The sequence below is a fragment of the Mytilus edulis genome, chromosome 7, assembly GCF_963676685.1.
Source record: "Mytilus edulis chromosome 7, xbMytEdul2.2, whole genome shotgun sequence".
In the NCBI taxonomy this organism is placed as follows: Eukaryota; Metazoa; Mollusca; class Bivalvia; order Mytilida; family Mytilidae; genus Mytilus; species Mytilus edulis.
Genome location: NC_092350.1, coordinates 76,389,907 through 76,461,995, shown reverse-complemented (window position 1 = coordinate 76,461,995; position 72,089 = coordinate 76,389,907). Strand labels below are relative to the sequence as shown.

The 72,089-nt window shown below is 32.7% G+C and overlaps 3 protein-coding genes and 1 long non-coding RNA gene across 6 annotated transcripts in view; 1 reads left to right on the top strand and 3 right to left on the bottom strand.

The window, feature by feature from the left end:
* Positions 1–4,860: 4,860 nt before the first annotated feature.
* Positions 4,861–15,793, bottom strand: LOC139482248 (serine protease HTRA2, mitochondrial-like). Of its 2 annotated transcripts, none has more exons than XM_071265979.1 (8): positions 15,675–15,793; positions 11,637–12,044; positions 10,816–11,014; positions 9,098–9,292; positions 8,147–8,179; positions 7,084–7,198; positions 5,551–5,743; positions 4,861–5,084 (listed from the first exon to the last, which is right to left on the bottom strand). In XM_071265979.1, exons 2-8 carry the CDS (start codon positions 11,987–11,989, stop codon positions 4,919–4,921), a joined length of 1,254 nt encoding a protein of 417 aa, XP_071122080.1. In that variant the 5' UTR covers positions 11,990–12,044; positions 15,675–15,793; the 3' UTR covers positions 4,861–4,918. The 2 variants fall into 2 exon arrangements, with proteins under 2 accessions (XP_071122080.1, XP_071122082.1); XM_071265981.1 differs by having other exon boundaries at positions 15,680–15,773.
* Positions 15,794–20,755: 4,962 nt separating this feature from the next.
* On the bottom strand, positions 20,756–46,977 carry LOC139482247 (zinc finger protein ZXDC-like). Of its 2 annotated transcripts, none has more exons than XM_071265977.1 (13): positions 45,913–46,977; positions 42,418–42,518; positions 38,934–39,062; positions 38,380–38,469; positions 37,820–38,001; positions 37,141–37,336; positions 36,528–36,702; positions 35,755–36,033; positions 34,853–34,969; positions 29,780–29,941; positions 29,138–29,272; positions 27,311–27,435; positions 20,756–26,372 (listed from the first exon to the last, which is right to left on the bottom strand). In XM_071265977.1, exons 1-13 carry the CDS (start codon positions 46,901–46,903, stop codon positions 26,229–26,231), a joined length of 2,826 nt encoding a protein of 941 aa, XP_071122078.1. In that variant the 5' UTR covers positions 46,904–46,977; the 3' UTR covers positions 20,756–26,228. The 2 variants fall into 2 exon arrangements, with proteins under 2 accessions (XP_071122078.1, XP_071122079.1); XM_071265978.1 differs by having other exon boundaries at positions 34,853–34,966.
* A 4,348-nt stretch (positions 46,978–51,325) lies between these two features.
* Positions 51,326–52,764, top strand: LOC139482221 (uncharacterized). The gene is made up of 3 exons (XR_011654798.1): positions 51,326–51,645; positions 52,082–52,163; positions 52,656–52,764. It is a non-coding gene; the product is annotated as an uncharacterized lncRNA (long non-coding RNA).
* Positions 52,765–64,826: 12,062 nt separating this feature from the next.
* The window catches only part of LOC139482220 (uncharacterized), a 14,059-nt gene continuing 6,796 nt past the window's right edge, over positions 64,827–72,089 (bottom strand). The window contains exons 3-5 of the mRNA XM_071265951.1: positions 67,284–67,373; positions 65,562–65,765; positions 64,827–65,058 (exon numbers count right to left, since the gene is read on the bottom strand). Coding sequence (XP_071122052.1) covers positions 64,878–65,058; positions 65,562–65,765; positions 67,284–67,373 — 475 coding nt within the window. The 3' untranslated portion in view covers positions 64,827–64,877. The remainder of the gene's footprint in view (positions 65,059–65,561; positions 65,766–67,283; positions 67,374–72,089) is intronic.

Genomic DNA, 72,089 nt, shown 5'->3' with positions numbered 1-72,089 from the left:
AACATCTATGCCATTTGACCTCTGGTGGATAGTTGTCTCACTGTTATCTCGTCCGCATCTCCCTATCTTAATTCTAAATTTCCTTGATTGTTTTATATCTGAGCAGAACGAACGAGCCCCACAAAAACCAAGGGTGGTTTCAGTTTTCTGTTGAGGGGTTAGCAGATCCTGCTCCACATGTGATGACATGTGGCACGGTGTTCAACAAGATACCAAATGTAGAGATTAAGGAGGCTCGAGGGTATAAAAATTTCGGAAAAAAAAATAAACATTTGTTTTTCATTTCAAATTTTATTTGTAACCATTTATAGTTGTTATTTATCATATGGTACAAAAATCATTCAAAACAAACAATTCATGTTGGCCCCAGATGACTTTTAAAATGTATATATCATTGAAAAAGTTCCAAATTATCTCCCTTTGGTGGAAAAATGCCATTTTTTTTGGCTTTAAAATTGAAATATCTTTTTTAACTCATCGGTGACCTATATGTTTTAATATAATTTCCATATAAGCTGTACTTTAACTAAATTATTGTAAAATTTGAGCGATTTCTGTAATAAATTTCTTTTTTTTATTTCGATATTAAATTTATTTCTCCTATTACTTCAACAGAAAAAACTCACTTTTACAAAAATGTATGCTTCTTTCGAAGGCAAATTGTGAGCGCAAATGAACGGTGACCCCACTTTTTAATTTTATTTTTCTATTAACTATAAGATAAAGTTCATTTATAGAAAAATATAGAGAAATCCTATATAAATGATTTAGACCCGCGAACCCCCTTAACAATTATATATAGGTCGCCGTACGGACCATTTACAACTATCAATAGTGATATTTTTTTTTAGAGATAAAAAAACTCCCGATAAGCTATAATTTATAACAACATTACTTGTAATGTTTCTAACGTTGACAGTGTATATAATGTCAGTGTATAATTTGCAAACTGAATTATAGACCACCTTAATCTAGAATTGTCCATATGTTTAAATAGTGCTGGTACTTTTGTCTATTATTTGTCCCAAAGGTATAGATTCAAAGTTATGCATCGTCAAAAGAACAGGTGCCTTTTTTAAATTTGAATTTAATGTGTCAAAGAAATGTACTACGAAAAAACAGTGTTTTCGCGACTTATAATAATAAGTGAACCTGCTCGAAATTGTATATCATCATGTGACCCCAGTGAGGAGTTTTTGCACTTAAAAATTATGTTTTGCCTTTTTGTGCATTTCTTGCACAAACTATTATCTATAAATTAAGGATTGATAAACTATATTTTGGTATTTATAATGATTCACTCATAGGGTCGTTGCATCGAAAATGATCACATTTATTCTATGTTCTTCTCATTATATTTAATGATGGTATTATACCAAACCACTAACGGAAGGAATAGTGCATATGTTATTTATAATGAAGACTTCAAATAATCTTTGATCAGTTTAATTGAGGTCTGGAGCTGTCATGTCATTAACTATTCCAGAGCCATATAATACAATATACGCCTCTGCCTATTCTGACATCGGACTCTGATTTCTTATGAACTGAGTTTTACTGTATGTATTGCTGTGTGTTATACGTCTCTGCCTATTCTGAGATCGGACTCTGATTTCTTTTGAACTGAGTTTTACTGTATGTATTGCTGTGTGTTATACGTCTCTGCCTATTCTGACATCGGACTCTGATTTCTTTTGAACTGAGTTTTACTGTATGTATTGCTGTGTGTTATACGTCTCTGCCTATTCTGAGATCGGACTCTGATTTCTTTTGAACTGAGTTTTACTGTATGTATTGCACATGTGTTATACGTCTCTGCCTATTCTGAGATCGGACTCTGATTTCTTTTGAACTGAGTTTTACTGTATGTATTGCTGTGTGTTATACGTCTCTGCCTATTCTGAGATCGGACTCTGATTTCTTTTGAACTGAGTTTTACTGTATGTATTATTGTGTGTTATACGTCTCTGCCTATTCTGACATCGGATTCTGATTTCTTTTGAACTGACTTTTACTGTATGTATTGCTGTGTGTTATACGTCTCTGCCTATACTGACATCGGACTCTGATTTCTTTTGAACTGAGTTTTACTGTATGTATTGCTGTGTGTTATACGTCTCTGCCTAATCTGACATCGGACTCTGATTTCTTTTGAACTGAGTTTTACTGTATGTATTGCTGTGTGTTATACGTCTCTGCCTATTCTGAGATCGGACTCTGATTTCTTTTGAACTGAGTTTTACTGTATGTATTGCTGTGTGTTATACGTCTCTGCCTATTCTGAGATCGGACTCTGATTTCTTTTGAACTGAGTTTTACTGTATGTATTGCTGTGTGTTATACGTCTCTGCCTATTCTGAGATCGGACTCTGATTTCTTTTGAACTGAGTTTTACTGTATGTATTACTGTGTGTTATACGTCTCTGCCTATTCTGAGATCGGACTCTGATTTCTTTTGAACTGAGTTTTACTGTATGTATTGCTGTGTGTTATACGTCTCTGCCTATTCTGACATCGGACTCTGATTTCTTTTGAACTGAGTTTTACTGTTTGTATTGCTGTGTGTTATATGTCTCTGCCTATTCTGACATCGGACTCTGAATTCTTTTGAAAAGAGTTTTACTGTTTGTATTGCTGTGTGTTTGTTTATTATATATATACTAGTGTTACAGGGGAGTGTTGAGATCTCACAAAACATGGTTAACCTGGCCAGTTACCGAGCCTTATTTTTGCACCTGTTCCAAGTCAGGAGTCTCTGGCCCTTTTCAGTCTTGTATTTTTTTTGTCTCTTTGACACATTCCCCATTTAAATTCCCTCATCCGATTGTAAAACCATAACCCAAAAACATCAAACGAGTGGAAAACAACTGCCATATTCCTGATTTTGTACAGGCATTTCTATTGTTTATCAATGCGAAAGATTTTATAACTGTCAGAAGTTATATCATTTAAAGGGGCACTAGCTACGAGATATATAACAAATTGCTTGGCTGAACGCAGCTAGATACGGCCGCAGAGGTCAAACCCTGAACAGTTGGAGCAAAATGGACACAATATTCGCACTTGATACAGGTCTGAATTTGGATTGTAATTAATTATTATACAAATAATAGTTTCTGACACAGAAAAATTGTAGTCAAAGAACTAAGAATTGTTTATATGATTTGAACGTATTACGGTATATTCAATTTTGTGCTATTGTGCAATACACCATGCTGTTGCAAATCCCCCCCCCCCCCCATTTTCTTGGCTTTTGTGCAATACACTATGATGTAGAGAATTGACCCCAACCCCAATTTTTGTTCACCCCACCCTTTTCTTTTTTTGGCAAAATAAATATTTGAAGAAATTTTATTTTTTATTTTTGAAATCTTAAGAAAAAATCGCCCCCAACCATATGTTTATCCCAAAAAAACAACCCCCTCAAAATATGGTCAAAATCTCAATTCAACTTCCAATGGAGTTTGCAACCATAAGTACCCATAATAATAATTTAAACAAGTGTAAGGGAGGTAATCCAATTTTAGTATTTTACTTAAATGTAATTTTCCATTAACCAGGACAACCTTGTTTTTTCACCTTTTTTGCCCATAATACCTAAACGGTTTGACCCATCACTCCCCAAATCCAATCCTTACAATCCCTTTCTGGTATGGAACTGTGTCGTATAATTTGAGAGAGATCCATACACCGTTCCTTCAAGATAACGGGCAAATTATCAGTAAAAAACACCTTACTAAATATTGTTGTTGTAAAAGTTGATTTAGTCTTTGATGCATAATTTTTTTTATTAGTTGTTAGTGTCTTTTAACTAGCTGTCAGTATTACTGCGAGTACACTCAGATCTGTACTTGAGTGTCTTTTTGTTGTTCTGATATACAAGTACCTGGCCACATCCACTCTGTTTTTTGTTTTATGTATGTCTACTGCCTTTTTTAACTGATTTTTATAGTTCCTTCTTATGCTGTACTGTTACACCACTGACCAATGTTAGGGGGATCCTACTAGCATGTTTAACCCTGCCACATTTTTGTATGTGCCTCTCCCAAGTCAGGAGCCAGTAATTCAGTGGTTGTCGTTTGTTGATGTGTTACATATTTGTTTTTTGTTCATTTTTTGTAAATAAATAAAGCTGTTAGTTTTCTTGTTTGATTTTTTTTTTAAATTTGTCAATACAAAGCCTTTAAATAGCTGACTATGCTGTTTTGGGTTTGCTCATTGTTAAAGGCTGTACTGTGACCTATAGTTATTGATTTCTGTGTCATTTAGTCTCTTCTGGAGAGTTGTCTTACAGACAATCATACCACATCTTCTTTTTTATAATAACACAATCCCTCATAAGTTGAGCAAAATGCTGAATTAGAGGAATAGGAAGGCTTTTCATTATCTGTATGCTATAAGAAACAGTGTTTGATCAGCTCTTAAATGTTTATAATGTTTATATATTTTAATATATTTTGAATATCTGATAACATTAATAAATTATTTTCGTTGCCACAGACATGGATATGCACAAAAAAAATGTTACTTCACTGCACTGTGCTTTTTACATTCTCAAAGGTAGAAATGAGGCTTGGAAGATATGGCTATCAATTTAATGAAGCTAGTTTTTTTTTGTGCATTTCTTAATAAAGGAACAATACTTGTATTGCTGCTCTTCAGGTGAACACATTTGGTTCAGACTTGAAGGCATCTAATGGTATCAATATTTTTTTGAACTTTTTAAAAGATTAAAATTGAAAGTTACATGTAGGTTAATTTAAAACATAGGAATTAATCAGAAAATTAAGTATGAACATCAATTTTCTTTTTCAGCAAAACATAGGTCTGCTTTAGGTATATAAATAAAAAAGTCTGGTGTGAATGTCAATGAGACAAGTTTTACTATAAAGAAAATAAATAAAATACATATATATTATCAATCTATTGTATCAGGTGTAATTGTAAGCTGAAATTTCTGATTATGTCTGTAAACTTGTACCATGAGAGATTCACTTGTCTCTAAGATCTTATAAACTTCAGCCGAAGATTTTATATCCTTATCGTTGATTCTCACAATAACATCGCCAGGTTGAATTCCAGCTCTACAAAAAAAAAAAAAAAAACATTTAGAAAGATATTAAAATACAATTTTGGCTCTTTGAACTAAAACTGAAAAATTAAAAAAAAAATGCATTTATCACTTTTATTTTCTGAAGTATAACTGAATTTATTATTTCAAAAAAGGTGAACATTTGTAAAGAAAGGACATTAAATTGGCCAAAAAAAACCATGTTTTAATGTCTTTCTTTAAATCATCAAATCTTCAATTTCAAATCTTTTAACTTTTATGAAAAGTTGAAAGTTATTGATACATTAATTTTAGTTTTACTCTATTGTTGATCTAAGTGTGTTTTGAATAAACAATGTTTGTCATAATGTTCATTCACTTAGCAGAATTTGCTAATCTCATTCTAATCAGATCCTAGTCTGCTGTCTTGAATATACCAAGTCTCTTTGTCGTTTGTAAGTTTGAATACAGTGTACATATTAACAGTAATATTTTCTCACCTGTGAGCAGGGGACCCATGTATAACTGTGGGTACTAATACCCCTGAGGTTATGTGTTGTGGAAAGTTGGGAACTCTAGCTTGTAAATCTGACAAAAACTCAGGAGAGAGTGTAAACATTGTTATTCCTATGTAACGATTCTGTCTTGTTGTAACAGCTTTACTTCCCATACCAAACCAGCCTTTGTTGGCAGCTGTATAAAAAAAAAGTTTTATATTTATAAATTATATACTGCATGAACAATGCGTACTTCAGTTGGACTGTAAATATAAAAAAGAAGATGTGGTATGATTGCCAAAGAGACAACTCTCCATAATAGACCAAATGAAACAGAAATTAACAACTATATGTCAATTTACAGCCTTCAACAATGAGCATAGCCCATTCCGCATAGTCAGCTATAAAAGGCCCCAAAATTACAAATGTTAAACAATTCAAACAAGAAAAGTGACAGCCTTATTTATGTACAAAATAGTGAAAGATAAAAACAAATTTGTGAACACAGCAACAAACGACAACTTCTAAATTACAGGTTCTTGACTTGGGACAGACATATACAGAATGTGGGGGATTTAACTAGTTTTGATGGCATCAAACCCTCTCACAAATGGTCCTTTCAATGATGTAAGTATTAGCCCTGATTTCTTCAATGGCTTTAAAATTAAATTCTGTAAATTTAGTCGAGAGATGGTGAACTCAGATGCTACAGGATGATCATCAGGTCCTGCTCTTCATGGAAAAAAGCAATTCCAATAATTTGATACATTAAACTGAAATCATTTCGTGGTTACTTGATTTCGTTAGTTTTACCAGAATCAGCAAACAAGCATATAGAATGCTTGTATTTTGTTGAACAATTGAATTCTTGGTTCTCCTTTACCCACTTAAGGAGGCTCGAGGGTATACAAATTTCAGAAAAAAATTAAACATTTGTTTTGCATTACAAATTTTATTTATTACCTTTTGTAGTTGTTACTTTATCATATGGTACAAAAAATATTCAAAAAAATTAACTCGTGTTGGTCCCAGATGACTTTTAAAATGTAAACATCATTTAAAAAGTTCCAAATTATCTCCCTTTGGTGGAAAAATGCCATTTTTTGGTTTTAAAATTGAAATATCTCTTTTAACTCATCGGTGACCTATATTTTTTAATATAATTTCGATATATGCTGTACTTAAAACTAAATTATTGTAAAATTTTAGCGATTTCTGTAATAAATTTCTTTTTTTATTTCGATATTACCTTTATTTCTCCTATTAGTTCAACAGAAAAAAAACACTTTTGCAAAGATGTATGCTTCTTTCGAAGGCAGATTGTGAGCGCAAATAAACGGTGACCCCATTTTTTTATTTTATTTTTCTATTAACCATAAGATAAAGTTCATTTATAGAAAAATATAGAGACATCCTATATAAATGATTTAGACCCGCGAACCCCCTTAATCCATGCAAAATGATATTCCACAAATAATAATAGATCCACAGTACACCTATAGCACACAAAATATAATAATATTAAGCAATACATGCCTCTCTTTTCCAGTTCTTCTGCTTTCCTCAGAAACTCAGCAGCTCTATCTGATGGTATAGCAAATGAAATCCCTGCCATTACATTTAGTGTATTTATACCAATGGCTTCACCTTTCTATAAATAAAAATATAAAATTTCGAATAAAGCATGCCCACATTTGTCAAAACTTTACAATTTAGAAAAAGGTTACCCAATAGACATGATAGAATTTATATATACTTGTGACAAGGGCAGCATTAAACAATTTTCTGGATTTACCTTGTTCAGAAATACTCTTAACCCTAATATTTAAATGGCAATAAGAAAATGAATACTTGAGAGCTATACAATCAGAAGGTTTAAGAAGAAATAGAGAAAGTTGAAATCATTGAATGTCATCTTTGCATGGCAAAATGTCAACTTTTCATGGCAAAGTTGGAACTTAATTTTCTTAATATTTTCTAAATTTATCAACAGAGAATTGAAGGAAAGCATGTAATAAATAATTTTAAGATTAAACCACTGACTACTTAGCTGACAACTGATCAGTTGCAATGGTCTGCACCAGAATTCACATACCAGTACAATATTGTATTCACTAATCTCACATTGATTATAAAATTGTGTACAAAAAGGCAAACAATAATTTATGCACCTGTTTACCAAATCAGACAAACTATATAAATAAATGGAGAAAGTGTCCATGGGATATATTTGATGCCCCCACTTGCATACAACATTATAAAGGGAAATAACTCAAGATCGGTAAAAAGTGACGCTGCCAAAATTTGAATTTGATCTTATTTTTGTGGTAACAAATATTGTGTATAAGTTTTCTAACATTTGGAAAGGCAAACTTAATTAACTCAGAGAACTGAAATGAAAAAAATCATCAGTTATATTCATTGCAGTAATTTAGTAAAAAGGTATAACTCTAGAACAGTCAAAGTGATGCCACCCAAATTCAGTCTTCAGCTGTGTTTTGTGGTAATAAGCATTGTGTAAATTTTCATCAAACTTGACGCATAGATAGTGGACAAGGAAACACTCATATTTGTTTTACTTAAAATCTAAGATACACACCATGTTTACTAAAGGTCCTCCAGAATTTCCTTTCTGAAATAAAAGTTAAAAAAAAAATGAAGAGTACATATGATAAATTTTTGGAAATCATGTGTTTCTATGTAAATAAAAGAGACTTATGCAGTGAATATACACAAGATAAATTTTTTTTATAAAATCTGTGAAACTGTTTTATTTCTCAAAATAACTTTCTCTCTTCAAGCCCTATCCACATGATCCAGCCTGATCAATAGCAATGCATTATTGTAATTTCCCAATTTTTCTGATTTTTGCTCTAATTTGACACATTTGCCATGATTTTTATTTGCTTTATATCACAATATACACAAGATAATTTTTTTTTATAAAATCTGTGAAACTTTAATTTTTAATTAAAATTAGTTGGTTTACATTTTTACAAAATACCCAATAAATCGAAGGAACATTAGGTTCATTGCTTTTCCATTAATATTAGCACACATACATGTATTCTTTAAAGCAGGTCTAATATATTCATGTAGGTCATATCCCTGATTTGTTAAATGATGAGTGACTAATTATGTGATCTGTTTGTAGGTCTATATTTGGATGCATTATTTTTCACTTTGATAAGCAGTGCAATAAAATACACTTAATCAGGTATCTATGTCTGTATCATTTTGGTCTCTTGTGGACAGTTGTCTCATTGGCAATCATACCACATCTTCTTTTTTATATCTTTCTTATTAGATTTTGCTACTGTAAATTCAGAAATTATTGCTTGCATTTATTATTGCGATTTTGTTATTTTAGACTAAAATTCAAATTTTATCTTTGCGATATTGAGCAAAATCCTGTTTAATTCAGATAAAGAATTTCAAAATGCGAGTGTAAATTATTGCAATTATAACCCAGTCCTATATTTCGCAATAATAAAAACATCGCAATAATTTGAATTTACAATATATATAACAATACACATGATAAACATACCGTTATTACTGCATCTGTCTGTATATACTCCATATCACGAACTCCCATTCCCAATTCCTGACTGCCTCGATTAACAGTACTAATTATACCATGTGTCACAGAATTGTTTAGGGTCAAAGGGCTGCCCATTGCTAATACAAATTCTCCTGGTCTTGAGGCTGAAGACTTTCCTAATTTTAGCACAGGCAAATTTTTCTAAACATATAGATTAAACAACTTAAATATAGATGTCAAAAAGCAAATATCATATAGCTTCATAATGAATTAGATATCAAATCATATCAAAAGTAATTTCACTTTGTAATGAATAAGATATCAAATGATATCAAAATTATATATCACTTCGTAATGAATTAGATATCAAATAATATCAAAAGTAATATCACTTTGTAATGAATTAGATATCAAATGATATCAAAAGTAATATCACTTCGTCATGAATTAGATATCAAATGAAATCAAAATTATTTATCACTTTGAAAAACCCTTTCTTTAAATTTTATAGAAATTGATGAAAGTTTAACCTCTTTCAGGTGGACCCACTCTAATTTGAAATTTCTGGATCAGTGGCTGTTACCCCAAAGTAGATCATGATGGATTCCATTTAGTGACATTCAGTTACCATGGTTACATAAGCCACCAAGGTCAAATTTAATAATTTAATTCCAGTAGCACCTGCATACGGGGTATATATCTCCCAATTGATACGATATTCCCGTGCTTGCATTTCCTATCATGATTTTCTTGATAGAGGTTTGCTGCTCACAAGGAAGTTATTAAACCAAGAATTCCAAATGGTGAAGTTGAAATCATCCCTTCGTAAATTTTACGGACGCCATCACGAGTTGGTTGACCGTTATGGAATAACCGTTTCACAAATGATATCGGATATGTTCCTTACGTCGTAACTACAATCCCCTTCCCTTTCATGAATATGACCTACCGAATTAGACTATTTACCGGATTTGTAATCACATAAGCAACACGACAGGTGCCACATGTGGAGCAGGATCTGCTTACCCTTCCGGAGCACCTGAGATCACCCCTAGTTTTTGGTGGGGTTCGTGTTGTTTATTCTTTAGTTTTCTATGTTGTGTCGTGTGTACTATTGTTTTTCTGTTTGTCTTTTTTATTTTTAGCCATGGCGTTGTCAGTTTGTTTTAGATTTATGAGTTTGACCGTCCCTTTGGTATCTTTCGTCCCTCTTTTAATACATTATAATAATTGTGGTGTTTAGTAAGGATCTTGATGTGCTGTCAATCTTGGTCATGATAATATGAATATTATTCATTTTTTTTTGTGATAGACTTATCTTGGATAAAATTTAATACATGTACATATTTGGTTTTGTAGTGCCAACTTCATTCATGCTTTCAGAACCAAATTCAAGTCTAAAAAGTTAAGGAAAATTAGACAGGAAACTGGTACATGCAATTTTTTTTATCTTTGTGTTGTATGTTTGCTGTTACATAGATTTATGAACAGATATATCATGTTATGGAGGGGTAATGTTTTTGTTATGTAACGTCATATATGTGTTCGAATATGAGAAAAATACACTGGCTATCAACCAGAATATGAGAAAAAATACACTGGCTATCAACCAATCAAAAGCTGGCATTCTTATAGATAGTATAAACCTCAGAGGCTTTAAAACCCCCTTTCTTTTAAAAGTCAAAACTTATAAAAGTCTAAAAAGATTTTAAAAAACTACTCACTTCCTCTATTTTAACAGTAGCCAGATCAGTAACCGAATCAACAGCCTGAACTTGCCCCTTTACTACACGACCGTCCTGTAACTTTACGTCAACAACTGATTGTCGGCTTATCACATGTGCATTTGTCAGAACAAGTCCATCCTCACGTACTATAAATCCTGATCCGTGAGATTTCACAACGCCATGTCCATATGGATTACTGAAATTTATAAGTGTAAAATTGTTTAATCATTTTCTGTCATGTCTCTTTATTTGTGTAAAAGCCAAATATTTGTTATATTACATGTATTACCAATTTATCAAAGCAGTTTTACTTTCATAAGATATACATGTGAGCCCATACCGCTTACTCGGCTATAAAAGGCCCCGAAATAACAAATGAAAAACAATTCAAACGAGAAAACTAACAGCCATGTTTTTAAAAAGAAGATGTGGTATGATTGCCAATGAGAAATATCTCCACAAGAGACCAAAAGACACAAAAATTAACAACTATAGGTCACAGTACAGCTTACAACAATGAGCAAAGTCCATACTGCATAGTCAGCTACAAAAGGCCCCAAAATGACAATGTAAAACAATTCAAATGAGAAACAGCCTAACTTATGTACAAAAAATAAACGACAACAACTGAACTACAGGCTCCAGACTTGGGACAGACACATACATACAGAATGGGGCCGGGTTGTACATGTTAGCGAAATTCCAATCCTCCCCCTAACCTTGGACAGTGGTGTAACAGTACAATATTCAATGATGTTCATTTTTTGGATACCTTGATTTATTTAAGTTTTATATATATTGCTTATAATCCAAATTACCGTATGTTAACTTCAATATAGACTACAGCTGGTTGTGCCATATCTACAATATCTGCCAGGAAACTGTAAGGCATTCTGGGTATATTATCATCTGAAGGTTCTAAGGCATTCACTATAAATTTGTTTGTTATAAATTTCCTGTCCTTTAAACAATACCCTGATAATCCACACGCTATACATCCACCACAGATCTGTGTTAATAATTTTGTTAATCTGTTTCTATTTTCTGGAACGGAATATGTATGATGAGACTTTTGTGAGAGAGATCTCCTTAATATTGTTGAGCTGGAAATATTACATGTATTTCTCAAAAATGTGACACATTTGGTTGAGAACACTCTAAAGTTGGACATCTTAGCTTCCTAGCTATTTACAGATTGACTCTAATCATTGAAGCACTACATTCATCTGCAAGAAACAAACATTTCTAAATTATATAAAAATTATATAAGAAGGTTGAAAAGAAAATGGATACAATTAGCTTTGGTTTGATTCTGTTGAGAATAGCTCTTTCTTTTTAACTGGAATCTTCTTTTTTTTTTCATTACCTGTACATCTAATAGGTGCTGATGGAAAATCATTTACAATCTGCTCTTTTATTCATACTTGAACTTTATATGTCTGCCCATTAGCCAATAGTCCTTATTGCTTAGTAAAATTTTATTCTGACTACATGGACTAGTTAGTAAATTTTTGCAAAAATTTGTGTAGAAAAATGTCAGAATATTGGTCTTTGGACCATTAGTCGGAAATTTTCTTGGTGCAGACTGAGATACATGTACTTGTTTTGGACTCTTAGGAATTTTTGAATATACACTTGTCTATATTTGTTGAACATGTTGAAGACCATATGCTGATCTAGATATCTTTTGTCTTTTTGTGTCATTTGGTTGCCGTCAGTTTGATATATACAAGCAGGACTTTGCATCTACTTCATATGAACTTTGGTAGAAAGTAGTCTCATTGACAATCACACCACATCTTCTCATTTTATATTGTAGTGAATTTGTACTCTACATACATGTAAGTATAAGTGTGGAAAAAAACTTTTTAATGTGACAAAAGAACCAATATACAATTATGACCCGATGAAAAGTTGAATATCCAAAATTGCCAACACGAAAGTTTATTTCAATGAGGGTGCAGCCCGAGGTGAAATAACTTTTAAGGGTTGACAATTTTGGATATTCATCGATTCTAAGGGGCCACAATTGTTTTATTATACCGAACTAACAGTGGAAAGGCCTTTCGAACACTTTCTATATTTTTTAAACTTAACATAACCAAGACAAAGTCAAAGACAAGCTGACGTTTGAAAATACATTTGTGTTCTAGAATTTCTAGAATGTACAACAAAGGTAGAATCTTTTTGTAAAATATTGATGGCCCTGAAAAGGACCGTTACTCTATAAGAGCTATCATCAGCTGCTGGCACTCTATTCATGTCCAATGCCTTATTTCCTCGACTATCGGTGGGCTTCCAGTGTAACGTGAATGCTGCCATTTTGTTTATTTACGTCTGTGACGTCATTTTCATGGGAGATAACTCAAGTACAAATCAACAATCTCAAGCGGTTATTCGCCGGTGAATAATAGGGTTATTCACCGCTGGTGGAAATTTTTAGGGTTATTTGTCCTTCCTTGCAATTGCCATTGCAATTGAAACGACGTTAACTTTTAATTCGTATTAACAAAAACGTATTTCTAATTCGAATTGGGTAAAAAAGAAGAGTGTGTGAACGTGATTAGCGAATCGAATTCGCATTCGATTCGAATTCAGTTCGAATTAAATGTCCGTGTGAACGAGGCATTATTTAATATATAAGATATCTTAAATAATTTCTATCAGATATCTGATATATTACATGAGATATCTTATATATATTATATAAGATATTTCATATAAGGTTTATAAGATATCTTCTAAAGTGTAATAGATATCTTATAAAGTATATGAGATATCTAATAAATATTTTTTTACATAAGATATCTTGTATAGTTTATATATTTTATAAGATATCTTTTAATATTATTAATTCGTTAAATTTAACAAATTTGATTCGTTTAGGGATAGTCACATGTTAAACTATATTTTCAAAGGTAGAGAAAAACGGCGGATAGCAAAAAGCATATTGCACAGCAAAAAGCATATTGCACGGTTATTTTTAGAATATCTAAAAACCGATATACTTTGTGACGTCATGTAATGAATTTCAGGCTATTGTTAAACGGTCTTAAACTTTTTGAAACAAATGATTATTTGACGAAAAAAATCTTCAAATACAAAAGATGACAAACAAACAAAAAAAAAGCAAGTGAAATAACAACTAATATGTTGTTATTGTCAAGGAGACAACAGATATCTATAAAATTCCAACAAAATCAAATGACGATTTTGATACAAATATGGTCGGAAATTAATAATATAACAAATATAGTCTTTGTATGAGGTCAATACAAGATATACCATTACCTTATATAATATCTTTTATCATATGAAATATAAGATATCTCATATAATATATAAAATATCCTATATAATCTGTTTTCATAACATATATCTTATATAATTATATAAGTTAATATAAGAAAGAGAATACCGGGTATATATGATTACCAATGAGACCACTCTCCACAAGACACGAAATGACACAATAATTAACAATATCATGACTATAGGTCCCTATTCGGCCTTCAACAATGAGTAAAGCCCATACTGCATAGCCAGCTATAAAAGCCCCAAAATGACAATGTAAGACAATTCCAACGAGAAAACTTATAGCCTAATTTATGTACAAAAAATTTATGGCCTTATAAATTTATGTTAAAAAAAAGAAAGGAAAGAAATACGTAACATAAACAAACCATCCTGACTGAAACGACAAGAAACATTTATACTCATAAGTTAAAAGTTTATTAGATATCTTATCAATACTGTCTTATCAATACTCTTTATAGGATCTTGGAATTATTTTTCAAAATGATCTTAAATTTTCTCAACATATATCAAGTAAAATAAATAAAGCCAATAGTATACTTGGGCTAATTAACAGAACTTTTATCTTTAAAGATCAATATACATTTTTAAGACTATACGTTGCGTTGGTCCGACCACACGTGGAATATGGAAATACAATATGGTATCCGCATTTAAAGAAAGATATTAATGCTGTAGAAAAAGTGCAGATGAGAGCAACTAAATTAATTCCTGATATACGACATTTAAGCTATGAAGACAGATTAAAAGTACTTAAACTACCTTCCCTAACTCACAGAAGGCGAAGAGTTGATATGATACAAGCTTTCAAAATATTAAAAGGATTCGAAGATATATCTTATGAAAGATTTTTTACTGTCATCAGTACAAATACCCGTGGGCATAATTGGAAATTAGCAAAACCTAGATGTAACACTTCTTTTCGATTAAGACATTTCTCACAACGAATTATTAATGATTGGAATAACCTACCAGTTGAAGTTATTTCATCAAAAACTGTGGAAGCCTTTAAAATTAGTATAGACCGTCATTGGGAGTCAGTCATGTATCAGTTAAGAAATTGATGAGGACACAAATAGTTTTCTATATAACTTTTTAATTGTGTGAAATATTGCACCAAATCATGCAGGATTGATGATTGTATCAGTTTTGAAAGTGTACCAAAATAGGGTGGGCTAAAAAGGATAGGATCCTTCCATATGAGCCCCACAACGATCTTACAGGTATCTTACAGGTATATAAGATATCTTGTCAATACTCTTTATATAAGATATCTTATATAATTTATTAGATATTTCATATAGTTTATAACATATCTCATCTGGGATTATTAAATATTATAATATAATAATTTATAGTTCCAGATGATGGCAGATCTCATGTAGTCTTTTCACCTTTTGATTTCGACATTAATTTTGACAAAAACATGTTTGCGAATACAGAATTTTAAACTAAAGGGATTTTCAGATTTGAATTTTCTTTGGAGTTTGGTGTTTTTGTTTGTTTTACGGTTTTTTGTCTTTTAGGTAATATTGTTTTACCATACTTTCTTTCTCCCTGCATCGTAAACAAATCTAAATAGCTGTCAATTATTTTAGGATGAATATTACCAAAATCGTGCTAATTTTTAACCTATGTCTAAATACAACAACAGTTTTGATTGGTGTTGAGTTAAAAACTGTGCCATATTCGCCACTCTACCTGTCGACAATTATGATGTAATGACTAGCTAAGTCTTTAAAAATGTATGTAAGAATAAATAAAAAAATAATTAAATTAAAAATATAACAATTTAGAACTATACAAAGTTATGCCCCCCACTCAATTCTGAATTAAGTCACTGTATTATAACAAAGTAGGACATATGATTGTGTTTGGGAGCTAGACACACTCTGGGAACAGTATATCTAATATATATGTTCCTGCATGACACACTTGATGCCCGGCCCCGCAGATGCAAAGTGTTATAATTTCATGTTATTAAAAAAAATGCCAAGGAATCCTCGTTAAAAATTCCGGTTGACCTTCTACGGCACTTATTAGTAGAGTAGTCTAGATAAAGATTTGATTTCATTCAACAAATTAATTTATAACCTGCATTTTTGCGCCTGTCCCAAGTCAGGAGCCTCTGGCCTTTGTTAGTCTTGTATTATTTTAATTTTAGTTTCTTGTGTACAATTTGGAAATTAGTATGGCGTTCATTATCACTGAACTAGTATATATTTGTTTAGGGACCAGCTGAAGGACGCCTCCGGATGCGGGAATTTCTCGCTACATTGAAGACCTGTTGGTGACATTCTGCTGTTGTTTTTTTCTATGGTCGGGTTGTTGTCTTTTTGGCACATTCCCCATTTCCATTCTCAATTTTATGTATACGTGTCGCTTAGAGCGTGTTAAAACACGACCATATACCAAATGGTCAACATTAATAATCCATGTAAGTGTTCTATGAGATGTTTGGAAAATTAAAACGGAGGCAATCTCTTGGCATGACGAGACAGCATCACAGCTATAAAAAAGTATATATTTGAAAAAAACTATGCACTCGGCTACCTTTTTTTCTTCAATTCGTTTTTAAAACGTCTTGGTTTCTTCAATTTGATTAATATAAAACAAAACTATATCATCAAACGAAATTTGGATAAAATGAGAAACAACAAGTTTCTTTCATTACAATCTCATTAAAATATTGATCTCTGATTTCTGATACTACATCATATGTAGTACAACGAAATCAGAGATCAATATTTTAATTAGATTGCTTTCATTAGTAAAAAATAATGCTTCATTGCTTATTTCAGACGGTTCCCCTCCCCTGGGAATGTGACCCTACACGTTGAAGCTTGGTCAAAAGCGGATTAAAGGGGGGCAGGGTGCCTGGGCCCCCCTTTTTGGATAAAATTTGGTTGCTTATATAGGGAATTAATGAAGCGTGACTGGAGCAGACTCCCTCTTAGGCAGTCAGTGGACCCTCCTACAAGAAATATAAAAAAATGTAAAATATGATATTTTTTGTTTGATCAAAATGAAAGATAAATAGTGAAATAATAATTCGCTTTTAGCAGCCGAACTGGTTCGATTTTGTCAAATTGAGGTAAGAAACATTGATAATGAATTATTCACTTGCAAGTGAATAATTCGACCTCATTAAATCCGTATTCATGTGAACTTCAATTTACCCCCTTAGCTAGAGATGGACAACGCATGCATTGTACATGTACCGGTTATTTAAAGGAAAATAATGTCAACATTGAAAGTGAAACAAAGGTAAATCAATGATGACAGATTCGATCCTCAAAACATCATTCTTATACAGGTTAAAACGATGATAAACATATATTGTTAATCTATAAAATAGAATTAAACAGACCTTTAAAATCCAATTGCACGAGTTGGCTTAATTTATTTATATCTATATTTATGTTTACATCGCTTTTAAATATGGTCACCTGAGGCCACCTCTATAGTTAATTAGATGGCGAATATAGACTAAAAAACACACGAAACAAAGCTACATATAATCGAACCCCATGCTCTGTAAATTGTTTATTTTAAAATTTTGATAGTTTGGATAAATGTTTTATATTGTTATAAATAAAATATGAGAATTTGAGTCAAATTGGGGACTACGAATTTGACAGATAGTGACCCTTTAAAGGGCAATAACTCCTTAAGGGTCAATTGACAATTTTGGTCATTTTAACTTTTTTTGTAGATCTTACTTTGCCGAACTTAATTACAGTTTACAGTTTATATCTATCTATTTTAATATTCAAGATAATAACAAATAACTGCAAAATTTCCTTATAACTACCAATTTAGTGGCAGCAACCCACCAATGGGTTGTTCGATTCGTCCGAGAACTTCAGGGCTGATAGATCTTGACCAATTAAACAATTTACCCCATGTCAGATTTGCTGTAAACGCTTTAGTTTTTGAGATATAAGCCAAATCTGCATTTGACCCCATTATTCTATTTTTAGCCATGGTGACCATGTTTGTCAATGGATCTAAACTTCGGATACACTTTGTAAACTAGATAACCGTAGGAACATTTTGTTAAAGTTTGAAGGTATTTGTCCCAGTAGTTTCAGAGGAGAAGATTTTTGAAATAGTTTACGACAGACAGCGGACACCACGTGATGGCATAAGCTCACATGGGGACCTTTGGGCATGGTGAGCTAAAAAGGATGTGGACTTCCTAGTAATAAGAAAATAGTTGAGCCCTTAAAATGTATATTCAAATAATAGCTGTTTATTCACAACTATCCAACATTGCTTTCAACTGACTTGTGTAAGAACCTACACATATTCTTAATAAAGGATTTTTTTTACACATTATCATTATCTCACTCTATTCAGTCAAATATTTCAATTCAAAGGCAAACAGAAATTCAGCAACATCTTTTTGGTAACCAGTCAACCTTCTTATGTTCATGTATTGCTATTCTTTTAAAAAAAAAAGAAGGCAACTTGTTTTTGGCATTTATCAGGACTAAGTAAAATTGTACTTACCAAATACTTTATTTCATGGTTAAGAGATATTGTACGTAAGCGTGTACAATATATTCATATTTTGTTAAAAATTATATACTTGCTTTACACTTATATCAATGATTTCACCAGATGTAAAATCTTGCAAATAAACACGTATTCTTTTGAGTATTGCATTCTAACATATTCCCCTTTGTTAATTTATGCATCATTGTCATTTTGTTTAGTTTCTTTTGATACCTATCTTTTGTTATGGCATCAGACTCAGACTTTTTACTATGCATATTATTGTGGTTTTTTTCTAGGTATGGGGGAGGGGGAGATCTCTAGTTTCTTTTATATATTTTGGAGTTTAGTATGACGTCTATTAGCCCTGAACTAGCATACATTTTTGTTAAGGGGCCATCTGAAGCACTTCTCTGGGTGAAGGATTTTCTCACTGTATGGAAAACCCATTAGGGGCTTTGGCTGTTATCTGCTCTTTGGTTGGGTTGTTGTCTATTTGACACATTCCCCATTTCCGTTCTCAATTTTACTCCCTACCAATTAAAAATTCTTTGTAATGGAACCAAATTCTATCATCTCTTACACTTGTCATGGTGTAGACTATATAACAAATATCAGGTCAATTTCTTCCATAAATCTCTCTCTGTACAAAATCATCCGACTGAAACAAAATTCAAACTTGGTCTCATGATATAACTATATGCCAAGTTTCCAATCAATATCTTCAAGCATGAAGAAATAAGTGTGGGAAACTTATTTCTAGACAGAATTTTACAAGTCTAAGGACCATAACTCGGCAAAACGTATCAGCATGCAGGAAAAAAATTTAATCTTCATCTGTAACTTGTCATGATTAAACTATATACCAATTTTCTTATCAATATCTTCCAACAAGAGGCTGTCACAACGACAGCAAACCGGATTTATTAACATTTATTTGTGTCCTGGCAATATCACAAGAACCATTACTGATGAATGGTGAAAGTGAAAATCGTCAATATCAAATTTGACCTCCATTTTGTCATCAGTATCAACATATTAAAATTTGAAAAGCTTAGATGGAATGGTTCATGAGTAAATGCAACAACGTGAATGGAAACACCATTTTATGATCTTTCATTCAAGAACCATAACTCCTGAACGGTAAAAGTCAAAATCGTCATTATTGAACTTGACCTCTATTTTGTCATCAGTAACAACATATTAAAATTTCAAAAGCTTTGGTTGAATGGTTCATGAGAAAATGCACGGACACGACGGGAAACACCACGTTTCAATCTTTCAAGAACCATAACTCCTGAACGTTAAAAGTCAAAATCGTCATTATTGCACTTGACCTCCATTTTGTCATCAGTAACAGCATATTAAAATTTCGGAAGCTGTGGTAGAACAGTTCATGCATAAATGCACGGACACGACTGGAAACTCCATTTTTCAATCTTTCAAGAACCATAACTCCTGAACGGTAAAAGTAAAATTCGTCATTATTAAACTTGACCTCCATTCTGTCATTAGTAACAACATATTAAAATTTGGGAAGCTTTGGTAGAACAGTTCATGCATAAATGCACGGACACGACTGGAAACTCCATTTTTCAATCTTTCAAGAACCATAACTCCTGAACGGTAAAAGTCAAAATCGCCATTATTGAACTTGACCTTTGTATAGTTGTCAGTAATAACATATTAAAATTTTAAAATGAGTTAATGCACGGACAACATTTGATTGCCGCCCGCCCGCCGTACATCCCTAAATCAATAACCGACATTTTTGTCACAAAAATCCGGTTAAAAATGAACAAACAAAAAATGCACAGAAAACTGATTTGCTGGACTGACAGACGGACAAAGAGCAAATCTTAAGTCCCCTTCCACTTAGTTGGTAAGAGACTTATAAAAGTCAACAGTACCGGTAATTGGATTATTCCTACTATAGATACATGTATACAAAATGGAGAAATTTAGATAGGTATAAGGACCAAAAAGATTCATGATAAACTAGAGAGACAGGTGACAATCAACTTTAAATACACAACTGGTTTTGGTATAACAATGTTTCTTTTATCAATAATCTATACGACTTTTAGGGGTCATTTGTAAGAAAACAAATATAAAACAAATATAACTGACAACAGATTTATTTATAACAATATATCATCTATAATTGTAACAAAATACAATTCTAAATGATGAATGGAAAAACCATTCACTATGAAGTATGCAGCAAAACCTGCTTATTCACATATAAATTCAATCTTACAAAATACATGACAATTATTCTACACATTTCAGAAACAATTTTACAGACAACACAAAACTTTCGTGGTATAAATTGCATTGGAAATAGTAGTAATTATTTAAATATAAATTTATTCTTAACTGAAATTGTGAAATCAAAGTAATCCCAGACAGTATTCTTTAAAATTTATATAAGAACTTAATGTGCTACTTTGTACAATTAGATATTTTCATTGTTTACAGATCTGTAATGCCATATGTAAAATTACTAGCAAATATTTCCAGTGAACAAAATATCCAGATGATTTTTTTATGAAACTTCTTTTTACTTGTTGTGTTGTCTCTTAACAAAGTACCGATTTATTTATCAAATTCAATTGTTAGAAAATTCGGTCTATGTTAAATTCCTAATATTTTTATCATTGCTTAATAGAAAATAAATTGCTACAATCATACTTTACTGACATCAACAGAATTTTATACACATTTTTGATCACTTAATTCCTTTTTAACAGCTAAACTACAGGAATATTTATTGCACATTCAAAATAATAATGTACATTATATTGAATATTATAGCACTTTTGTTTCAAAAGTCAACATGAATCACAAAGTCTTAAAAATACACTAATACAAAATTCAGAGATGATTTTTTATGCACTAAATATGCCTTTTGTTGTAAATCAAATTCTTGTCAGTTGTGCTTAAAACTGAATTAATTAAACTTAAATTATAACAAAAGTAAACAAGGAAAATAATCCTTTGGATTATATAAAACAAGTGAAACTGCGAGCTACTGCTCACTGATGATACCCCCGCCGCAAGTGGATAATATTAATAGTGTAAAAATATGCAAGTGTTCGGTAAACAGGGAGTTGTCGAGTGATGAATCTGAAAACGCATCACACAGTATAGCTGACTTATAAAAATCCTGAAACCAAATTTCAGAAATCCTTGTATTGTAGTTCCTGAGAAAAATGTGACGAAAATTTTTAACTTGGTTATCATCAGGGATCTCCATGGCCTGTTTAACGATGGCGCCCCGCCATCGTTCAAATGTCTTGCGCCATCGTCAAATGACTCGCGCCATCGTTAAATTGTCTTCCGCTATCGTTCAAACCTTCATCGTTTTTTGTAGCCCGACGCCATTTTTTTTATCAATTATAATCAAATGCATGTAATTGCATAACCCTTAGGCTTTTTATGTTATAATCCAATACAGTTCTAACGCCTGAGGGATATCCGGATTAAGATCGCTAATCACTTGTACCTGAGCTTGTACAGGTAGATCAACAAACCAAACAGGAGAATACTATCTGAGGATAGACGATCCATTTGTCGAATTAATCAACTAAGTTTCAGCAAATGATTATGATAATTTAGATTAAATAAATAAATTAATAATCCAGTTACAAAGAAAACAGTTTAACAAGTCGAACACGTGGTTTATTTTGACTTACGCAATCAGCATCCCCCTTTTTTAAGAAGTACAAAATAAGACACAAAACAGTAAATATTATTTCATCGCAAATAACTCGTGCACTGCTGTAACGATAATTTAGAATTACTTTAAAAGTTTAAAAGTAAAAACTTAAATATTTCCTGTAAAGAAATATCGTATCGTAATTCCGAATTCATTTCGTATATTACAATCAAATTGATACATCCGCGTTTCCGGTTTCTATTCAGACTCGGAAGATGCATGTTGCACAGCATCACTTTGCCAGATAAAGTCATTAAAAACCTTTTCATTTGTCAACGTTTGCTTTACAAATCTCTTTAACCTTTTACATAACCCGTACGAATCGTTTTGTTGTTGCTTCAAATCAGCCATACCGGTAATGGGTTCTGAATTTGACAGTGTCCATGAAAAATAAGCTCCACATCATATGATTTCTAACCCCCATAACAATTACCAACCAGATGCTCCGCAGGGCGTAGCTTTATACGACCGCAGAGGTTGAACCCTGAACGGTTAGGGCAAGTATGGACACAACATTCAAGCTGGATTCAGCTCTAAATTTGGATTGTGATTAAATAGTTGACACAGCATAGGTTTCTGACACAGAATGAATGTGTTCTAATGAACTTAAAATTTTTGTTTCTCTTAGAGCAATTCACTATGCTGTTGAATATTAATCCTCTCAAAAAAATGTTTGAAGAAATTTTCTTTTTTATTTATGAAATTTCAAATGAGAAAAATTGAACCCAATTTTTTTAATCACATCCCCCTTTCCCTTATTCCAAAACTAATCTCAATTAAAATTTCTAATGGAGTTTGCAACAATAACTACTCATTTAAATACATCATAAAATATTAAGATGTAAAAAAACTGCTTGTTATCACTGAATGGTAAAGATTATTTTAATTTATCAGTTGGTAGTAAAAAGTGAATATACATTGTATATTGTATATAACAAAGATTTAAGTTGATTCTGGACAAAGAAAGATAACTCCAATTAAAAAAAAATCTTGCTATTGCACAATATTTTGCAATTAGATATTTCTTGCTTACTATTCTGGACAAAGAAAGATAACTCTAATTAAAAAAAAATTTGATATTTCACAATATTGTGCAATTAGATATTTCTTGCCATTGCGCAATACTGTGCAATTGAAAAGACTTGCTATTACACAATACTTAATATAATAATTTTAGATCCTGATTTGGACCAACTTGAAAACTGGGCCCATAATAAAAAATCTAAGTACATTTTTGGATTCAGCATATCAAAGAACTTCAAGATTTCAATTTTTGTTAAAATCAGACTAAGTTTAATTTTGGACCCTTTGGACTTTAGTGTAGACCAATTTGAAAACAGGACCAAAAATGAAGAATCTACATACACAGTTAGATTTGGAATATCAAAGAACCCCATTTATTCAATTTTTGATGAAATCAAACAAAGTTTAATTTTGGACCCCGATTTGGACCAACTTGAAAACTGGGCCAATAATCAAGAATCTAAGTACATTTTTAGATTCAGCATATCAAAGAACCTAACTGATTCATTTTTTGTCAAAATCAAACTAAGTTTAATTTTGGACCCTTTGGACCTTAATGTAGACCAATTTGAAAACGGGACCAAAAGTTAAGAATCTACATACACAGTCATGACAGTTAGATTCAGCATATCAAAGAACCCCAATTATTCAATTTTGATGAAATCAAACAAAAGTTTAATTTTGGACCCTTTGGGCCCCTTATTATGTTGGGACCAAAACTCCCAAAATCAAACCCAACCTTTCTTTTATGGTCATAAACCTTGTGTTTAAATTTCATAGATTTCTATTTACTTATACTAACGTTATGGTGCGAAAACCAAGAAAAATGCTTATTTGGGTCCCTTTTTGGCCCCTAATTCCTAAACTGTTGGGACCTAAACTCCCAAAATCAATACCAACCTTCCTTTTGTAGTCATTAACATTGTGTTTAAATTTCATTGATTTCTATTTACTTAAACTAATGTTATTGTGCGAAAACCAAGAATAATGCTTATTTGGGCCCTTTTTTGGCCCCTAATTCCTAAACTGTTGAGACCAAAACTCCCAAAATCAATCCCAACCGTTCTTTTGTGGTCATAAACCTTGTGTCAAAATTTCATAGATTTCTATTAACTTAAACTAAAGTTATAGTGCGAAAACCAAGAAAATGCTTATTTGGGCCCTTTTTGGCCCCTAATTCCTAAAATGTTGGGACCAAAACTCCCAAAATCAATACCAACCTTCCTTTTGTGGTCATAAACCTTGTGTTAAAATTTCATAGATTTCCATTCACTTTTACTAAAGTTAGAGTGCGAAAACTAAAAGTATTCGGACGCCGGACGACGACGACGACGCCGACGCCGACGCCAACGTGATAGCAATATACGACGAAAATTTTTTCAAAATTTGCGGTCGTATAAAAAATACAAGAAATCTACATGGGGACCTTCATGAAAGCTTTTGGTCATTCTCGACTAAGGGGGGACCATTAAGACTTGGCATTTGAATGGTTAAAAACGGCAATAAATGAAAATATTGATACTTCTAATTCTATAATGAAAATTCAAATATATATAATCTAAATAAGCAATGAATTAGCATGTTCACCATTCCTTGTATGGAGGGATAACATACTTCCGATCGCACTACACTGTACAGCGTAGACACGGTTTGTAATGGTGAAAGTTCCTCCATCGTTCAATTTTCATCCATGGAGATCCCTGATCATGTGTAAAATCATACAAGTGTTTGTTAAACAGGAAGTTGTCGAGTGATGAATTTGAAAACGCATCACACGGTATAGCTGACTTATATAAATCCTGAAACCAAATTTCAGAAATCTTTGTATTGTAGTTCCTGAGAAAAATGTGACGAAAATTTTCAACTTGGTTATCATGTGTAAAATCATACAAGTGTTCGGTAAACAGGAAGTTGTCGAGTGATGAATCTGAAAACGCATCACACGGTATAGCTGACTTATATAAATCCTGAAACCAAATTTCAGAAATCCTTGTATTGTAGTTCCTGAGAAAAATGTGACGAAAATTTTCAACTTGGCTATCATGTGTAAAATCAGACAAGTGTTCCGGTAAACAGGAAGTTGTCAAGTGATGAATCTGAAAACGCATCACACGGTATGGCTGACATATATAAATGTTGATACCAAATTACAGAAAGGGTGGATGTGTAGTTCCTGAGAAAAATGTGACGAAAGTTTCATGGGACGGACAGACAGAGGTAAAACAGTATACCCCCCCTTTTTTAAAGCGGGGTTTAAAGCGGGGGTATAATTAAAATCTTTTTATTAACTAAAATAAAATACCATTACGGCCATGATTAACTTATGCTAGTGTTCTTTAAATCATTATCACATTTTCTACTGTATGTAATATTTTCAGAAATAAATGTTGCAATAAAGCAATTTTTGCAGGATTTAAACTTAGAAAATGATGAGACCAAGAATCTGTTCATTTAGATTCAATTGAATACAATTCATCTGATGATAGCTACAAAGTTACATTCAGATAAACATAGAAATCTTATACAAATTTATCAGAACTTTGAAGTTACAATATTGCCATTTCACTAGATGAGCTTCTGAAATGCAAGCCAAGCCTCTCAAAATCCACAATTAGATTGTGAAAGTTACAAATTGGTCAAATGTATAAAACCAACCCCATCGGACTGTTTTGTTGTATAATGACAAATGCTTGCTTGACCAGTTGGTATGCCTGTAACAAGGCAGTACAATCAGCTGTAATGATTTACTCAAGATCACGTTAGTTTCTAGTCAACCCAGTAAATTTTAATAGATAATCTACTCCAGATCTTGAAAGTTTATTGCGACCCAATAACTTTTGGAATATATATTCTACTCTAAATCTTGCAAGTTTATCGTGGACTCAGTAAATTCTGGTATAGAAGAATTGTCATGTAAAGGCGTACACGAGGTCACTGGCAGGTCAGGAGAAATCTCTTGGTCTTCACAGTACATCTCCATATTTGGTGGGTCATCCTTTAAAAAGAAAATATAATTTGGAACCAATGTTCACTATATATGAGTTATAAAACTTTATAAGTATCAAGTTTTCAAATGAATGGATATTCACATTTGAATAAGGACAAACATGTGTAAAACTACTATTATTCATTCTGCAATAATCCTTTGTTCCTATAAAGCTTCAAGCAATTTATTTGTTTTTTCTTGGTATCCTGCTTTGGAATCATAAATTAATTGATTCATAACAAACTCTTCTTGCACCATATTTCTTTTAATCTATGGAGAAGTTGTGACTTGACTATAGTTCACATTTTTAAATTGATACCACATAGGCAGGATAATCATTGCCAGCTACTAATTTTATAAGTGTTGTACAGTGCATTTTGAGAAATTTACTTAAAAAATATAAATAATTATTAATCAAGGATTACTGGTAAATTTTAGAGATAAATTCCTCACATTAAGTTAACTTATTGTACACTGATTTTTTATTTCCATGAATTAATTTTCATCGATTGAGGAACAAATATATCTTCATAGATATTTGATTTTCTGGTTTAGAAAAGTCTGCATAGAAGCCTTTAGAAAATTAGTACTTTGTTTAATGTCTAAATTTGTGGATCTCCATAAAAAATAACAAACCCACCTCCTAAAAGCATACCCACTTAAGGAGTAAAATCTAAAGAGTGATCAAACTCCAAGAATTCTATCATTAATGGTCAATTACATATTTTCCAGAATTTATGTGGTTTAGGAAATACAAGTAGATACAATATGAGGAAACAATGTATTCAAGCTTTCTCTTTTTCTTGAATTTAATAAATTATTTATATGCTTTTCTTTAAAAAAAAAATATTCAAAATTTTAATGATTAACAATTACAGAAGTCTAAAATAAAGATCAAATCAAACATAATCTTCTATTGTACATCCACAACTCTCATATGAACTAACCTGTAATAACTGGGTCTGTAGATACAACACCCCCGTCTCTGGATCTCGGAATGTAATCCCTCTAGATGTCATGCCATCACCTGAAGTGAAGGAATTTGTCATATAGTTATTCTTCTCTGCTGTATCTGCAAGTATAAAATACAAAAATATTATATCAATCTATTTTGTTTTGTGCTGTCTTTCCAACAACCCATGGGTCCTATATAGTTTCGTATAAAAAAAATAAGGGTTATTCCCCGCGACTAAAAATAGACATGGAGGGAAGTCCCTTTTTTTCATCACAATTGGTGAAAGTTACCACTTTTTTGTATTTGATTGTAAACATAAGTTAATTAGCTTCAATTAAAACAGGTTGAATGATTAAAATAATAGAATAAATATATATGTTTTGAGGGGAGATAACACTGTAAACATCCTGTTTTTTGGAGTGAAAATTGAAAACTTATTTGCAGCCACTGTAGCTCTTTCAGAGCAGACGAACATACCCTGAAGCCTGAATTTTTTGAAAGATAAATTTAACCAGGTAAAAATCTATGAAATTTATAGAGTTTTGATTATGAAAAATGTGCAGGTATCATGTCTTCATGGGTGTGAACATGACCTGATTTCAGATTTTTTATGCAAAGATTAGGCAATATTTTCCCCATTTTCTCTAGATAAAACTTCTTGATACTATTAAAAGTACAATTTATTTTTATTTCATTATAAACTAAGTAAAATTCTGATTCTAGTGATATCTAGTTTTATACAAGTATCTTTATTAACATTACCACCACAAAGGGTCAATCAAAAAAGGTTCCTCAAAATATGACATCATAGAAAATAAAGGGCTACGCTACAAGCGCATGATATGCCTGTTGCCCTTTTAGCTTGTCTTTATGCTTTAAATGATTTTTTTTGTACATTAATTAGACTGTTAGTTTTCTCATTTGAATTGTTTACATTTGTCCTTTCAGGGTCTTTTATAGCAGACTGTGCGGTATGGGATTTGCTCATTGTTGGAGGCCATACGGTGACCTATAGTTGTTCATTTTCTTTAAATTTATGAAAGGTAGCTCAAGTCAAAACAATTCACAAAAGTTTCATAACATTTTGTGAAAGTGTTTGAGCGATTGTCCGAAAAACTGGAAAATCCCCCATTTTTTAAGCATAAATCTTCATAACACAGAAACGTAAAATCTAAAATTTATAAAAATTGAAAGGGAACACATGTTAATAGATATAAACAATTCACCAAAGTTTCATTAAAGTTGATGGAAGCATTTTTGAGTTATTGTCTGAAAACTGGAAAATCCCCCTTTTTTTAAGGATAAAACTTCATAACATGGAAACGAAAAATCAGATATTTTGATAAAAATCGAAAGGGAGCTTACGTCAATAGATATAAACAATTCAACAAAGTTTCATAAAAGTTGGTGGAAGCGGTTTTTAGAAATTGTCCCAAGTGTGGACAACGGACGAAAGTTGATACCATATTTAGTCTTATCTTTTTTATGCAAAGATAAGGCAATATTTTCCCCATTTTCTCTAGATAAAATCGGATACACTGAACATTTTTTTCTATAATTTTGCTAGCCATCCTTGTTCTTTCATCTGGAAAATTCTGAACAACAATTTTTTTTAGGGATATCACCTTATAGTGGTCTTTAGACGGGCGTATAAAAACTGTTGATTGCACCCTATAACCATCACAAAATCAAAATTATCTGCCCTTGGTTCCAATCCAAAATCTTTACTGTATGTGAGTATGCATTAAATATTTAACAGTGGATGTAATACTAATACAATCAACAAAGTTATAAATCAACATTGTTAAATAATATTTACCTTGGAATGAAGTGTCAGCAGTTGCCATGGATGATGCCTCCTTATTTCTTCTTTTCTTTGCTCTCTCACTCATCAAATGGTTACCATGGTAATCTGTCCTTGCAGAACCACCTGATTTACTATTTGACATTGTTCCTATAAGATAAATATTTATTCATCTGACAATGACCAGATTGTAAAATATTCATATTTAGACAATGTAGAGTGTTGATGCATGTAAATATTTCATATATTGGGCTCCCAAAATATTTGGTCTCCAGCAAATCTGACAAAGGTTCTTTATAATTTGTTTTCATCAATGCTTTCTTTTTATTAATACAGTTGCATTTTATCATACAAGTTTTCCTTCACCTATTTGACCATTGTGACATCATGCTAAAATACAATTTTACTTACATGTGTATTTATTTTGATGAAAAATACTGAGCATGGAAATTGTATTTCTAGTATTAAAGTATAATGTTCTCATAATGCAAATAAATTAAGCACAACATATATTCCCCTTTCAACATGCCAAACATGACTGAAACAGGTAAATCTAAATCCATCTGTTTAACAAGCTTTGATGAATATTCATTTTTATCAAGTAAATTTAGCAACATAGATGATCTATTTCAGTACTTATTTGGATTACAAGTTTACCTTTTGTCTTGGTGCTAGGTGAGGGTGTCACTATTGTGTCAGTAGTAGTGGTGGCCATCTGATCCTGCCGTTCCATGGAAGATAGGATCTGGTTGATGACATCAGGACTTATCTGTTGGACATCACCACTATCTGTTGTAATGAATGATGTTTCCGAAATACCTGCAAATGAATAAATTACTTTACACAGACACCAAAAGACATTTAGAAATTAACACACAGTTTATCAGCAATACACATATGATTTTACAATATTTCAAATTCTTAATCAATCCATGTCCTTATTTGTTGATAACTTAAGCAATATTTCTATTTGTAAAGAGGCATAATTCTAGAACAGTAAAAGAGACATCACCAAAATTCAAACTTGATCTGTGTATTCACTGTGCTTAAACGGCTGTGGGTAACTTAAGTTACCCACAGCCCAAGATGGCAGACTCTAAACTTGTCGATATTTAAATTCTTACAAAATGTACCTTTTGAGACGTTTTTCATGCAGAATGTAAACATTTATAGGATTATTGAATAAAGAAATAACTAGCAATTACCATAAATTTGTTAATATAGAGTTCACTAAAGTGCAAGGTCAACTTTAAAAAAATGCATAAGACGTCCGTAACTTTTTGATCGAAACTAGGCAGACTGTCCGTAACTTTATTTTCAGATGTGGGTAACTTTTGATTTAAAATTTTAAGAATTATAATTTCAACAATTAGAAGACTATTAACATCGTATTTGTAACCTTCACGGCCGTTTATACTACTCATTCATCACCAAATGTGATTTTATTAACGCATCATACTTACACCACAGAGGTTTTATGTGGGGTTTGTGGAGTGGGGTGCTCATTTTCGCCATATCTTTCAATATTTTCTTCAGTTTATGTTCAGGTCTTTATGTTTTTGAAGTATACTGATATTTCTTTATGAAGATAACTTCAAATGCAAAATATTCTTAGCTTGAAAACGTGTTTGTTTTGAGTAAAATCATCTGAAAAGTTGGATTAAAGGGTGTTTGAAATTTCCTAATTTTTTTTTCAAGGGGGGACACATATTCGCCGTTTTTACATATCTATTTAATACCAAATAACTGCAGCTTTAAACAATATTTATCAAATAAATTTCATTATAGACGAATAGCAGACATTTGAAAGGTGTAAAAAACTGAAATTTAGGGCAATCAGTCAAAGAATTACTAAGGAATGCTTCTTTGAAATCGTTTTTGTCATTCAGGAAATTGTGTGAAAATCGTTGTCCATTTTTCGGTCCTTTGCCGTAAGTGCCGAAATTTAGTCTCATTTTCAAAATTAATCATATTTGTTATAAAAATATAATTTAACGACATGTTAATTCCATTTCAACCATCCTTTGAAGTTTTTACACCTCAAAATCATAAAACGGCGAAATTGTGTCCATGGCGAATATGAATGAAACTCTATAAATTCTAATCGAATCGTAATGTCATTGGACTTAGAATTAAGTGATTTTTTTTTAAATCATAGAAATGAATATTTTTTTTAATATAATCGTTTTTGGCTGAACCTTTGATAATTGTCTTGTGATTGGGCAATTTTGATCCCCCCTCCCCCATCAAAAAAATAATAATCCCGGATTTACGCATGATCTATTCTTGTCATTGCTGGCAGAAAATCAGTTAGTGCATCATGATACACGCCACATGCATGTATAAACCAGATGCTCCGCAGGGCGTAGCTTTATACGACCGCAGAGGTTGAACCCTGAACAGTTGGGGCAAGTATGGACACAACATTCAAGCTGGATTCAGCTCTAAATTTGGATTGTGATTAAATAGTTGACACAGCATAGGTTTCTGACACAGAATGAATGTGTTCTAATGAACTTAAAATTTTTGTTTTCTCTTAGAGCAATTCACTATGCTGTTGAATATTAATCCTCTCAAAAAAATGTTTGAAGAAATTTTCTTTTTTATTTATGAAATTTCAAATGAGAAAAATTGAACCCAATTTTTTTAATCACATTCCCCTTTCCCTTATTCCAAAACTAATCTCAATTAAAATTTCTAATGGAGTTTGCAACAATAACTACTCATTTAAATACATCATAAAATATTAAGATGTAAAAAAACTGCTTGTTATCACTGAATGGTAAAGATTATTTTAATTTATCAGTTGGTAGTAAAAAGTGAATATACATTGTATATTGTATTTAACAAAGATTTAAGTTGATTCTGGACAAAGAAAGATAACTCCAATTAAAAAAAAATCTTGCTATTGCACAATATTTTGCAATTAGATATTTCTTGCTTACTATTCTGGACAAAGAAAGATAACTCTAATTAAAAAAAAATTTGCTATTTCACAATATTGTGCAATTAGATATTTCTTGCCATTGCGCAATACTGTGCAATTGAAAAGACTTGCTATTGCACAATACTTAATATAATAATTTTGGATCCTGATTTGGACCAACTTGAAAACTGGGCCCATAATAAAAAATCTAAGTACATTTTTGTTGAATCATGGACCCTTTGGACTTTAGTGTAGACCAATTTGAAAACAGGACAAAAAATGAAGAATCTACATACACAGTTAGATTTGGTATATCAAAGAACCCCATTTATTCAATTTTTGATGAAATCAAACAAAGTTTAATTTTGGACCCCGATTTGGACCAACTTGAAAACTGGGCCAATAATCAAGAATCTAAGTACATTTTTAGATTCAGCATATCAAAGAACCTAATTGATTCATTTTTTGTCAAAATCAAACTAAGTTTAATTTTGGACCCTTTGGACCTTAATGTAGACCAATTTGAAAACGGGACCAAAAGTTAAGAATCTACATACACAGTCATGACAGTTAGATTCGGCATATCAAAGAACCCCAATTATTCAATTTTGATGAAATCAAACAAAGTTTAATTTTGGACCCTTTGGGCCCCTTATTCTGTTGGGACCAAAACTCCCAAAATCAATACCAACCTTCCTTTTATGGTCATAAACCTTGTGTTTAAATTTCATAGATTTCTATTTACTTATACTAACGTTATGGTGCGAAAACCAAGAAAAATGCTTATTTGGGTCCCTTTTTGGCCCCTTATTCCTAAACTGTTGGGACCTAAACTCCCAAAATCAATACCAACCTTCCTTTTGTAGTCATTAACATTGTGTTTAAATTTCATTGATTTCTATTTACTTAAACTAAAGTTATTGTGCGAAAACCAAGAATAATGCTTATTTGGGCCCTTTTTTGGCCCCTAATTCCTAAACTGTTGAAACCAAAACTCCCAAAATAAATCCCAACCGTTCTTTTGTGGTCATAAACCTTGTGTCAAAATTTCATAGATTTCTATTAACTTAAACTAAAGTTATAGTGCGAAAACCAAGAAAATGCTTATTTGGGCCCTTTTTGGCCCCTAATTCCTAAACTGTTGAAACCAAAACTCCCAAAATCAATCCCAACCGTTCTTTTGTGGTCATAAACCTTGTGTCAAAATTTCATAGATTTCTATTAACTTGAACTAAAGTTATAGTGCGAAAACCAAGAAAATGCTTATTTGGGCCCTTTTTGGCCCCTAATTCCTAAAATGTTGGGACCAAAACTCCCAAAATCAATACCAACCTTCCTTTTGTGGTCATAAACCTTGTGTTAAAATTTCATAGATTTCCATTCACTTTAACTAAAGTTAGAGTGCGAAAACTAAAAGTATTCGGACGCCGGACGACGCCGACGCCAACGTGATAGCAATATACGACGAAAATTTTTTCAAATTTTGCGGTCGTATAAAAATAAAAATCAACAATGATGTTTCCACAGATTATCTGCAATGGTGGGAAACCACCCTCTGAACTGGGCGATTTGGGTATCCCGACGTTATAAAAAATCAGACCCAAGTTTAACGGATTTATCGTTATTGTTTTCATATTATTCCCAATTTTGTCTTTCATTCTAATTCAAATGAATTATATCATACTAGAGATGTACTTCATTTCTGATTATGTATTCGATGCAACCTCTATCATAAGTAAAACATTACATCCACGTATGTTGATTCTTTGAAAGTTACGGACATTCCTATTGGTATAATGAAAAAAGTTAAGGGCAAGTTGTTTTTAAGTTACGGACAGCCTAAGCGTTTTTTCAAATCGTGCTGTGATCGTTTATTTTGTAAAATTTAATCACCTTTTAATGTTAGGGGTTTCCCTAAACAATTAATACAACTTTTTAATTCAGTGGTTTAATTGATGCATCCATGGTATTGTTATTCTATAGAAGAGAAGACCCTAACCGACGCAAGGCGGCTCCATCTTGGGCTGTGGGTAACTTAAGTTACCCACACCGTTAAACTGTATTGTGGTAATAAGCATTGTGTATTAGTTTCATAACCTTCGGTTGAGGCAAACTAAAGTTAGAGAATGGAAACCAACTTCGAGATGTACAGTTCTTGGTTGTATATGTAGAAATCATCTTTTCCAAATTTTCTGATTACATGCATTACAGGATTGCCTACTTTGAGATGACAGTTTTAAAATCAAAGGTGTCCCTCATTGCTCATTTGAAAGATGAGCAATTCCTTACCAGCTCTGATTCATTTCAAACAGTCTAAAGATATGAAAAACTCTAATAACTGAAACACTAGCAGAGAATAAGTAATACAAGTGTAAGTGGCTAATATGGACGCCATAGAATATAATAATGCTGCTTTTAATGTTTATCTGAATGTCATACATAAAAACATTTGTTTTGCCAAATCAGATACATTTAATTTTTTTTTATATAATTTTGCTAGCCATCCTGGTAATTTCATATTTAACAATTTTTTAGGGATATGGCCTTTTAGTCATAAAATAATTCATATAAATTAAAACATATATTTTTCTGTTCATATGAAATCATAAAGATCTGTTTTTAGAATGAGACTGTTATGACCAACAAACATACATTATTATTACTAATAACTTTTTTTTTTAAATAAGAAGAGGTATCACACAAGAGATCAAATGACAGTCTGAAGCAATGGTGTACACTAAATTCACATTCTAATTTTCATCACTAGAAAACTACCTTCAATTATAATTGCGATTGAACCTTACCAGAAGATGCTATAAATTCTGACGGATCTATCATCACTTGTTCAGAGGAAGTTTCTTGGACTGGGGCATTCTGAGGACAGTCTGTATCAGTCACTTCTGGTTGACCATCTGGAACTTTTAAAATTAAAGATGGAAATTTACAAGAGAATCTTAGTGTTGTCCCTTTTAAAAAAAATCAATTGACAAATTGTTGTTGCCTACTGGAAATGCCGAAATATCTTTAAAAGTTTGACCTATGTAAAGAGGCATAACTCTAGAACAGTAAAAGAGACATCACCAAAATTCAAACTTGATCTGTGTATTGTGGTAATAAGCATTGTGTATCAGTTTCATAACCTTCGGTTGAGGCAAACTAAAGTTAGAGAATGGAAACCAACTTCGAGATGTACAGTTCTTGATTGTATATGTAGGAATCATCTTTTCCAAATTTTCTGATTACATGCATTACAGGATTGCCTACTTTGAGATGACAAATTGTTGTTGCCCACTGTAAATGCCAAAATATCTTTAAAAGTTTGACCTTTGGAATAAATGGTGTATAATATATCTAACCTTCCTGGAATGGTATATAGATTATTAGTTGGTCAGGACGTTTTGTGCAAGTAACACAAACTGTTTACTTTGTCCATCTTTTTTATATTGCTTTGTTCCATGCTCTTTATCGATTTTAAAAAACAAAATCCTTACATATTTTTTTCTATTTAGGATATTACTATTTAATACCATTATTACTCTGTTGTACAAATTAGTATATTCATCAGATCTCTAAATAATTCTGATCTTTTTGAGAATTTATTCTGAAATCCTCCCCCAACCACATTGGAAATGATACATTTATGAAAATCTAAAAGCACATGCTTTAGCACATAAATCAGTATCCCACATCTTATAAGTTTAAATACCTGAAGAATTGGGTCCATCTATAGATGCAAGTAGTCCAATATCAGGCAGATCATTGTCTAGGTAAGGCATGATATCTATGTTGTCAGCCTGTGTACTGTTGCCCTCAGACATGACCTGTTTAACATGTTTGACGATGTGAGCCCTCAGTGAGGGTTTGTTAGAGTACTTTTTCAGACATCCCTCCATTGGACAGTGGTACATCACTTTCTTTCCACCATTCTCATGCTTCTTGATATGAACAAATAAACTACTTTTGGCAGTGAATTTAATACCACATCCTAGAAGAGATATTAAACAATTTACATTATTCCAACCTACAGCCAACTTGTCTCTGCTATTTTAAAGTCTAATGTTGTCTAAAAAATTCAACCTCTTTTATCAAAAGTAAGCACGCAAAATATAGTGGATAATCTAGTGCCAAACTGCAAAATGATAAAAATACAGATTATGCGCCCTAGCTTTGTTTATAAGTTTCTAACAACACTTTTCTACTTTCTGTTCTGGTAATAATAACATCAGTAAATAAAATTTCGCATTAAATTACTGTTAATTCAGAAACTATTGTTAGGTTTTATTTCTGCCATTAAAATGCATCAGAATCAGGCTACTAACAATGCAGTGAATATGATCACAAAGTTAAATTCTGAAAATCAATTCTTTTTAATTGCTGTTTTCAATTTTTCACCCTATTTCTGCAAACCTGAAATTTAGTTTTTAGTAAAAGATATATGTTGTTTGGAAGCTCTTTAGAAAAGGAGGTTCATTTGCTTACCTTCTACAGGACAGGCAAATGGTTTATCCCCTGAATGTGTGATTTTATGACCTTTGAGATGCTCAGATCTCATGAAGGCTTTACCACAGAGATCACACACCCACTTTCTGACCCCTGTGTGTTTGGCTTGATGTCGTTTTAATTTACTGGCTGTTGTAAAAGCCCACTCACAACCCTGTAAAACAAAGAAAGCAAAAAATGTCATTTGCCTTTAAATATATAAAGGGTTTCCTGAATGACAGGGTTAAGGTATCAATCTTAAATTTTAATAAATCAAACAACTTCAGAGAAGTTCCAAATTTGCTCTGCCCAATGAAGATGTTTTTAATTTTGTTTATTCTTGCATTTAAAACAACATAAACAAGAACATAGACATTGCAAACTTTGGTATAACATAACATATAAGTTTATTTAGCACTGTTGATTGATCTATTTTCACAAGTATCAAATTATAAAGATAGGATAGAGGAAAAGTGGTATTTACTTGATAATTGAATATCAAATAAAAGAAGCCTGAAGACCAGCTTTTTTTTGGGTTGTCGATAAATACACAATTATCCTTTAAGTTAGATAACAGATGATCACCAGATCATTATGCAAATATACAACTCACTTCAAATCCACAGATGTAAGGTTTTTCTCCTGTATGTGATCTCATGTGCTGTTTAAGTCTACAGGTTTTGTCAAACACCTTCCCACAGCCTTCAAATGTGCAGGTCAGATCATCTTTGTTATGTTGGTGAACCCTTGGATGAGAACCCATGGACAATGCTGATATGAACACTTTGTCGCAACCTTCATGAGGACATCTGAAATATAGATCATATATAATCATTCTAAATTTTCTAGGATATTATAATATTGCTTGTATTGAGTGAAGTGTTTTTATATTACTTTAAACATTTACCATACATGCTAGAAAAAATATTATAAAGCAATAAAGTACACAAGATAAAACTGATCTGGTGATTGAGATTAAACAAACATTTGCACCCTTTTAGTCCATGTAAACTACTGCAGGACATGTCATGGGCCCATGAAATTGGAAATTGGATACACCTTTTGTCTATTTAAATTTAAAATAAGCAAAACTTCTACAGATCAGAGGGTGCTATGTATATTCTTTCTAGACCTTTGTCTATTTTTAGATAAATCAATTTTTATGCACATGATCCTTCAAATGTCTAATGGTACCTAGAACTAGGTTCCTTTGTCAAAGAAAAGATTGACATTCAATACTGAAAGTCCTCAAAATGACATAACTCTTTAGAAATTTGATAGGGATTAATTACTTGTATGTTTTTTCATGCCCACTGTGTGATTTCATGTGTGCATCTAACTGTCTCTTGGTAGCAAACTTCAGTGCACACTCCTCCACAGGACATTGCTCTGTACATGGTCTGCTGTGTAACTTTATATGAGAGTTGAGATTATAAACTGTTGTGAACTTCCCTCCACATTCAGGTATAGGACACTGAAATATATCATAATGTATAATTACACATAATTGTCAGTTGCATTGGATTTGGATTAAAATCACTAATAAATACTGCAAAACAAAAATTCCTAAACCTATAAAAATGTTGACAAACAAGTGGAATTTTACTTTGTGTACATCATGTATATGAATCTGACATTGTATACAAATAAAACATGTACCAAAACAAGCTCTAACAAATACCTAAGTTAACATTTAAATTTGAAACTGCCATTTCCTCAAAAGTAAGTAATCCAACATAATAACAAGATGATAAACTTTAAACCATTATTTTTTTTGTTTTTAAAGATGTCAATTAATTTCTACAAAAGATAATTTAATGTGCTATTGCTGCCATGATTGTTTTGGCCATACCATGAAAGACTTCCTGCCCTCGTGTGATTCTTCATGTCGTTTTAACTTGTAATGAGTTGTAAACGCCCATTCACAGCCTGCTTTTGAACACTGCAAATAGAATGAATAGTATGCACATTGACATTTTTGACAAGGGACATAACTATTGTACACATAATTGACAAGGACTGAAATTTGTTCTACAAGTAGTCTGAGACATTGCTGACATCAACCTATAATATAAATTTAATAGAAAGCTGAAGATTTAGTCCCTTGAGAGGGTTTACAAAAATTGGTAGACAGACAATATGCCAAATTATATACTGGTTACGTCAGGTTGAACTTTTATATTGTCAGTAGTGCAAACAGTTCATGATTGGACAGCAAACAGGTTAAGGACATAAAACATCTTGAATATCATTGTAATGTTATATTGAATACGATAACAATGTCTATGTAGAATATCATTATATTAATCATGTTTAAGTATGTGTATCTTTTGTAGACCTGGTCATATAAATATACATTTAGGATAATTCAATTAAAAAATCTTCCAAATCATCAATGTTTCTTACTTTAAATGGCCTTTCTCCAGTATGTCTCATTTGATGAGTTTTATACTTTGATAATCTCCTAAACATCTTACTACAGCCCTCTACTGGACAAACAAACACCTTCTTATTCTCCATAGAATTCATGAGCACCTGAATAAAGAAAGGAAATACTTTTTCAGTGCCCAAACATTTTGAAAGAAATTGACAGAAAATGTCATGTTGAAAGTGAAGATATTTCATAAACAACACAGATTGATTTTCATAGTTTTTTAGAACCTTTATGAATAAAAAGTAACTAGTGTCCATGGGACATTGATGACCTTACTTGTAAATATACAGCAAAATTAGCATTTTTTTCTATTTAACATGCATGTTTAATTATAAAGGGACAAAAGTAATAAAAACGGTGATTTCAAACTTGATCTGAGTTTGGTAATGATAAGCATGGTGTATAATTTCCTTACAAATATTTGTTTGATACAAAATAAAGTTAGATTGCGAAAACTACAGATTTGGCCAGGTTTTCATTCATTAGGGGACATAATTAGAATATGGTGAATGTTATTTTGCTAAATTCTTTGCTTTGCTATAAAAGATACATTCTTACATGTACATGTATCTGAACATAAAAGTCAGTGATATTGTTGTCTTTTTTCATAACTACCTGTACCTTTTTTTATTGGGAAAAGTGCATACTTTTTATTGAAATTGGGAAATTTGTATATTTTATTCTAAACACATCTCCGCTTTTTTGCTGACCTTTGCTGTCTTTTTTGCACTGTTTTTTTTATGTATATTAAATTTTGGTTGTCAGACTTTTTCAACCTGAAAGGTACTTTTCGGAGAGGGGAAAGAAACAGAAGCAATGATGGTACTAAATGCATTGAAAACCATATGTGTTACAAACACCATGATGATTCTGATCAGAAAACCGGATCTCAAAAGTGCTTTCTAATATCAAAATAATAACATGAATACGATATTTACAATCATTACCAGTGATGTCACTAAGTTTTGAAGAAGCAGGCTGAATTTCTAAAATAGGCGGCAAGTACATGCGGACGGCGAAGCTGTTCGCAGCGACGAGCTTGCTCGTCGCTACTACAGCCGGGGGTCTGGGGCCCGCTCAAGGGCCCCATGATTTTTTTTTAAAATGGTGCAAAATCCTGCATTCTGGGGGTGTCCTAGACCCTTATTCAGACCTCTGAAAACATCATTTTTTACTGAAGATAATGTAAATGATTAACTAAAATTAGCAACATGATGGGTAAATTTTCTGTACATGTGATCACATCATTGATCATCTTGATGGACCAATATACATTTTTGTGCATTTTCCTGCAGACTGCTAGTAAATATTTTTGAACTGAAAGAATCCAAAAATCTTAGTTTGAATAGAAACATATTGTCTCTGGTTTGAATTATCACTTGCATTGAATAATTTAGTTTTAAATGAAAATTGTAATTCTGACATTGAGAACATTATGTTTTAATTTTATATTAAAAAAGTGTTGGTTTTGTTTTTACAAAATTAAAAACAATATTCACTGACTAGTAGTCAGCTGGAGCTTCGATTTCAAAGTTAAAACTGTTACTGACAGAGGTGCTATATTTTATAAAATCGTATACTCTCCCCAAAAAGATTTGAAAATTTAGACTAAAATTCCTGCATTCTGAGCATACCTGGGAGTGATTTAGATGCTTGGGAAAATGTTAATTTTGTCTTATTTTTGTTGTTGACTTCAATCACATTTGATTTTTTTTTTAAATGAGAATCCGTATATATAGTCCTGGCAAGGCTAATCTATATTAGATTTTTTTCTGGGAAGTCTGTTCTTGAACAATCTAATTAAAAACCGATCTCTCATCGCTTCTGTTTCTGATATGTCGCGTGGGAGATCTAACGAAACCCGCTTTGAGGTCACATGTGAGTGACCTCGTAGGTGTGTCTTTTTCGACCAATGAAATTGAGTCTTCCACGATCTTCGAAGTTAAACGTAAGGCAAAGGGATGTAACTTATTTTATTTACGACGAAATCGTCAGTCATAATAATTCATAAACTTTTTTGATTGGCTTATTAATAGGTCGTCAACTCATTTGCATATCTTTATAAATTCATGACTTTTAGTTCAATCACATGTGACCTCAAAGCGGGTTTCGTTAGATCTCCCACGCGACATATCAGAAACAGGAGCGATGAGAGATCGGTTTTTAATTAGATTGGTTCTTGAATATATGTAAATAATACACAGTCAAGTGCCTGTCAAATAATAGGTGAAATATTATAATTTTATTTCAATAATAATCGAATTTATTAAATATCTTGATCGATTTATTTGCGTACGTACTTTAAATAGTGACAAATGATCGACCCCAATTTTTCTCATAAGACTTGTACACGTATTTCAAACATGTTGTCAAGCTATGTCGTTTTATTTTTTCTTATTTGTTAACTGTTCAGTAAGCAGTAAACTAAAATCCTTTTGAACTAAAGATATTTTTAAAAATTATTTGTGGTCGACAATATTCTACTTTCGTTATTGACCTTCATTCTCTGGACACCACGTGGTCGTGGGCTTTGAAATGTGAACTACAAAAGGTGCTGTTTTCCAGATTCTTGACAACATTATATATATTATACTTTCTTTTATTTGACTGATATATTTTCATAACATGCTATTGTCATCTTTGGCCTATTCCTTCTCTTGAAGCCAAACAGGGTCATAATGTCCATCGGAACGTCTCTCTTTTTATCCTTGCAAACATACAATACTTACCGACTTTAAATAGACGACCAATCAGCGGACTGCATTTACATGAACTATATTTAGTCAAAGGTAAACACTGATTTACATCCTTGTTTATCGCGACTTTAATCGTGGAAGCTGATGCATTGAACAATTATTTGTTAATATTAACCTGATTATCTTTTTTATCTTATTATTTTTTTTTACTCATGCAAAAATAGCCGGCGGGAAAACGACAATAACCGGCGAAAATCGCCGGCTGCCGGCTTCTAACGACATCACTGATTACTACCAATGCCATCACTGTTTGGGGAAAATGTAAAACTTTTTGGGAGGAATTTTCAGTCATTTTTTTAGTTATTGGGAATTTTCTCTAGGGGAAAAAGCCGAATTTTGGCTGTAATTTGAGGCAAACAATATCACTGAAAGTCCCTCACTGCTTTGCACTAGACATGAGGAGAACTACTACAAAATGAGGTACTTTATTTCTGGTTCTATTTTTTTCCCCAATTAATAAATTTTATATCATAGTCTTTTAATTCTTAATTTTTTTTCTTATTAAATTGACCTCATACTTCTTACCATAATCATACATTGCTCATATTATCACTTTATTACTTTGTGTATTATGTATTGTGTATTTCACTAAAAGCTTGTTTTAAAATAAACATTGTATGATGTGTTGATATGCATCTTGCTCAACGGGCCCATGATTCATATTATAAATTAATGTTTTAATGTCTAAATGAAGACCTACTTTAGGTGAGTTTTCTAGCTGTAGGACCTTTTGTACTCCATCCATCTGTACAATATTAACCAGTCCATTGTTTGAAGTGTCAGGACTTAACAATAAATAACCTGTAAAAAACATATTTCACATTAGTTACCAGAAAAACAATCAAGAGTTGATAGTGAGCTTACATGTATGTTAAAACAGTTTATCTTGTAGGAAATTATATTTTAATTGAAGAATTTTCATTTAATCTCTGATCAATTAATTCACAAGTATTCTAGAATCTGGCTATTACCGGGTATATGTATTGTTAAATAAAATATGACCGGATACGATGACTTTTTGTCGGCAAAAAGCTCTACAGAGCTTATGTTTGTATTTAATGTAACCGGACTTGAAATAAAATTTCTTATCTTACTTGATTTGTCTCATTGACGCTCTACATTTCCATTAATTCATCGTCCTTTTATTCAAATGTTTCATATAAGAAGGCTGTTGGTTTTCCCTTTTTCAATTTGTTTCACATTTCTTCAAGTCAGGGACCAGCTCTTAAGGCGGGCTGTATGACATGATTTCAGTTCATGTTGAAGGCTGTATGATGACCGAAATGTACATCTATATTCATTTGAATTCTAGAATATCATTGTGGATCATACCATAATTTCTAGTACTTATAATAGCATATACACTGGGGTAAAGCTGATGACCGTAACTGCATTCACGGTCATCCCAAGATGTCGGATGAAAAATTAGGTCAGTTTCTGTATTGTCTGTTAAAGTGTTTCTATATCATTTTCTTTACAAATCATACATTGAAACGATGTAAATTTATAAAAGAATCACTCGGAAATCACTAATTACTTCTGAGAAATGTGCATGAAACGGGAAATTCGATTTGAAAAAATCGCCAAGATGACCGTAAATCACAATCGAGATGACCGCAACAGAATCAGCGATTCATAACAAGGCTGACCGTAACTGCTTTTAAGATGACCGTAATTTGTAAATGATGACCGTAACTTTTAAAGGATGACCCTCAATTCTAAGTAATATCCGTATTTATATAACTATCTTTTTTTATCAAATGATTAATCGTGTTGGTATACACATATTAATATGAGAGTTTTATCCTATAGGTAGAAGAAAATAAGACGTGCTTCAAATGCAGAGATTACCATATGTATCTTTTTTACAGTAGAGGGTTCAATTTTTAAAATAAATTTGCCAAAAGACATGCAAATGAACATGAACAGGAAGGGAAAACATGCTACAAAAGCGCGATAAAATGACACCTTACAAGCATAATGAAAAAAATGCGGTGCACAGCCTTCAACTGCTCGACAGAAGTTTTTTTTTGTTTCTGGGATTCCTTTTAATGACATATAATAAATATACATTGATATTATATCGTCTTTCATTTTGTCGTGCAAATAAAATAACAGAAATATTTTGAAAATATCATTCGAATAAACTAGTGAAGGTGAGCTCCAGCAAAGTAGATCCTTAAAATAGTATTGTACGAAAAGCGTATCACAAGGCGGAACGTTGTCAATTAGTATATATATATATACAGAAATGTTATTCATACAGTCAGGATTCTACTTCTTCAAAATTATCTCCCCATTACGCCAGTTCATGCTCACAATCGTAGAAATGGAAGCCATTGTAGGGATGACGCTCTGCCAATTTTGATCTTGAAAACTGATAAATTTATCCACATAGCACCAATACGATCGATCGTTATCTGTCAGTTATATTTTAAAAGACAAATGTATCTACTAGCTAATGAGCATTAGTTAATGATCTTGTCTGCATTGATTCAACTTAAAAATATTGTCTGTTTGGATGTCAGATGGAATTTTTGAAAATTATTAAGCATTTAAAAAAATTCTAATTAAATATTTCGTGGAAGGGCAGACTATACATTTTCAGTGGTTGAAGATTATAAACCCTAGTTATCACACACAAGAAAATCATATTTTTTCGAAGATATCCATTTTCATCATCCAAATTAAAAGACTGTCGTCAAGTACTTTTAGAAAAAAAATAGCGATTCGAACACACCTACTCTGTTTTTGTGATTCATTAGATAGGTATCTCGACTTGATATCTTATTGTTTTGCATTACTATGTAATAGATACATTGAAAACTTATGCAAATGGTGTTTTTAAAATAAGAAAATTGTCGTTTTATTTGTTTCTATTAACTTTTAAAAATTTTGTTACTATATCAAACATTACAGTTAACTTTTATCGCTTTCTCGATAAACACAGAGCTTCGATTTTTTTGTTCTATTTCAAAAGTGTTTCCGCCTGCATATATCAAGACAAATTAAGATTTTAATCTGCTTCCTCTGGAACCATACACATGGGCTCGATTACCAAATATTCATATATTTATTAATGTTTTTAATGCTCCATTTATTGGCATTATGCTTTTCTGGTCTGTGCGTACATTCGTCCGTTCGTCTGTTTGTTTGTCCGTTTGTCCAGCTTCAAGTTAAATAAAATTGAAACTTAGTACACATTTTCCCTATGGTATGATCTTTTTAATTCTAATGCCAAATTACAGTTTTATCCCATTTTCATAGTCCACTAAACATAGAAAATGATAGTGTAGATGAGGCATCCGTGTACTAGGGACACATTCATGTTTCTTCAAATTTTCGTCGTATCGCTGTCAATTTGTGTTAAAATTTTAACGTCGATATCAATAAATATTTCATTGTTTACGAGAAATATGCAATTTACTATCATTGTTATAAATCCTAAATATGGCCAATTATATTATAGTTTAAAAAAAGAAATTTATGAAACATATTTATATCCGCTAACCGATCCCCTATTGAGATCGACAAACTCAACAAAAAAGCTTTGAATACAATACGGATATTTCTTAGAATTGATGGTCATCCTATAAAAGTTACGGTCGTCCTATATTAATTAGTCAAGTCTTTACAAATTACGGTCATCTTTTTACCAATCACGGTCATCCTTGTTTTATGTTACGGTCATCTTGAAAATATTTTGATTATGATTTACGGTCATCTTAACTATTTTTTCAAATCGAATTTCCCGTTTCATACACATTTCTCGGAAGTAATTAGTGATTTTCGAGTGATTCTTTTATAAATTTACATCGTTTCAATGTATGATTTGTAAAGAAAATGATATAGAAACACTTTAACAGACAATACAGAAACTGACCTAATTTTTCATCCGACATCTTGGGATGACCGTGAATGCAGTTACGGTCATCAGCTTTACCCCAGTGATATAGGAAATGGCAATGGTGAAATTAATGATCCAACTTTGAAAACATTGAATATATATGAAAATATGTTGGTTGTTTTGAAAAATGTTTCCTTTTCAGCATAAATGAACATTACAGTGACCTATATAATAGTTGTTTATTTCTGTGTCATTTTGGTCTCTTATGGAGAGTTGTCTCATTGGCAATCATACCACATCTTCTTTTTATATTGCATCATTAAAATCTTTCAAATGCATAACATTAACCTGTTTGTGGGATTGTTTGATGTTGTCCCTCCTGTGGCTGTGTTGGTTTTATTGCATTTGTGGCTTGTTGTAGATCAGCTGTATTGATTTTATATAACTGGTTGCCCTGGTTTGTATTCACAAGGATGTGGGTCGAGTTTGAAGGTTTGTCTGTTGAAATGGAAATGGTGGCAAACTTCAAATTCCCCTGTGGAGTCACTGAGGACTGTGGTGGAATCACTTGAATTGTCTGTGGAATCGCTGTGGCTTGAATCAATTGTGGGTTATTGGCATTGATAGGGGCCATCAATACTGTAGGTTCGGGTATTTGACCAGGCGGCTTTCCAACATTGTAGGTTGCACTTTGTCTTGCAGTATTATTCATGTCCTCATTCTGGCCAACTATTGTAATGGTTTGAGAATTTTGGGCAGTACCTGTATTAATTTGTTCATTGTTTTTTATAGACTGTGATAACTGCCCTATGTCTGCATTTAAAACAGAGTTAATATTTTGATGAATGGAAGATGGTGGAATGACTAGATTTGTATCTGTTGTGCTGAACACAGGCTGATTTAAAGGAGACATGAAAATTTGAGCACCAGAAACATCACTGTCCAGTGGCAGTGATATACCGGTACCACCCGAGGCGAGATCGACGACACTCGCCTCAAAGAAATCCCCCTCATCAGAAGACGACGAAGGAATGTCAAAGTTATCACTATCATGTCTACTTCTCAGCCATTCGGAATCGTTTTGAGGATCCGTCCTGAAGCTGTCAAGATCTTCGCTTGATAGAAATTGTACATTTTCAATGTCAGTGTCAATATTTTTTTCGATAATGTCGCCATCTTGAAACGACAAAATTTGATCTTCATTGTTCTTTTTATGATATGATTCGGTTCTCTCAATTAAAGTGTCAGATATGTCGCCTTTATTTACACTGAAGCCGGTCGCATGTTTTTCAAGGGTGCCGCCATATTCTTTACTTGACAGACCCCCTTCTATCGACATATTGAAGCCCCATTCGATCTACCATATGGGGTTCGCCATTTCTGACCAAAGAGTCACTGCGGTGACGTCACGCGCACTTGTCTTTTGTAAAATAGTACAATTAAGCGGGAATTTTAAAATACCCCCGTTTAAATACTTTTTATTTTAAGACATCTTGGTCCGCTTTGTTAATATGTAAATGTTTCTTTAGTTACTTGTATTTTTTCACACTGAAATGAGGGTTAACATACATTTAATTTTTAAAGAATTTTTTTTTAATCAGTCAATATTTGCAAATCCTTGTTTAAATCTGGACAATCTGAGACTATTATAACACATGTTATAGTAGTCTGAGTTTAAATCAGGACAAAATACTACAAATTTCACATGGAATTAGTTGAGATATTACTATTGATATAAAATATCAACAAGAACTGAATGCATTTTTTGTCATATTGTTACGTTAATTTTGCCGGCAGTAGCCTATATCTTCAACTGAGACTACTATAAGTTAACACATGTGTTATAGTAGTCTGAGGCTTCAATGACTCCAATCATGGAAGTATTATATATGATCATATATATATATTTTCCTGATTTTGGTCACATTCTTTATAATTCTTAACAGAGTCTTAACAGTTTTTAGCATAATTTACTTTGACCACAACCTTTGATTCAGAGAGTGTTTGTTTTCTAGGGATTCAACATCAACTTTGGCATTTTTTGGGATACAAATCATTTTTTATCCTAGGTTGTGGCCAAAGGTTTCCTCAAGAATTTAGGTTAGAAAAATGAACTCTGAAATCATCGTATTATGATAATATATTGTAATGGGATTTGCTTTTATGTCACTTAAATTTGTAAGCGCTTGCATACGGCTTTATGGTCGAGTTTGCTATTTAGTTTGTCGGTCCACTTCCGAAAGGACCGGCCTGTGCTGGACTAAAACGGTGTGACGTCATACTGGACGAAAGCTAGAGAAAAACAAGACGGAATCTGTTGTCCGTGTTCTAGTCGATATTAATTCACTTCTTTAGGTGAGAAACTGTACTTCTTTATATTTAATTATACTTGTAAATTTGATTGCTATAGTATATATGTATTTTTATTCACGTAGAATAAATTATTCTAATGTTATAGCTTGAAAGCATTTCTTTATTTATATCCAATATTCCGTGAACCAGGGAAAATCTATTCCCGTTATGTACAATATATAGACAAAATGTGCGTAATTTGAAGCCTAGAATGTAATCTTATGAAGACATTTTTTTTTAAATCAAAGAACTCAGACTTTTGAAATAGATCCATTTAAGAACCAAATTATGTTCCTGGTTGATTGTACTTTTAAAATTATTTTATGATTCATATAATATATGAAAAATAACAAAAATACCGAACTCTAAGGAAAATACAAATCGGAAAGTCCCAATTATCAAATAGAAAAACAAAAAGCTCAAACACAACAACTGTTACATTTATGGCTTGATACAGGCATTTCCTAGTGTGGAAATTCAAAATTGGGGATTAAACTGGGTCTAATAGCTAACCAAACCCTCACTTGCATGGCAATCATATACAATCGATTCATATCATTATATACTGAAACCAATGTGTATCAGAAAGGATATCTTAGAGACTTCATAACATTTAGAAAAAAAATGAAGGTCATTTTATATAAATTAAAAATCTCTGGTTGAATATGCCATTTGTTGAGGATGAAAACAATTCCACATTGAATGTCAGTGATATTAACGAAAACTTAGAAGAAATCAGCTATTTGATAATATGTAACCTACTAATTATATTTATGAATGTCTAGATCTGTGGCACACAAAAGATGTAACAAAAACGAAAGAAATATTAAACCCTTTATAATTTAAAGGACATATCATTTAAAAGTTATAAGTCTTTTTAACAGTCATCAGAAATGAACGGACAAAAGTCTCATAACTTTTCATGTAGTCTATTATTATAAATGATTTTGTTGACTTTTTCGTCTACACAGTAGATCGTATTACGTAGACGCATCGGAAAAAAGACTGAATAAAATTAGATGTTCATTAGGCAGTTGGTCTCTTGCGGAGAGTTGTCTCACTGGCAATCATACCAGATCTTCTTTTTTATATTAAATTCTTCCTCGTTCTGTTCTAACTCGTATATTTGAGGCATTTTTCTAATGCCAAGTTAAAAAAGAAATTGTTGCGAATCTTTCGAAATGGAGATTTATCAAAAGAGTATAAATATGATCAAGTTTTTGTTTAGAATTCGATCATTATATCTTACCTCTGAAATGGAACGACACTACTGAGACGTTTTACTTAAATTTTATTAGTAAATGGTTAATGTCAAAATAACATTTATTTTATTTATGTTGCAGTTTAATTTTTGTATTAAAGTTTATTTACTAACAGTTCCATTGTCTAGACTACATATATCATTGTTCTACAAATGTAAGGAATGGTATTGTTTTTGTGCTATAACTTTTTATGGACCTTCTTTGACGAATACAATAATTCTATTCGATAATTTGGTGCTTTGCCACTGTACACTATCAGCAAGAATACGGTATTAAATCCTTGCTATCAGCTGAATACGCTGCCTAATATAACCACAGTGATAATTACAAGAGAAGAGACAAATAAAACACTACAAACTAAATACCTTGCGAGATCCTCATTGGTAGTCAAATGTCGCTAAACACCCTCGTATAGTAATAGTTTTGCTCACATTGAGTGTGTTGATTAATATTTTATAATTCTGTCTAAAGATAGATAACTCTAATTTGATCTTAGAAAAAGATTTATGAATATTTTGATGGTTGAAACTGTTCAATTTAAACGTAGAAAATTTGGTACCAAAGGTTTGAATATTATTATTGTTATATTATCTATGATATATATCCGATTGTCACGAATATGGTCAACAATCTGATAATTTACTAAGCTTTGGTTAATCCAGAGACGTATACATTGGTATATGTCCAAACGAAGCTCTTTTTCCCTAAGAATGGTTGAGTCTTTCAATGTTATTAGGTCCGGGAACAAAGTTATCGATCGTCCTTAGATGTTCGTTACAAAAATTGTCCACAGTCTGGATTGTATAACAAATGTTCTTATCACACCCCGGTTCCTATTTATTTCTTCATGTTTTATGCCGTAAATATCAAGAAAGGGAATGCAATCACGCTGTAGAAAATAAATTTGAAAGTAATGAATCAGATTTGGTCAAGTTAAAAATTAGTATGTCTGAAGCTGTCAAAGAGAATTAAAGAGCACTTGTCCATATTTTGAGTTAGAGCTGATGAAGATTTCTCTGATTTTGATATGAGTTGTCTAGAAAGTAGTACACCACACTGTAAAAATGTTATTGAAAAAGACCAGGTTCATGCGCTTTCAGTTTTTAAATTTGCATTTATTGTCTAAAAGAAATGCACTACGAATGAACCAAAGAGGGAATACTCAATAACCACGTCATATTCTAGGAAGCTCACACATATGAAATCAGATAAATGTTATAAGTATTTGACTACTTCATTCAACAGTCGTTTGCAAACATAAAATGATGTATGTTTTGACCACCCTTTTTTGATTTTTTTTAATAGCAACACTTTCTCCGAACTTGGAGTCAAATGCGTTCTGGAGGTCTATAAACTAGACATATAACGTATACTATTATTTGAATACATACCTGTTAATCAATGTCTTACATATATATATAATGAGTCTTTTTTGTCCTAACGGAGGTTTTCTCTGTAACCAAACGGTGTTATTGAATATGTTTCGTTCATGAGTTTTTCGAACTCTCATTAACTTGGTACGTTCTGCGCTAACTTTTTTTTATATCATAGAAATGAATCCTGTGAAATGAAAGCTACTGGTCATCAAATTATTTATGAAGCGCAGAACGAAATGAAATAAGTGACCATCACATTTTGAATGGAGCGTTTCCTGTTAAAATATGATGGTCACTTGCTTTTATTACGTATAGTTTTCTAAAAAAAAAAAAAAAAAACCAGCATGCAATTCCTTTATTTACAGATTAACCGAAAAACGAATAATTTCGTATGAAAACAATCTATATCATATGAAAGCAACCAAGATTGAAGAATTATTAGCTCCGTCTATATACTATGCATGTTAATTAAGGGTTTTACGCATCTAATATCCACAGTTTTTGATAAAAAAAATTCTATAAAAAAATCATCTACACATAAGGTGCTGAGAGTAATAAAACTCAATGACGTTAACCCAGAACGCCTCTGAATAAAAACGAATGTATGTCTAATTTTGGGACAGTACAATTTAATTCGGTACAAGAGTGCAGCATGCCACTTCAATGGAATTTTTCGAAGCAACGATTCATTTTGGAGTCGCATACTGAAAAACTAGAGAAATGTGCTCTTTAAAAAATCTATTTATGATACTGTAGTAGTGTCATTTTTAGCCTATAAAATAATAGTAAAAATATCTTTAAAGTTCTGTAATTAATTGTATTTATTATAAACGTTTAACTTGAATTTTGATAAAGGAATATTATTATTTAAATCAAATCTACACTTTACTTTTTATATTTAGTTCATGAATATTCAAAAGGTTCTTACTTTAAATTACGTATCTGATTGGTCATTGTGATTTCGCGGTCAATTTATATTTTGTATTGACCAGGTAGATTTGAACGGGAATTTGAAAATTACAGTCGCATGATATTGTATCTCGAATTTATATACCTGTATTATTGTGGACACAACATATTATCTATTTAATGTAAGTTAACTTCTTTGTTATATAATTAATATTTTCACATGTAAATGATAAAGTTAGCAAAGTTTATATTATATGATTTCGTTCTCCTCGTAAAGTTTGGTTATTACATAAGTATGATAGATGTACCCGAGAATATTTTATTTAGCTTCGTGCTTCATATATTTTATTGTCTACCGTTAATTTGTCACGATAGAATATATAGTACAAGATAATTTGCATAGCTATTTGATTATTGACACAGATAATTTATATTTCATAAATGGCGGCATATTAGACAAAATAAGGAAAAGTGTTAAAGTTGATATTTATTAGTACACTTATATTATACATTGTAGTGATAGAAGTTTAACTATAAATGAATCTGAGTTATTTTGTCATATTGTATATTTTAATATTTTACGAGTTCGAATGTTTATGATTGCAATTTTGGTTTTAGGACTCCATTGATGTTATTATATACAGAGTATAAATTGTGAACTGTGCCTATTCCTTGCCAGTAAAAACTCACTCCACAAGTGGTAAGAGTCAATCTATTTTTAATTATGTAATGTTGTAAACAAAACGTTATGGATTATTTCCCTTTAAATATGCGGTTTTAAGCATATTTAATATATTGGCTTAATTAGTCTTTATAAAAATAGTATTTACAATTTAATGATTGTGTAATGTAATTGTATCTGAAGAACAAATAATATCGTATGTTCCGATTACCTAAATATTATATTTGTAGTTTTAACTTTAGTTTTGTACCGTACACATAGTAAACCAGTAAACACTATATAGCATATTATTTATGATCAAGGGTTACATATTTGTGTATTGTATCACAATGAGAACTTAAAGTACACCTGACATCAGCTCACTGATTGTCTATTATATGTATTCGTAGAATAGTACACAATCTTAAACTGCAATGTATTTTACCATTACTATATGTGATAATGTGTAATTTAAGATACTTGTGTTTTATAATAGAACTGTTATTTGTAATTGTGATATTGTTATTTCAGAGTTTATTTTTATACTACTGGTATAATAAATCATCCGAACCCTAAACAGAGTTTGTTATATCTTTACCCAAGAACCGACCCTGTTACAAAATGGCGCCCACGTAGGGACCAATGACATGGAAGTCATTTTCTTCAACAGAGGGGAGAATGTAGTAGTGTCATTTTTAGCCTATAAAATAATAGTAAAAATATCTTTAAAGTTCTGTAATTAATTGTATTTATTATAAACGTTTAACTTGAATTTTGATAAAGGAATATTATTATTTAAATCAAATCTACACTTTACTTTTTATATTTAGTTCATGAATATTCAAAAGGTTCTTACTTTAAATTACGTATCTGATTGGTCATTGTGATTTCGCGGTCAATTTATATTTTGTATTGACCAGGTAGATTTGAACGGGAATTTGAAAATTACAGTCGCATGATATTGTATCTCGAATTTATATACCTGTATTATTGTGGACACAACATATTATCTATTTAATGTAAGTTAACTTCTTTGTTATATAATTAATATTTTCACATGTAAATGATAAAGTTAGCAAAGTTTATATTATATGATTTCGTTCTCCTCGTAAAGTTCGGTTATTACATAAGTATGATAGATGTACCCGAGAATATTTTATTTAGCTTCGTGCTTCATATATTTTATTGTCTACCGTTAATTTGTCACGATATAATATATAGTACAAGATAATTTGCATAGCTATTTGATTATTGACACAGATAATTTATATTTCATGAATGGCGGCATATTAGACAAAATAAGGAAAAGTGTTAAAGTTGATATTTATTAGTACACTTATATTATACATTGTAGTGATAGAAGTTTAACTATAAATGAATCTGAGTTATTTTGTCATATTGTATATTTTAATATTTTACGAGTTCGAATGTTTATGATTGCAATTTTGGTTTTAGGACTCCATTGATGTTATTATATACAGAGTATAAATTGTGAACTGTGCCTATTCCTTGCCAGTAAAAACTCACTCCACAAGTGGTAAGAGTCAATCTATTTTTAATTATGTAATGTTGTAAACAAAACGTTATGGATTATTACCCTTTAAATATGCGGTTTTAAGCATATTTAATATATTGGCTTAATTAGTCTTTATAAAAATAGTATTTACAATTTAATGATTGTTGTAATGTAATTGTATCTGAAGAACAAATAATATCGTATGTTCCGATTACCTAAATATTATATTTGTAGTTTTAACTTTAGTTTTGTACCGTACACATAGTAAACCAGTAAACACTATATAGCATATTATTTATGATCAAGGGTTACATATTTGTGTATTGTATCAAGAACCGACCCTGTTACAAAATGGCGCCCAACGTAGTTTAATGGATTGATGGCACAGTCGAATTAGGGTACCAGTGTGTGTGTGTGACCACCGAAGCAGACGACAGACGAGACCACGTGATGTTTGTTTACCAACAATGCGCAGATGTCCGAAGATGCACGTGCCAGTGTTTACATCCGTTGATGTCCACATGTGTTTATTTACATTAACATTTTATACCGTGTTCCAGTTATGAAGATTTGTGAAACCGGAAGTTACTTTTAGTAACTTAGACTTTTTGATTTTCTTAATTGAAAATAGAACATTTGTTGTTTAAATGTATTCATATTATTGTGATTGGAATTGGAAAAGTAACTTAGCTTTATAAGGTAGGCTTTTTACTTATATATATATTATAATTGTATACTGAAATAGTTTGCTTACACACTTTGAAAAGAACATTTTACACATACATTAATTTGTTTACATAAAGAAGACTTTAATTAGATAGCATACATTGCAATTGGTCGATTACTATATCGTATTGCAACATCAACACTTATTACAGCAACATACATTGATAGATAGCATATTATACATACATACATACATGTAGTGTTATTGGTATTCCACAGTTCAACTTGAACTTAGTTACACTTAAACATTTTTACACATTGACATTGTTCATTCATTCATACACTTTTGGACTTTGAAATTTTTTTGTTAACGTCCTACATACTGACCTTTCACACTTAAACATTTTACATTCGAATATTGAATTTTTTTAATTTTTTTTGTTCATTGGACATTAGCATTACTTGGTGATTGATTGTTTACATTAAAAGGAGAGTGCAGATGTACTTGTAGAATTTATTGACTTATATTTTTACACATTAAAAGTACATTTTATACAGAAAGCAACACTATCGTATACAGTTATAGTATATAGTACCTTTACTCTGTGTTGAACTTAGACAGAGTTTGAAAATCTATAGTTTGATTAAATAGATTAGAAATAAGTGACTGGAATTATTTTTAATTATTCACTTACAAATAAAATTTGATTGAGGTGCACTCATTTGCATATGATGCTCAATCATTTTAATATTTGGTAGTACTTATTTATGAATGCACACTCATGTGTATTTGATATAATTTGTGTGTATTTTAGTAATTATAGAATTGAGTATTAGTTATTGATTAAAATTTACCATTTTGATTTATTGTAATTATGATACTCTAGTGTGGTGGTTATGTAGTTTATAGTTGTATTGCAACATTTTTGTTTTGAAACACCTTTTATAGACATAGGCTTTAGGAAGTGAAAGTATTTTGTTTTTCATTTTCGGTTTTGTTGTTGGCATTTATTAAGTAAGGGGCTACTACATTCTTCCGATTAGTCATGGAACAGTATGGTCCAAAGAAGAAACGCCATCGTCGTAGACGTAGACAACGACCCTACTGGGACAACGACTTTGACAACCAAGCCAACCAAAACTACTCACCTACTGCAACTCCTATTCCAAGAGATCCTATCGTATGTTTTCGATGCGGAGGACTTGATCACATAGCCATTGGTTGCCGTATACGATTAGACCATTCACGACAAGCCTATACCTTCCAGCAGATCAACGCTGAAGATAGAACATATGCATACCAACAGCAACAGTCAACACAAGATGTCACTGACCAACTTATAGGTAACACCAACGAAGTCACTGTTAAGATACATGGTATTCCAGCTACAGCTTTATTAGACACAGGTTCCACAGTTAGCACTGTCAGCGAGTCATTTCATCGAAAATACTTACCTGATCATACTATACAGACACTTAACCGTATTTTACACATTGAATGTGCTGATGGAGAGAACTTACCGTATCATGGTTACATCACTGTCGACTTAGAATTACCTGGAGCATCACCATCAGATTTACCACAACCTTGCTTACTACTAGTAGTCCCTGATAGCAACTACAACAAGGCCGTACCTTTGCTACTTGGTACCAACGTATTGCATAGAGCTATGGATGATGTGAAACAACGCTTTGGTCATCGGTTTTTACAAAACGCCAACTTGATTACACCATGGTATATGACGTTTCGATGCCTTTTACTCAGAGAGAAAGAACTCAACAAGAGAGGCAACAGGTTAGCATTGATTAAATGCGCAGAGGGAAAGACTGTTCGCATTCCACCGAATAAAGATGTTATGCTTCAAGGCTATATGGACCATGAGTTGCCGTACCACCCTGTATGTGGAATACTTCAACCAACACATAAGGCAGCAGTACCCGAAGACTTAGACATAGCTCCAACTCTTGTCAACTACCAATACAGAGATAACAGATTAGTACCTGTACATATCAGTAATGTAACAACGAGAACCATAACAGTTTCACCGAACGCCATCCTTTGTGAGCTGCAACCTGTCTCAATTGCTGATATAGAAACACCAGATTGTACAGATTATGATGTTTTAAACGATGTACACTTGCCAACAGACGTACTCAGTGATGAACAGTTAGAGAAAGGTAAACAACTACTTAGACAGTATAGAGATGTTTTTAGTATGTCAGACACCGACATTGGTCATACAGATGCAGTTCGTCATAGAATTGATCTCACTGATGATACACCGTTCAAGCAGAGACATAGGCGTATACCACCAGCCATGTTTGATGAAGTTCGTACACATCTACAGCAACTACTCACAGCTGGCATAATACGACGTTCACACTCACCTTGGTCATCTAATGTGGTACTTTGTCGAAAGAAGGATGGGAAACTCAGAATGTGTATTGATTACAGACAACTGAATCAAAGGTCCGTGAAGGATTCCTACGCTTTGCCACGCAGCGAGGAGATACTAGACGCTCTTGGAGGTAATACGCTATATACTGTACTGGATATGAAGAGCGGGTACCATCAGGTAGAGGTAGAAGAGTCCCATAAGCAGAGAACAGCTTTCACTGTCGGTCCACTAGGTTTTTACGAATTTAACCGCTTGCCGTTTGGATTAGTCAACAGTCCAGCGACATATCAGAGGCTTATGGAAGAGATACTAGGAGACCTCCATCTTGATATCTGTTTTATCTATTTAGACGATCTTATCATATTCTCCGATACTTATGAGGAACATCTAGTAAGATTAGAGAAAGTACTACAGAGGTTAAGAGAAAGCAACCTTAAACTATCACCAAAGAAATGCTCATTCCTTCAAGAGAAAGTCAAATATATAGGTCACATCGTCTCCAAAGATGGAATACAACCGGATCCTGCAAAGATAGACAAGGTAACCAACTGGCCACGTCCGACAACACCAGAAGAAGTCCGACGCTTCCTTGGCTTTGTAGGATACTACCGAAAGTTTGTTAAAGATTTTTCTAAAATAGCAAGACCACTCACCGACTTGATGCCTCCACCGAAAAGCTCATCAAAGAGACGCAAACCAAAACCTCGAGATCCAAACAGTCAATCATGGATATGAGGAGATCTTCAAGAACAAGCTTTCCAAACACTTAAAACAGCACTAGCTTCACCACCTATACTGGGATTTCCACGATACAATAAACAGTTTGAGTTACATACTGATGCTTCCTTGCAAGGCTTAGGAGCGGTATTATACCAAGAACAGGAAAACAAGAAGCGTGTCATTGCTTACGCCAGTAGAGGACTCAGTAAGACAGATCGAAATTATCCTGTACATAAATTAGAATTTTTGGCATTAAAATGGGCTGTCACCGAGAAATTCCACGACTACTTATATGGAAACACCTTTACAGTATTGACAGACAACAATCCTCTAACATACGTGCTAACATCAGCCAAACTAGATGCAACTGGACACCGTTGGATTGCAGCATTAGCATCGTACAACTTTAACATCATGTACAGACCAGGTTCCAAGAATGCCGATGCTGATTCTTTATCAAGATTACCCGAGTTACTTGGACGTTCACCATCCAACTTAGATGCTACTTCTGTCAAAGCCATCTGCAATCTTCAGCATACTCAACCTTTCGTCGATACTTTGTCGATGAATACTCTTGCAACTGTTGATGATACATCGTTACCAGCACAGCATTTGGTTGACATCAAATCAGAACAAAAGAGCGATTACAGAATTAAAGAATGGATTTATTGGGTATCCGAACACCGCAAGCCAACTAAGGAACAATTTGAACGATCACCAGAGAATACATGGTTCATCAATAACTTCGACAAATTACAACTTAAAGATGGAATTCTATTCAGAGAAGCTATACTTGATGGCACAACAGTTAAGCAACTTGTTTTACCAGAAACTTGCCTTCCGAAAGTAATGAAAGCACTTCACGATGACATGGGCCATCAAGGGCGAGATAAGACACTGTCACTTATCAGAGATAGATTTGTATGGTATGGGATGACAAGAGATGTAGATCAGTGGATTACACAATGCAACAGATGTATAAGGAGGAAAACACCAACTAATGAAAGGGCACCACTAGTTAGCATTGAAACATACCAACCACTTGAACTAGTATGCATGGACTACTTGTCACTGGAAAGATCAAAAGGAGGTTTTGAAAATGTTCTTGTCATCACCGATCACTTTACACGGTATGCCTTAGCGATTCCAACGAAGAACCAAACAGCAAAAACTACTGCAGAAGCATTTTTCAACCACTTTGTAGTACATTACGGATTGCCAGAACGTATTCACAGTGACCAAGGTGCCAATTTTGAATCGAACATCATTAAAGAACTATGTAACATCACAGGCATGCAGAAATCACGTACTACACCTTACCATCCTATGGGCAACGGAACTACAGAGCGTTTCAATCGAACATTACTGAGTATGTTAGGTACACTGGAAACAACACAGAAGAAAGATTGGAAAGCACACATTGCTGGATTAGTACATGCTTACAACTGCACCAGACAGACAACTACCAGATACTCGCCGTACTTCCTTATGTTTGGTAGAGAACCAAGATTACCGATTGACATCGCCTTCAACCTTCCTGGTAATGAACAGAAGCAACCAGTTACGAAGTACATTGAAACTGTACAGAAAAGATTGAAAGAGGCATACGAGTTGGCAACAAAACACTCGAGAATAGGGAAAGATAGACAGAAATACAACTACAACAAGAAAGCTAGATCAGCCATCTTACAAACCGGCGATAGAGTCCTAGTAAAGATCTTGGCCTTCGACGGGAAACATAAGCTAGCTGACAAGTGGGAAGAAGATCCATACCAGATTGTTAATCAGCCTAACAAAGAGATACCTGTGTATGAGGTCAAGAAAGAAAACGGAACTGGAAGGAAGAAGACACTTCATCGCAATCTTCTACTTCCAATTGGATTTCTGCCAAAGACTGTTGAGTCTGAGATAGCTCCTGCACCTAGACAGAGGCGTAAACCGCTGAGGTTTGGACGACCACCGACGAAGTCTGTTGGGAACAGCATTGAAAAGATGTCTGCATCGGAATCAGATGAGGAGTCGAAGCAGGGGTATTGGATAATAGAGACAGGGAGGAGTACACCTAGCAACACTGACAGTGAAGTAGATATGGTGGAAAGACCTAGGGTAGACGATGTAACTATCAGCGACACGGGTGACGATCTTGATGCCGTTGGTAGTAGCCAGGTTAATGGTTTAGTAGAGGACGCTTTACCTTCAGACATAGTAATTGCTGAAGAACCTAACCCTGGAACAGAGGATGTTGAACCTGCAGCGACTGGTCAGAATATTGAAGCTGACGCTTTAGAATTAGATAATGGCAGTGCGTTGACGGAGGATCCATCTCTAGATGAAATGGCAGATGAACCCACACATGATGAAACTACAAGAGTACAACCAGTTAGGGAAAGAAGACGTAGATACTTACCTACACCACCACGTCACATACCAGAACATACCACACTTGCTAGACCTCAGAGAAATCGAAAACCACCGAAGTACCTGCAAGATTATGTCACTACATCAAAGCAGGCCACAACTAAACCAGATTGGTTAGCTAAAGTACATTGGTTGGAAAATCAGGCAGAAACAGGACGATTTAGAGGTTTAGAGATGGAACTATCGAGGGCTATCATCAAGATTATTGAGAACAGTTCTTAATGTAAACAGCTTGACGAGGACGACAAGGTCATAAGAGGGGAGAAAGACACAATGACATGGAAGCATATAACAAAAAACTCCAAGGCAAAACAAAAAGAGGAAGTCCATGAAATCTAGGCTAACAAAATTAAATGCTGTCAATCAACGGAACAATTGAAAAACAACTGCCGTATTCCTGACGTGGTACATGCATGTCTGAAGAAAATAATAGTGAATCAAAGCTGGTTTCATAGCTAGCTAATCATACCACTTGTATGCCATGCAGTTGTTTTCTAATATAGTTCTGTTTATATTGATAAAATTGGATGGGCAACCCAAATGGACATAGTTGTCATTTTTGTCATGTGTTTGCATATGAAAATATAGATATGCCAGTAGATAGTAAGTTAACGATGTTCAAGTGAAAGAGCCAGCTTATACTTCAAGTCAGTGACGTGTCACTAATACCCGGCATACAGTTAAACACATATTGAAATCTTATGAAATTTACCTTAGGATTAAACAATAATTTCCTCATATGGGTCAATATCCTTAATTGATTACCCATAGGCGGTAATGGTAGCGTTTTTCCCCCTGTAGCTCAGTCCATATCGTAAACTTGGATATGTATGATGATTGTGTCGAAGCTGAGACTTTTTCACAGATGTTGTTAAATTTTCGGGGTACGAAGTGAGATTCATGTTTCCGTTAATTAGTATATCCCGAAAATCATTTCGTGATGTGGCTCTTCGTGGTAAAAATCCTTTTTTTTTAACACAAATAAGCTCTTTGAAAATTTAATACTTTGAACACAAGTAAAAGCTCCATAGTTTTTACACAACATGTTTATTCTATGGTCCCCTTCTTTTCGAAACAATACAAATGGTTGAGCTCAGTCACTTTTTAAAATATCATATATATAGAAACATGTCCAATATCACTACACAGAGATTTTTCAGGTACAACCAGGTCTTCCCTGTTCATCATTTTCGAGGACTATTTAAAACTAAATCACGGCCGACACTCGGTTAACCGAGAGATTGGTCGGTTAATCTATATTGAGTATGCGGCTATATGGGAGATTGGTCTGTTAATCGGTTTGGCTATACGTCTGTTAAGAGTAAAACGCACAATTTAATGTTAAACTCTATCAAATATACAGATTTTTTTGGCATATTATAAGAATCAAATAAAAAAAAAGAAAAGTGTCTGACAAAATGATATCTATCATAGAACATTTTCCACCTTTAAAAACATTTCATAGTCTGCGCAGTTTTCAGTAAAAGTAAAAGGCGTCGCGCAAGTATGTAGTATTTATGACTACACGCATAGCAATTTTTTTAATAAAAGGCGAAACAAACAATTTTAGATATCATTTAAAAGACACAAAATACTACTTTGGTTCTTGCATATAAATTGACATTAGTAAATATTTCATAATTGTAATATAACGTAAGTAATACCACGTTTTAGTGAAAATTATGGGTTATAAAGTCTGTTAATGGGTTGGACAATTGAAATTGTGTCAGTTAAGAGTTATTTAGCCACGAAAATAGTTTTGCTACCTTTATATTTTCCCATTGAAAAAGTTAAGAATGAGAGATTCTCGAGTAAAAAAAATGATAACACGGTGCAGCACTATCCTTCTAGTAAACGCATTTTTATTTTGACTTTCTTTGCATTTTATTGAAGAGTGTGTCACTTCAATATAGCGTGATCTGGGTTGGCCGCTGGAATATAAATGAATTTATTATTAACGATTTCAATCAGCCTTAATTTTTGTGTCTGCAAAAAGTAGCATGTTCTCAAATCCGACTGAACGTGTCTTTCTAATACAACACAGGGTACATATAACGTGTTATCGTTCTCATATGCACATTATATTTGTCACTGGACGTTTAACCCTAATTCGTCAGCATCATCCAATTGGTTCTTGTCTTCTATTACTTAATCATCTGTTGTTTATAAATCATTCTAAAAAAGTAAATGGAAAGGAGCGAATGCAGTTACATTTGGTTGTATTAAGTTTAAATTCATGTTATTCCGTGTAGTTCCTTTTCTACATATGTGCAGTGGAGAACTGCAGTTGTCCACATGTAAACTTCAAGCATTTGTTACCAATATGAGTACATCGCAATCCGTTACTGTTTCAACACCCAGGCACCCAGGGTGGTTTCATGTCTTTATTCTTGAACAATTATTGTTTTTTCTCTCTCTTTTTTAGCAATGCATCACTCTCTACTGTCCTTATCTTTTATTTATATTCTGTATCTCCATCCAGATACTCGTGTATACCATGAGGGTCCGGATTGGGGTGTTGATTATTTCTGTATTCTTTAAATTGTTATGTTACTTTTCTATACATTTTATTTATCTTACTCATTATTCTTTCTCTATTCTTTATATTTAGACATCCCAATATATTTTTACTTACTGATGTTTAGTTACATTACGACGTTAATCTCTGATTTATATACTGGTTACCAATGTAGATGACAAATTGGTGTCATTCATGACAATAAAACAGAATCCACAGAATATATGCGACCATTCTCGGATAAAATTAATTTTACTTTAATTTAACACTTTTTGAAACCACTTTTATCAATTTTCAATATCCATTGCCTAAATTGTTAATCGTTCATGTGTTTTGTTTCCGTATATTTTATATTCCAATGCTCATGTTTTGTTTCCGTATATATTTTATGTTCCATTGCTCAAGTGTTGTTTCCGTATATTTTAGCTGCTCGTCTTGAGCCTACCAAATTAACACACTATATAGTAATAAAATTATACTTTTATTGTCATTCATAACTCTTAACAGACCAATTAACAGACCGGGTTTTATACATCCGACCCATTAACAGACCAGGTTTTTAAAAAAGATTGATTTATGTCACCAAAATATGGATTTTCGTGTAGATTTTTCACACAATGATATCAATTTGGTTAACACACATAATGCCTGTCTTTTTTCGATGTTCAAAATATTACATGCAAGTAAATTCAACACAAGTGTCATTTTGTGTACAAATGAATCCAAAACATTGTATATGAACCGCGGAAAAACGGGAAAACTTCGTGTACATGTGTAAAAAAACCCAATTTGCAATACAAATTAGTTTTCTGTTTTATAAAAAAAAAAGAATATGTGGTACGATTGCCAATGAGACAACTCTCCTCAGGAGACCAAAATGAAATAAACATTAACAACTATAGGTCACCGTACGACTTTCAACAATGAGCAAAGCCCATACCGCATAGTCAGCTATAAAAGGCCCCGAAATGAAACTGTAAAACAATTCAAACGAGAAAACATTTATATACAAAAAATGAACGAAAAACAAGTATGTAACACAAAAAACAAACTACAACAACTAAATTACACGCTCCTGACTTGAGACAGGCACATACATACATACATAATGTGGCGGGGTTAAACATGTTAGCGAGATCCCAACCCTCCCCCTAACCTCGGACAGTCGTATTACAGTACAACATAAGAACGAACTGCTTCTAGGTCATCGTTCTCTATTCTTTATATTTGTTTGTCAATTATTCACTATTCTTTCTATTTTAGCACCCCCCTATTCTCTGTTTTCATTTTTTTTAATGTATATTTTTTCTATTTTTTCTATTTTTGGTCGATTCATCTGTGCATTTTGACCATCATTCCTTATTTATAAATCCCCTCCATACCCCTTTAAATGCATACTAGTAACACATTTGACTGAATATATGGAGATTTGACTAACTTTATTACCCGTTATTGGAAACATTTGTATTTTAAATCAACGACTGTTGGTGGGAAAACGATGCGACCAATCTAAGAAATTTTTAAAGTGTTCATAGCGGCTCGGTCTTTTTGTTATATTTTTATTCATTTTTTATTCAACACAGTATGGCAGCATAGTAAGTCATGGACTTAGGCAAAATTGATGCCAACTAAAAGAGTAAGCGAAAACATAATTGGACTTCACCATAATAAGTGAATGCAACAATGCAACAAGCTAAAAATTGTACAGTATGTCAGGATCTTCAATCGGTATCAGTATCAAGAATAACCGTGACACTCTTTGCACTTCCGAACAAACCCAGCAATAATTCGTTTGAGAGTCAGTAATAGAAACCAATTGCACTGCAACATTTCTGTCTTTCCATTTATACCAAAGAATGTCATCTTTTCCCAATGAAAGTCCCTATTTAGCACGTTCATTCAGTTGCCTTTTTATTTCAGAACATAATATTATGTTCTAGTAATTGAGTTGTTGATTTGTTCTAGTTTGCACCAATTTGTTACACATCGTTATTGCACAATATCAAAATGTCGAAATTCTTTTACACGCGATATAAGGATGAGAAAAATTGTAAAAACTGTTTACAGTCTGCGTGTTTCTGTTCGATAGTCCACACACTATATTAACAAATCGCGCAATCAATTAGATCATATATACATGCGCGTATGACAATATGTACAACAGCAGCAATAGCAGCAAAAGCAAATACGTTATTAGAGTCTCACCTCTTTACTACTTGGTAGAGTTTATTGTATTGTTTGTTTCGTGTTAATTGCTAAGTCTTCAGTTTTGTATGATGTGTTTTGTGAACTGTTTTTTTTTTTTGTTTGTTCGTTTGTCTTTTTGCGCCACTGTTTATTTTTAACTTATTAGTTTGAATGGGCCTTTCGTAACTTTCATCTCTCTTCAATGAAGAAAGTAGAAAACAGTTTTTTTGGTGACTGCTTAGTAGGGTAAAATTATATATAAAAGTTAAAACAAGTCGTTTGTAAGTTTAATTTTTTTTATATCATGATAATTGTTCTAAATTTATGTCTCAAACACATTGCCATGAATATTTCTTGCATCCACAACACCGCGGGAACCAAACCCTTTTGGTTTTTAAAACCCATTTATTATTTACATAACAGGCCAGCAGTAGTTCTATATAATAGTAACTGTCAGGTTGACAGACATACCACGTGTACAAATTTGGTGCTTTTACTCCATTACACAACCTAAAATAAAAGAAAGAAAATACATTATTTATATTTGTCCGGTGTCTCAAGAACATCAGATGTTACTGTGCTTAAAATATAGCAAATGAAAATTTAGATGGAAAGTTTTAAGCCTTCCTTTAACTATCATATAATCTTAGTTACAGAATAGATAATCATAATGGTCTTAAATTTGTATGAAATATTTGCCACCGGACTTAAACTAATATCAAATAGTCAGAATTGACAGTACTAAGTTTTCAAAATACTTTTATAAGAAAGAAAACAAATCTGGGTACGTGGTCGTCACTTAAATGTAGCAATCAAAAGACAAAACAAACAAAATATATCTCCGCTTCAACCGTTGATTTATCAATTATAGAAGTAACGAGATCAAAAAGTTTTTGAAAAGTAGTTGAAATTTTAAATATTTGCACGCGCGACTTTAAATCTTGTGCATACAACTTTTAAACAAAATACAAATTTCATATTTGAATAATGTTACCATAGTTACAGATGCTCACCTCTGGCTACACTTAACATGTGGACACACCCAATTCCTCCACTCACGGTACAGATAACATTTATCTACCCATTTTCCTTTAAACGTAGTAGAAGTAGGTTTAGAGTCGCATAATGAAGTAACAACCCATTGTCCTTTTTGTGGCTCTGTGTATGTATCTGGTTTGTAATCGTCATGTCTGGCAGTGGAGGAACGGAAATTGCTTCTACATAAAAAAAAAATGAATACAATTTAAAAAACAGAGCATGACATTAATCAGCTTGGAAGTATTCCAAAAATCGTGCATTGGGACTAGTGATATCTGAATATAAATCCTTTGGAGGACTACCATTTGATTCTTTCATAAAATTATACGACTCGATTGTTTGGAGTTCATTTGGCTACGAGCGGCAGTGTTGGGATATAGAGCATTTGTATGTATAAATTCGATACAAAATAAAGCAATTCGTTTTTATAGGGGAGTCGGACGGTATACACCTAACGTAGCAGTGAATGGAGATTCAGCCTGGAAACCACGTGTAAGGCAGCGGCGAGCCGTTATAAAACGTTATAAATCATTGGAATCATTTCAGGTATTTGAACACTGACCGACTAAATAAAAGATTTCATAACTGGACGGAAAATAGTTTTAGACGTTTGTAATCGTTATGTCTAACATTGGAGGAACGAAAATTGCTTCTACATAAAAATAAAACAACACATAGGCGTGTTATGATATTAATTACCTATATACTATATATGCTTTTGTAAGTCATTTGTTTTGTTAAAATATTCATTTATTCACTATTGATAACATTGGATTAAAAAATCAAATCTTAGACTAAGATTTGATTTTTTTAATCAAATGTTATCATAACCATTCTAAGAAACCATTATGCTTTAGAATTAAATTCATCTGTTTATTTTTAATAGTCTATCTTTATATTCAGCAATTTGCACTTTAAATTGCCAGATTTAGGTATCTTATATATGATAATCATTTTCTGTGCTTTATTTTGTAATTCATTTGATTGTATAGCTCAAATTTTGGGCACCATGATTGGTTAATAAAATTATCTATCCATCTATCTATCTATATGAGGAAGCCCCGAAAGGAGTCTCCCTTTGCGCTACCAACATGCCTAATTAGTATCAAAATATTACAGCCAATGTTAAGCTACTCCAAATGTGTGTTAGCGCCTCCAAAGTAAATCATTATTCACACAGACATTGGCTCGCTGTTTTGTTTATTTGCGCTCAATTTGGTTTATTAGTGTTGGAATTTGCCAGACTAAATTTCTAGTTTTATACTTGAGAAGTGAATTCTATAAAAATATGATCTTATTCAAAGTCATTGGTAGTTTTTCAGTGTTCTATCTGTATTCGTTGATTAAATACTATGAGTAGCGTAGTGAACCGAAAGCTAAAAGCAAAAGTTTTAACAGTTAACATTGCATAATTTATTACACGACAACTCATTACCAACATAAGCCAAAATAAATATTAAAAAAAGAAGAAAATACCAAAAACAATTCAATTATTCTAGTATAAGTATAATTAATGTCTACAATGATATGGTTTTCTCGTTGCTGAGGGCTGAACATGGAATTGTAATGTCGATCATACAACCCCTTATTCTAATAAGGTCAGTTTTAAAACAGTTAAAATCTGAACATTTTAGAAAATTCAAGAGAGTCACCTAAATTATCATATTTATACATGATTAAAAAAAAAGCATACTTACTTATAACAGTACTTTTTGAGACGATTCAACATTGCTCTTACATCGATACCCGATGATCTCCCTTGTCGTAACTGTTCTATCTGTTTTACACTTTAAAAAAAAAAAAAAACACAATAAAAATTTCCATACGATATTATTAAATTCACAATATCTATGTTTTTGGTTCATTGATAGAACGGCCTTTATCTGAAGCCTAAACTCGTCTTTTGACAGAAGTATCATGGATTGGATGTTCTGTATTATATATCTCAGAGGACCTTCAGTTTTAGATCATATTCATTTAACGAAAATGTCTCGCCGTGTAGACTAAATAAAAAGGTTTTCTTATGGAGGACAAGTGATGTTATAGTTAATTTGAAACTAGAACTATGAATTATGAAAAATTTACAGAAATTAATATGAAGTTGTTTTGTAATACTGATATTTATAGAAAAAAACACAATTTTGATTTAATTAATATTTATAAAAAAACACCAATTAAACAGATGGGGAATGACGATGGTTGTAGATAAAGAGATAAATGGTTCTCTGGCTTAATGTGAAATGAACAAAGTAAAACTACGAATATCTAATATATATATAAGTACGTCTGAGTCAGTGACAACTCTACAACAGATTAATCCATCGGATCACCAGCAATGATGGTGATACATGGCTGTGTACATTTTGTATATACAACTCGTCTATACATCAACCCAACAATGTTAGATCTGTAAATTTGCTTTCGCAAATTTTTTGTTCTTCCCTCGCCAAATTTATACAATAAAAAACTTATCTTGCTTCACATCTGGGTTATATTACTTATTATTACAGTCTTTGTTTTTATTTCTTTACCTTACTCATCTCTAAAATAAATCTGTTGAATATAACAATTTCAATTGCTTATTTTTTTTAGGGATGTATAAGTACCAAGCCACGTTCAACTAGCTTACTTTAGTCAAAATTTATTATTATATTTTAACGGCCGTTTGTTTTAAAAACATCGCGGACCCTAATGTAACTACACTACCGTTGTCAAATCTGAAATATTTACAAATTTAGACCGTTCAGTGCTGTTTATTTGGAATTCTTATTGACGCAATGTTTCTTGTAACATCAAAACTGTGTTACTTGTAACGATTCAGCGCCCACGTGGGAAAAATCGTTGACTATGTACACAATAAATAAATTATATAAACGCCTAAAAAAGTGTACACAACAACTCCAAATACAATATTTCGGATAACAGATATCTTTCATCGGTATATATGATTGTGATGTTGTGTATCAGTCTACTTAGACAGTTAGATTAAGCTGTTACAATCTTGAAATTTATACAATAAAAAAGTCAAACCGAACATCAGGTAAGACGCTTGCACAATTCTAAAAATTTGTTAAACACGACATAGGTTATATGACTAATTACATTAGAGCGTTCAAATATATGCTTTAAAGAAAAATAATAAGGTGCGATATGAACTAGCACAATTCTAAAGCTTTAACAGTGTCGACAATTATGATGTTACAAGAAAGATTGCTTCAATACGAATTCCAAATGAACAGCACTGAACGATCTAAATGTGTAAATATTTCAGATTTGACAACGGTAGTGTAGTTACATTAGAGTCTGATGTGTAAAACAAACGGCCGTTAAAATATAATAATAAATTTTGACTAAAGTAAACTAGTTGAACGTGGCTTGGTACTTATACATCCCTCGAAAAATTAAGCAATTTAAATTGTTATCTTCAACAGATTTATTTTAGAGATGAGTAAGGTAAAGAAATAGAAACAGAGACTGTAATAATAAGTAATATAACCCAGATGTGAAGCACTGCATGGTGTCGAACTACATCTTTTCATTTATCCCATTTGGTGCCAAAGTTGTTAATTTCCTTATCCAAAACCTTTCCCTAGCGAGTCTATCTTCCATAGACCAAGCAGAGTTGTGGTCAATGATTTTTATGGTCAGTCGATTGAGATCTGCCTTAGTGTGGCCAGGGGTTCTCAAATGTCGACTGAGAGGGAGGTCTGGCTTGCATTGGTAGTCGCTACGATGGCCGTTCATTCGTCTGTGAAACGGCTGTTCTGACTCGCCAACATACTGTTTACCACATTTACACTGTAAGAGATACACAGCATTTGAAGTCTTGCAATTAACATTGCAAAATATGGTGCATTCTGTACCAGTGGAGTGACTGTTAAAAGTCTGGGTATCCAGTATTTGTTTGCAAGTCAGACATCGTTTATTTCCGCAACCCTTGCAAGAGCCCCCAGATGAAGAGCCTGCTTGAGAGGATAAGTCAGCTCTCAACAGCAAGTCTTTAAGGCTTTTGGGCCTACTGAAAGCCAGTACAGGTGGCTCGGGAAAGATCTTGGATAGTTTAGGATGTTTTCGATCTCTTTCCAATTTTCGCGGATTAGGTGAGATAAGTTGTTAAATTTTGGATGGTAAGTCAACACAAAAGGCACCCTCTTGTTGACCTTTTTGTCTTTATATTGTATTTTGTCTTTATATTGTAAAAGCTCATCTCGGCTGATGTTGTTAGCACGAGAAAAACCTTTATCAATGTCTTTTCTTTTGTAGCCCCGGTGTTTAAGGTGACCGCGAAGTTCTTGTAGACGTTTTTTTGCAATATCGTTGGTGGAGCAAATCCTTTTTATTCGTATGGCCTGGCTGTAGGGAATACTCTTGGTGCAGTATTTAGGATACAACTCAAATGAGATAGATATTGATGTTTGTCTGTGGGCTTGCAATACAGATCTGTAAATATGTTTCCATCCCTCAATTGCGTTGTAGTGTCAAGAAATGTGATCTTAGAGTCAGATATTTCATATGTGAATTTGATTGAGGGATGGGCATCGTTGGCATGATGAATGAACAAATTTAGTTCTTGTTCAGTATTGTCCCACTTCATGTCAATATCGTCGATAAATCGGAACCAAGAGAGGGGTTGATGAAGAGATGAATTGAGAATTCTCTGTTCTAATTTCCCCATAAAAATATTGGCATAAGACGGGGCCATCTTTGTTCCCATTGCTGTTCCATTAACTTGGAGGAAGTGTTCACCATTGAATGTGAAGTTATTACATTTTAATACCAAAGTTAGAAGCTGGATGAGACATTCAGTTGGTGGATGTAAGGTATTACGAGAGTTCCAGACTTCCCTACAGGCTTCAATACCATCGTCATGGGGATGTTAGTATAGAGGGAGGTAACATCAAGCGAGACAAGGATCGTTTCATGTGGGAGAGGGTTCAGAGATTCAATTTTCTTAAGATAGTGTGTTGTGTCTTGTATATAGGATGGTAAATTTTCTACATGTGATCTCAGATGAAAGTCAATAATTTCTGATATTTTCTCTGTAGGTTGGCCATTGGCAGAAACAATTGGTCTACCTGCATTATTGACTTTATGTATTTTGGGCAGAAGATAGAAACGCCCGGGCTTTGATTTTCAGGTTTTAGATATTTAAATGTGTCTTCATCAATATGTCCCTGTTCACACATGTTTTTCAGGTTTGTGGTGATCTCTTTGTTGAACTGAGGGGTGGGGTCAGAGTCTAATTTCTTATAAAATCTCTCATCAGAGAGTTGACGTTCTGCCTCTTGAATGTAGTCACATTTGTCCATGACGACAACAGCGCTTCCTTTATCAGCTGGTTTTATTATAATGTCGTCTTTGTTCTTAAGTTTCCGCACAGCTTCATTTTCTTCAGACGATAAATTACTGAATGTTTGGGAAGTGGCAGTGGACAGATGTGTTACGTCGGATTTAATTTTGTCAATTATATATGCCAAAGTTGCACATTTACTGGGTTTAGGAATTCATGAACTTTTTTTCCTGAATCTGGGAATATCGACATCTTCTTGGTCGTCAGCTGAGTCGAGATCACTTGTGTCACTATCAGTGGTACTTTTTGAGGTGTTCTTAGAAAAATATTCATTGATTCTGAGGGATCTTGCTAGCTTGTTTAGGTCATCTTCCAAAAGAATAGAATCTATTTTGCCCGGCGTGGGACAAAAATTAAGACCTTTTGACAGTACCTTAGTCTCGGTCTCCGACAAAGCAACTGAAGACAAATTGACTACAGTGTTTGTAGAGTACATGCAACTTTGTTTTTTTTCTCCTGAATCGGCGATTCCGGGATTTTTTTTTTACCGGTAATGATGGTACGATTGAGAGTTAAGGTGGTCTGCCCTCTTACACCAGTGTCCAAAAGTACGCCGTCTCGTTTAAATTTATTTACTTGTTTTTTGTGTAATTTCCGAGATTCAATGCGTAGGATGTCATGGAGGCGCTCGTTGATGGTGAGCAATTCAGGACCGGAAAGTTCTTGGCATGATTTGTTGTAAAGGTGGTTATAAGTACGTTGTAAATTTAAATGTTTATGAGACGCTTCAGCGTTGAAATAGATCCACCAATTTCACGGAACTACTGTGGAGAATATTATTCCATCTATTCATAAATCTGATAGATTTTACACCGGTGGTAAGGGGTATAGCTTTCAAAATAAGCCCCATCGGAACAATACCCTGAGACAAATAAGTTTTTAAATTTGAAACATGATGTTCGGTTTTAACTATTTATATAAGTCTGAAAATTACACCAAACAGTGTTAGAGTTAGATTTTCTACTGACAATTTTTTGTTCGTCCCTCAGCGGGATATATATAAACAAGTCTAAATTGAAAACTACGTTCAAACCTATGATTGTGTTGGATAAAAACCGCAATTTTTATACGTGTGCATGTAAAACAAATTTCGTCGTAGAAGGGTCGAAATACATCACAACCACATTTTCCAAAAGACCAAAAAAGTGAAAAA

Coding starts and splice junctions, on each gene's coding strand:
- LOC139482248 (XM_071265979.1), bottom strand. CDS start 11,989: ATGTCCAACTTTAGAGTGTTCTCAACCAAATGTGTCACATTTTTGAGA. Junction 11,015..11,636: donor TATATTGAAGTTAACATACG/GTAATTTGGATT, acceptor TATAAATTTCAG/TAATCCATATGGACATGGCG. Junction 8,180..9,097: donor AGACAGATGCAGTAATAACG/GTATGTTTATCA, acceptor CTTTTATTTCAG/AAAGGAAATTCTGGAGGACC.
- LOC139482247 (XM_071265977.1), bottom strand. CDS start 46,903: ATGTCGATAGAAGGGGGTCTGTCAAGTAAAGAATATGGCGGCACCCTT. Junction 36,703..37,140: donor CTTACATCTGTGGATTTGAA/GTGAGTTGTATA, acceptor TTTGTTTTACAG/GGTTGTGAGTGGGCTTTTAC. Junction 26,373..27,310: donor TACAGACCCAGTTATTACAG/GTTAGTTCATAT, acceptor TTCTTTTTAAAG/GATGACCCACCAAATATGGA.